A 72,089-nucleotide genomic window follows, 5' to 3' on the forward strand; every position below is an offset into this window, starting at 1 on the left:
TCAGCAGTAGTTCAGCAGCAAAACCGCCCAGATTTAACCAGAAAAACAGTGAATAATCCCGGATTTATCAATGTAACAGTAATTGAGTAGAAAAACTTGGGTCAATAATTTCAGAAACTAATTCAGATCATTCTTCAACACTAAAGAAAATTAGGAACTATTTAAGAATGGAAAATTTTAAAACTCAAGGCAGAAAATGCAATGGAACAGTAGTAGTTTTTTTCCCAGTAGTTTCAGTTTTTCCTCACTTCTGATTCTATCACTTTGTGTCTTGCAAACTCTACCTTTTCAGTATTTTTCAGAGTTATTCTTGTATATCCCTGAACTCAGTCTCTATGAACTCTTAAATAGGCAATGGGGATGCCCTTTGATTCACAAAATGGCCTTTCAACATTTAAAAATTTGATTCCACTCAACCCTTATTGAATTAAATTTTCCGATAGTGAAATCTAAACCCTACCACTATGGAAGCTTTTCAATTACGTGACCACTTTAAACTTATACTAATCAATTCTTATCAACATAATTAAACAAGAAGTTAAACCAAACTATTGAACTAATCCTAATAATTCTGACTAAGTGATTAAACGAGATATGATTTCAAAGTCTTAAAACAAACTGATATCCCAATTATACGAAATAAATCCACAAAACCAATCTAAAGAAACAAACAGTGAACAGAAATAATTTATACCAGATGACTGATCGAATTTCAATTGAAACTGACTAGAAAAAGAAAAAGAGACGAGGAAGACGAACATCAGAATAATACTAATAAAATATAAACATACAAGCAGGACAGAAACTCACGGGTCAGTAGTAATTGAAAGAAACCTTCGAATCTTCAACTTTTAAACCAAATTTTGACTTTAACTGTGTTCTTATCAAAAACACACAGATAAAGTCAAAATTAGCTTAAAGTATCAACGAATCTTGACTCTGCAGTTTTAGGTTTAAAACTTAGATTCATTATTCGACAAGTTCTGGTTTGATTCGAGGGTAACAGATTGTGAATTAGGGAAAAGGGGAGTGAGGTGACTTCAGGGTGTTAATTTGGGAGGGATTGGAGGCGGCGCCACCACCGGAAGGCTGTGGTGAATGGTGGCGGCTGCTAGGGTTCATTCCTTTAAATCAATATTCGAACAGTTCTAGGGATGTTCGAGGGAACTGGAGCAGGGATTTGGGTAGAGGAGGTTGTGACGGTTCTAGGGTGTAGTTAGCGGATTGGGGCCGACACCGCCATTGGAGAACGGTGGATAGGGTGGCGGATACTAGAGTTACTCTTCTTTGAAGAGACGATGTGAGACGAGTGAGAGGAGGGGGTGTTCTAAGGGGGGTGGGGTCTGTTTGGATAATTATATACTAGGGGTGGAATTGGATCCAGGCCGTTCGATCAAATGAGATCAACGGTTTGTATCATTTGACTAAATGGAATGACGAAGTTTAGATTACATTAGAGACCGGATCGGTCTCTGATGCAAACGGGTCAAGGTCGGATATGGGTGATGCGGCACGTTTTAGACCGTTGGATGAAATTAAATCAATGGCTCAGATGAATGGTTGGTAAACGATGTCGTTTGGATGGTAAAGGGGCGGACCGGGTTGGGACGGGTTTTGGGTGTATTTGATTTGGGTTGGGGATTTTGGCCCAAATCTATTTTCCCCTCTTCTATTTAATTCTTTTCCTTTTTCTATTTATTTCCCAAACTATTTTTTCAAAATTAAAACTAAAATCCTAAATTAAATTATAAAACCCAAATTAGCTTAAAAAATATATTAATTAACTCTAAATAATAAATAATTAAATACTAAATTAAAAGAAAATCACAAAATTTGACTAAAAATACAAATATATGTTTTTTTTTGTGAATTTTTCATTTTTGTAAAACACCTAATTATTAATTAATTCCAAAAAATGTAAAGTCAAATCCTAAGTGAAGATGCTATATTTTTTGTATTTTTAATGCATTAATAAAATTAAACATGCACACAAACATATGCAAACAATCAGGAAAATCGCACAGTAATTCCTAGAATAGCACATAATTAAAGAAAAGACCTAATTTTGGGAATTCTTTTGGAGTAATTCATGTGAGGCAAAAATCACGTGCTCACAGCTGCCCCTCTTTGCCCGGAAACATGAAGAGTTTTCGTGCAAAGATAAAGTGAGCGGATACGAGCGATTTTTGCCCGTTTGAATACTTCGTGGGAAGCATTTTTTTGAAAGATTGGACCGAACCTCTGCTTCAAAGGTTTCCTACATAGCCTTGGCTATAAAGGAATCAGGTCAATGTAGTTTGGGAAGTTTTGGTAGCTGGGACTACCATGAAGCTGTGTCTTTACTGTTGTTGTTGCTGCTACTACTGCTTACTGACCTCCTTATTATACCATGACAAAAATAAAGAAGCTAGACTAAACTATGATCTATGCTACAAAGATCTACTCTATACTTCTCAAGCTTGATCTTGTGATTCTTGTTGCCTCATTGACTTGTATTTTCCAACGGAAGTTCCTTTGCTGCTGACTTGAATTGTATTTTTGAGATGCTTTCTCTTTCCTCCAGGTGGGCACCTCATTGCTGAACCTTTAAACGTCTTCCTTTGACCATTGTTGCCTATCCTCTGTTCTACAGGCGGGCTTCTGATTACTCAAACTTGAATTGCTTCTTCCCTTTGTTCTCTAGGCGGGCTCCTGACTACTTGAAATTTGAATTGTATTCCTTTGTTCTCCAGGTGGGCTCCTGATTGCTGAAACTCGAAATGTATTCCCTTATTCTCCAGGTGGGCTCCTGATTGCTGAACTTGAAATGTATTCCCTTGTTCTCTAGGTGGGCTCCTATTTTCAACAAAATAGACAAAACAAAGAAAATTTTCTGCCCCAATTTGGTAGCTGGACACATATGTGAGTGTTAACTCGAATCATATTACCAAATATCAATAAGAACTTGAAAGCTAAAACTTGAATTGTACTCCCTTGCTCTCCAGGTGGGCGCCTGATTGCTGAACTTGAAATGTATTCCCTTGTTCTCCAGGTGGGCTCCTGATTTCTGAAACTTGAAATGTGTTCCCTTGTTCTCCAGGTGGGCTCCTGATTGCCGATAATTCAACTGTTGTTCCTTGTTCTCCAGGTGGATGCCTGATTGCTGATATTTCAACCGTTATTCCTTGTTCTTCAGGTGGACGCCTAATGATATTTTAACTGTCTTTCCTTGTTCTCCAGGTGGATGCCTGATTGCTGATATTTCAACTATCTTTCCTTGTTTTCCAGGTGGATGCCTGATTACCAATACTTGTGCCAATCTTCCTTGAAACTTGATTTGTTTTCCCTTGTTCTCCAGGTGGGCTCCTGACTACTTGATCCTGAACTGCTTTTTGTCCTTAACATCCGTGTTGCTCTTCCCTGTTCTTCAGACGGGTATCTAACTTTCAACAAAATAGGCAAAATAAAAGAAAATTTTCTGCCCCAGTTTGGTAACCGGGCGCATCTGTAAGTGTTAATTGAATCCTTTTACCAAACATCTCTAACAATCTGCAAGCTACATCCCATTATCCTTGAGGGTCCTAAAAATCTCTAGCATGTTTCCAAAGCTACATTATATTTTTTAGAGGTATGATTTTGTCGAATATTGTTATTTAAGACAGTCTTAAAGCTATATCCCATTATCCAGGAGGGTCCTGAAATTTCGAATTAAAGTTTATCTTACGAATGACAATTTCAACGCTAAACTGTACTCTCTTATAACAACACTTACTTATCTAATGGAATGCTTAAAGTGACGTCCCATTATTCAGGTGGGTCCTGAAAACTCTTATGCGAACTTTGAAGCCAACTTATATTCCTTTTGATGCACATTTGTCCTATATTTACTGCTTATGATTGTTTTGGATTTTAACCTAGGTCCCATTTTCCAGGAGAGTCCTGAAGTTTTGAATTGATTATTGTCTTAAAAATAAAAATTCAAACCAACTTATATTTTCACAAAGTTGAGCTTATGCTAGATATTGTACTCATGAATATTTCGAATTAAAGCTAAGTCCCATTATCCAGGAGGGTCTTGAAAATTTCCAATTAAATCGGGGAAAAAGGTGGAAAAAGATGGTGTTTCTATTTGGGAAAAAGTTGAGGAAGCAGAAAATCATAGCCACCAGTCTGGGAAAGAAGAGAAGTCAAAATCTTTGTCCTCATGGGGAAAAAGTGAAAAAGGATGGTGTTTCTACTTGGAGGAAAAAAATGGAAAAAGATGGTGTTTCTACTTGGGGGAAAAGGTGGAAAAAGATGGTTTTTTTGAGAAAATAAAGCGGAAACGGGTTCTTTTTGGCCCTTTGTTGGCCAGTCCGAGAGACCGGGGCTATGAAGGTCTCCCAAATTATACAGAATTCCGAGGCCTCTGGGGATAATGTCCAAAATGTATCTCAAGCATGCAAAACTTTGAAGCTCCACTTGTAATTCTGCTACTCATGATTACTTTAGATCTTAAGCTAAGTCCCATTTTGCAGGAGGGTCCTGAGAATTCTGCGATCAAAACTGCATGGTACTTGCTTTCCTTACAGGGTGCTTCCTGAAACACATGCCATCTTTGCCCCTGTTTCAAATCAAAGAAAATCTTGTCAGTTAAAAACGTGGTGGTTAGTTGTGACATTCTTGCTGGGGATGGTTTTCTCTTTGACATGCTTTGCTTCGACCGACTGCCTTGAACTGGTCGAGAATTGTTTTGACCTCCCGAATGATCCTCAACCACAGGATCCCCCAACTGTTTTTCTCCCCTTCTGACCTTTTTGCCTGAACCCGTACATCTCCCACAACATTACTGAACCATTCCACCGATATACCTTTGCTTACACCCTATGTCCTACTTTTCATCATACTATCTCTAGCATGTCCTAGCCACATTTTGCTTTGTGCAATTTTGAATCTGGTAGTACACTTTGACATTCCTTCTTATTTGTTGAAGCAAGGCTAACCTTAGAAGAGCTTTAGAGGAGTAAAACTAACAGCAATGAAATGCAACAATTTTGAGAATTAAGAATAAAGAAGAAAATCCAAATTTGGATGACTGTTGGAGATAGGAAAAGAAACTTATCTGAGTGGATTCACTGGTACCAATGATCATGGTATGCATTTTGGATTAATCAGCCCAGTCTATTTAACCAATCTCCTTTCTAATTGTTTTACTTTGTGCTCCAAGATTTCCACAACCCAATTTTTACTATCTGCCAACTTACGACCTACAAACCTCTCTCATTTGTTTATTCCTCAATTCGTTGTCGCCTCATGGTTCCTGTGAAGGTTTTCACCAATAAGACTCTCTCATTTTTATTTTCTCTCAGATTTCATCGCCTCATGGTACCCATGAGGGTTTTCACCAATAAGACTCTCTCATTTTATGATTTCTCTTGCTTAAACCGGAGTGTTGCCCCTGATATGAATTCTCTTTATATTGCTTGACTTGGCATCTCTCGAAGAATGATTGGGAGGTCTTTCTTTGGACAACAATGTGGGTTCTAGATATGTTGAAAAGGGTATAAAACGGGCTCAAAATAACTTCAAATGGGTCAGAATTACAACTTTTGGAATCACATTTCTTATTACAATCACAACTTCTGCCCCAGTTTCTTGCTTGGGGATCTTTTGATATTTTATTTTACTATGACCAAGCCGTGAGGCTACCTACGTATCCTTAACAGGAATCAGGTCAAACGTAGTTCACAGCTGAATTTCCTTGTTGTTATACTTTCTCTTTTCACTTCTTTTCTTTTCTCTTTTTCTTTTCTTTCTTTTCTCTCCTTTTCGTTATTGATTCCAAAAGAGGGGTATGAAAGAAATAAATAAGGCTCAAAAAGGGGGAACAAAGGGTAGAGTATTTAGATCGCGGAACAAATTGCCTTCGTCATTTCATTCTTCGAAACAATGCCAAGTACAAACAATCAACAATTATAACAAAGAAATCATACATAATATCTCTTGGCTGCATCAGAATTGATAGCCATGTCTGTGCATTTTCCTTCGATATCTGTTAAACATAAAGCACCATTGGACAATACTCTGGTTACAATAAATGGCCCTTTCCAATTCGGGGCGAACTTGCCTTTTGCTTTAACCTGATATGGAAGGATACGTTTCAGCACTTGCTGACCCACTTCAAACTTTCGGGGACACACCTTTTTGTTGTATGCTCTTGCCATTCTCTTTTGATATAACTGGCCATGACACACTGCTGCCATTTTCATCAATCAAGTTCAACTACTCCAAACAGGTTTTGACCCACTCATCATCATCAATCTCAGTCTCAGCAACAATCCGAAGGGACGAGATTTCAACTTCTGCAGATATTACTGCTTCAGTGCCATATACCAACAAATAAGGAGTTGCACCTACTGAAGTACGGATAGTAGTGCGATAACCCAGCAACAAAAATGGTAATTTTTCATGCCATTGCCTGGAACCTTCTACTATTTTCCGAAGTATCTTCTTTATATTTTTGTAGGCTGCCTCGACTGGTCCATTCGCCTTGGGACGATGTGGGGTAGAATTGCGATGTGTAATATTAAAATGTTGGCATACCTCTTTCATCAAATTACTGTTAAGATTAGCACCATTATCCATGATGATCACCTTTGGGATTCCGAATCGACAGATGATATTTGAGTGAACAAAATCGACCACTGCTTTTTCGGTCACTGATTTGGAAGTTTTGGCCTCAACCCACTTGGTGAAATAATCAATGGCTACCAGAATGAATCTGTGCCCATTGGATGCTGCTGGCTCGATTGGTCTAATGACATCCATGCCCCAAGCAATGAAGGGACATGGTGCCGACATTGTGTGCAATTCCGATGGTGGAGAATGAATCAAATCTCCATGTATCTGGCACTGATGACATTTGCGCACAAAACTGATACAATCTCGCTCCATGGTGAGCCAATAATAACCTGCTCGGAGAATTTTCTTCGTCAACATATATCCGCTCATATGTGGTCCGCAGACTCCCGAATGTACTTCGGACATGACAGCCATAGCTTGTCTAGCATCTATGCATCTTAACAATCCAAGGTCTGGAGCTCTTTTATACAAAACTCCTCCACTTAAGAAAAACCCACTTGCCAACCACCAAATTGTTCTCTTTTGATCCCCCGTGGCTTGCACTGGATATATCCCCATTCTACTGTACTCCTTGATATCGTGGAACCATGGTTCGCCATCAAGTTCTTATTTTATCATGTTACAGTAAGCATGCTGGTCTCAGACTTGAATATGAATAGGATTGACATAAGCTTTGTCCGAATGGTGTAACATTGATGCCAGGGTAGCCAAAGCATCAACAACCTCATTTTGGACCCTCAGAATATGCCTGAACTCCACTGATCTAAACCGTTGACAAAGATCATGAAAACATTATTGGTACAGTATAAGCTTCAAATCTCGTGTTTCCCATTCTCCTTGAATTTTATGTACCAGAAGATCCGAGTCTCCCAAGACCAAGACTTCCTGGACATCCATGTCTGCAGCTAGCCTTAAACCCAAAATGCATGCCTCGTACTCAGCCATATTGTTGGTACAATAGAACCAAAGCTGAGCCGTAACAGGATAGTGATGCCTTGTTTCAGAAATGAGCACAACCCCTATTTCAACTCCTTTCATGTTGGCAGCCCCATCAAAGAAATATTTCCAGCCTGGTTTTTCAATTTGCTCCAGTTCGTCGATATGTACCACCTCTTCATTGGGAAAATAAGTTCTTAATGGCTCGTAATCTTCATCGACCGGGTTCTCGGCCAAATGATTGGCCAATGCTTGGGTTTTCATCGCAGTCTGAGTCACATAGATGATGTCAAACTCCGTGAGCAAACTCTGCCACTTCGCGAGTCTTCCTGTCGGCATAGGCTTTTGAAAGATATATTTCAACGGATCCAAGCGCGAAGTGAGGTAAGTAGTGTAGGATGACAAATAATGTTTCAATTTCTGAGCCACCCAAGTTAGGGCGCAACATGTCCTTTCCAGGTGAGTATACTTAACCTCATAAGGCGTGAACTTCTTGCTAAGATAGTAGATGGCCTGTTCCTTTCTGCCGGTGATGTCATGCTGCCCTAGTACACAGCCAAATGAATTTTCCAGGACTGTCAAGTAAAGAATCAAAGGTCTCCCTGGTTCCGGTAGAACCAGCACAGGCGGGTTTGACAAGTATCCCTTTATCTTGTCGAATGCTTCTTGACACTCATCAGTCCACTTGACCACAACATCCTTCTTTAGCAACTTGAAAATAGGCTCACAAGTTGTCGTGAGCTGAGCAATAAACCTGCTGATGTAGTTCAACCTCCCTAAGAGACTCATCACTTTAGTCTTGTTCCTCGGAGGTGGCAGTTCTTGGATGGCTTTGATCGTTGATGGGTCCAACTCGATGCCTCACTGGCTGACGATGAATCCCAACAGTTTTTCGGATGGAACACCAAATGCGCACTTGGCAGGAATAAGCTTGAGGTTGTACCTGCGAAGCTTCTGGAAGAATTTCCTCAAATCCCCAACGTGGTCGGCCTGATGCTTTGATTTTATGATTACATCATCTACATATACCTCAATCTCCTTGTGTATCATATCATGAAACACAATAGTCATTGCCCTCACATAAGTTGCCCCAGCGTTCTTCAAACCAAATGGCATTACCCGGTAGCAATAAGTTCCCCATGGCGTGATGAATGCCATCTTTTCTGCATCTTCTTCATCCATTAGAATCTGATGATAGCCGGCATAGTAATCCACAAAAGAACAAATCTCATGCTTGGCACAATTATCGATCAAAATATGGATATTGGGTAGTGGGAAGTTATCCTTCGGACTTGCTTTGTTAAGGTTGCGGTAATCGACGCATACTCTGATCTTGCCGTCCTTCTTTGGCACAGGCACGACATTAGACAACCAAACAGGATATCGAGTGACCCGAATAACCTTTACATCCAACTGCTTGGTAATTTCTTCTTTAATCTTCACACTCATATCAATTTTAAATTTCCTCAACTTTTTCTTGACGGGAGGAAACACTGGATCAGTGGGCAATTTGTGGACTACTAAATCGGTGCTTAAACCCGGCATGTCCTCATATGACCACGCAAAAACATCTCTGTATTTGATGAGTGCTTTGATTAACTTTCCCGGATCTTTGGATATTATCTACGTCCCCTAAATTGACTGCTTCTGTTTCATTCAGGTTGGGTTTGGGTTTTTCTTCAAAGTGAATTAACTCCTTACTAATCTCTTTGAAGGCTTCATCCTGATCGTATTCTGATTCATAGTCACAATCTACTTCTTGAACTATTATTTCGAAATCAGATTGATTTTTAAGACTGGGCTGAGGATTCCTTATACATGCCATGTCATTAGAGCCAGCGTAAAAAGAATTGTACAGAAAAGAAAAGAAAAACAAAAAGGAAATTATCAGGAATGCCATAGAAAAGGGAAATTGAATTTCATTGAATTTTAAAGATAATAAGGTTTAATACATCCAAATGGACAGAACATAGAATCTGGATTACAACCCTGGAATAATCCAGATAAACTAAAAGAAAAATCAAAGCCCACTACCAAAGCTCCTTCCGAGTAGGAAGAAGAGTAACTTCCCAATTACTGATCTTTGCACTTGGCCCAACGAATTTCACATCCGCTTGACTTGATCCTTCTTCAGTTTCCACCATGTTAACATAACTGAACAACATCTCGAACCCCTTATCCAAATCTCCATCAACATCAATCAATGAACCGGAAACCGTTGCTGTTGGGCGCTTTCTAGCACTAGGCCTAAAAAATGATCTGGACAGCCGCATGATAGGCTTTGGAAGGACCCACGCCTTTTGCCTCAACTTTATGGCTCTTATTATATCCGCAGATGTGGGCTTAAACCCCAGACCAAAGGTATCAAGGTTTTTGGGCAGAGATACTGGCTGTACGATGCTCTGCAACGAAGCACCCAAACCCTTGCCAGGTACGAAGCCATTCTTCAACATTTCAGAAACCACCATGACTGATGCGGCTATTATTTTAGGAACTGGAATGTCTTTCCCCTGTGGGATCTTTTCAACTGATACTTCGTCAAAGACCTGATATACCCATGGCCCTTTGCCGTCTTCAACTTCGATGAAAGGTACGATGGCATCACTTTGGGCACACATATTATCCTCACCGTGTACCACAATTTCCTGTATGTCCCATTCAAATTTAACCATCTGATGCAAAGTAGACGACACTACCTTGGCGACTTGAATCCAGGGTCGCCCCAGCAAAAGATTGTAAGAAACTGCCAAGTCCAACACTTGGAATTCCATAGTGAACTCAACGGGCCCTATTGTCAGTTCCAGTATTATATCACCTACTGAATCTTTGTCCCCGCCGTCGAACCCACGAACACAAATGCTATTCTTGTGAATTCTATCATTGTCCACTTTCAACTTGTTCAACGTGGAGAGAGGGAAAATGTTCGCACTAGACCTATTGTCGACCAGAACTCTGGTAACCATAGAATCTTCGCACTTTACCATTAGATAAAGGGCCCTATTATGCTCAGTACCTTCCTCGGGCAACTCATAATCGGAGAAAGTAACTCTGTTTACCTCAAATATTTTTTTTGCTATCTTCTCTAGATGGTTTACTGAGATCTTGTCAGGAACATGGGCCTCATTCAAAATTTTTATCAATGACTGACGGTGCTCATCTGAATGGATCAGCAATGAGAGCAATGAGATCTGAGCAGGCGTTTTCCTCAACTGCTCTACAACAGAATAGTCTTGCACTTTCATTTTCCTTAAAAACTCTTCCGCTTCCTCTTCCGTCACAACTTTCTTTACCAATACCGGGTTGTCCTTGGGGACCCTAACTTTTCTTAACTCATCGGGGACAAAGCATCTCCCCGAACGAGTCAACCCATGGGCTTCACAAACTTCTTCTCTAATTTCCTTCCTTTTGTACATCACTGTTACCCATTCGTAATTCCATGGAATAGCCTTGATGTTGATTATTGGTAACTGTGTTACCGGCTTGATAATAACCCGATCTGCGCGGGCACCTTCCACAATTATGACGGGTTTTCTAGCCACTCTTGGTACAATCACCTTTACCCCTTCCTGTTTCGTTGCAACTTTGCTTAAAGACCCCTTCTCAACTTCCACAGATGGCTCAACACTCTTTTTGCTCGACTTGAGCATTGACTTCTCACCTGCTGATTGTTCAACTGTCTTGACTCCACTAGACCGAATTATCATGATGGTCTGTGACGGCTTCCTGGGTTTTCCCTCCTCATGCACTACTTCAATCATATTTGCCTCCTGGTGGGCTGGCATTGGATTCCTATTTATATTGGGTGCCTCGGGAGCTTGAACTTCAATTCTATTGGTATCAATGAGCTCCTGTATCGCACTTTTCAAGTGCCAGCACTTCTCTGTGTCATGACCTGGAGTACCAAAATAATACTCACAGCTAATAGTATAATCAAGGTTTTTTGGAGAAGGATTTGGCAGTTTAGACTGTATCGGCCTCAGCATATCCAGCTGTTTTAACCTGTGGAACAGACTAGTGTATGATTCTCCCAACGGAGTAAAGGTTTTCTTTTTCTGCAACCTTTCACCCTTGAATGCTTGACTAGGCCAAAAACTTGGTCCGGGAGTGTTTTGGTAGGATCGTGGATGTGGGTAAGTATTTTGTGGAACGGGAGCACGCCATTGCGTGTGGGAAAGAGGTTGGTTGTATGCTTGTGCATGATGGACGAAAAAATGAGGTTCTGGTAGAGGATAGTAGTGTTGGGGTGGATTGTAGTGATAAGTTTGTTGGTGGGATCGAGGTTGATTGTAGTGGTAAGGTGAGCCTTTGGATCCGGACCAAGTTCCTGAATCAATCATTGCCGCGTCCTCTCTCTTCTTTTTCCCGATCCCTCCTATGCCGCCCTGAATAGGGGTCTACTCTTGCTGCTTGCTCCCTTCATCGGAAACCATATTCCCTGAAACTTTCGTTGTGCTTTTTCTCCAGTTTAGTCAAGGACAGTCGATCTGGAATGATCTCAAGATTGTACTGGAAGTGACAAGCAAATGCTTGCGCCAGATCATCCCATGTGCACCATCTTTCATGGTCTTGGCGGGTATACCATTCCAATGCTAATCCACCCAAACTCTAACTGAAGTAAGCCATTAACAATTCATCCTTTCCTCCCGCTCCCCTCATCTTGCTGCAAAAACCCCTCAAGTGGGCTACCAGATCACTGTGCTCGTTGTATAGATCAAACTTGGGCATCTTGAAACCTGCCGGCAATTGCACATTCGGAAACAGACATAGGTCCTTGTAGGCCACACTTACTTGCCTCCCAATCCCCGCATATCTCTGAATGATTGTTCTAAGCTTTTAACTTTCCTGAACATCTCCTTCTGTTCGGGATTTTTGATTGGTTTATTAGCTTCTATCAGGAGGTCAAAGCGAGGAGTATAGGAATGGGTTTTTTGGAGCTTTGAAAGTGGGCTCCGAGGGGTAGTATTGGTTGTGCTGGGTCTGGAACATAGGCTCACTAGGAGATTTGTGGAGTGTAGCTGGTGGAGGTGCTACGAAGACAGAAGTTACTGGTGGAGGAGGGTATGGAATTGGTTTAGGGGGTGGAGACTGTGACGTATGAGAAGTGGTTCCCCGGTGGTGTTGGTAAATGGGAAAGCTCGGGGATAGATCGGTGGCAGGATGATCCTGAGGTTGAGCCGGTGGTGGAGTGAAGGTAGGGTTAACCGGGTAAGCTGATGGCGGTTGTCCTTTAGCCCAGGCCTGATATATTTCGGCCATTTGTTGTTTCAATTTGTACATCTCTTCTTTCATGGCATTGACATCCAACTCTTCTTCTTCTCTCGAAGGATCGATAACACTAGTGTCTATATCTGCGATAGACATGATTATTTCACCTTTGGATCTGGTTTGGTATGGGTGGGTTGCCAGTATGCTTAGGTGAACTAACTGCTTGAATTCTGGTATCAACAACCAAACTTGTTAGTGATTAGAGCTTTAACAAATAGGAAACCGCACATAGGAATGCAATGCACCTAGGCAATTAGTCATTTCTATCATACATTTGCTTGGTTGTTTGTGTCATCCCGACTTTTCCTATTTATGACCTTTCCCTTTTATTGTTACTCACGCTTATCCTTTATTCCCCTTTTTATTTTTCCATTTTATTCTTTTTCTTTTGGTTGTGGTCGAATCCTATGGATATTGCCTACGTATCATGACCCCGCATGAATTAGACCGAGCGTAGTACTGGGGCAATAAAGTGTAAAAATGAATAGCAAAATATTTTGGGATTTTGAATTCTTCTCATAAAAAGGAAATTCTTTGAATGATTCAAAACTAAAAGACTCAAAAGGAAAACAACAGACTCCAACAACATAATGAAAATACAGACTCACTAACTGACTTACGGACTCCGACTAAAAGGTACAAACTAATTAAAATCAAGAATACATTAATGCTCCTGGTGCCCGCGGGACATCATTCGGTCTCGTCGCGAGCTTAAATGCGAGATACCCTTGCAGTCGCTCCAAATCAGTCATAACTTGACGGACGAAAGTCATTACCGCAGCGAAAAAGGTGGTACGAGTCATGTCCTCACACGCTTGGCACTTCATGATAATGTAGTCAGCGATGTTTCTGATCCTTTCTCTAGTTATGCCTTTTTCTTGAAGCAATTGCCCTATCTGATTATTCCGGGCTCCTAACATTTGAGAGTCATGAAGGTGTTGATTTTGCAACTGCTGCATTCCTTTCTCCATTTGAGCCATCAGATCATAATAGTGCTCCCTATCAGCATTGAAATCTTTAGCCTGGTTGACTGCCTCATTCTCGAGAGTGGGTATCTTTCTTGTTAGGATAGTGATGGTCCCTTCATAGTTCCTCTTCATTTGTTGCATAAACTGTGCCCTCTTTTCTTCCTTCTTTGTCCATTTTGCTCGGATTTTCGCTAGACTAGCTTCAAATTTTTCTAGGTCTTCTTGATACTTGAGGGCTTTCTTTTTCAGACCGCTTATGAGTCTTTTATCAGCCTGGCTTCTTTCCGGGTTTCTGGCAGCTATTTTCATCTTCTGGATCTGAGCTTTGAGGGCCTTATTTTCCTGAGCTAGTTTTTTCTTTTTTCCCTTGTCTGCAGCGGCTTGAACACCATTTTCAAACTGAAGCTCCATGACTCGCCTTTCCAACTGGCTTATTTTGGCCCTGTACTCGTTTTCTTAGGTCAACCAGTCCCATTGCACTTGTGCCCCATCAGTGAATTGTTGGACATGGGGTCTCTTTGTGGGCCTCTCGGGGATCTAGAATCTTTTGCCGAACCAGACAATGTACTGAGGGTCCACTTCACCTCTAGCTAAATCTCGCACCATGGTCTTAGGTTCAAGAAACCTACATTCATTCCATATCTGGCAAATTTTCCCTTCTGGAAATGCGGCTTTTGGGCCCAGTTCAATGGCATATTTACTCAAATATTCATCACTAAGGACAGTTTGAAATCTTCCTAATTGGTACAAAACCCTGAAGGGAGCATAAGGTTGAATGCTCCAGATGCCCATCAAGAGGATATAACATACTTCAGCTGACGTGTACACTGCTTCGGTGACAGGAAGTCATCCGAATGCCCACTCAATTTTATCAGCAGTCAAGGATCTCAAATGTGTAAGCCAAGCTTTAGTTCCTTCGGGGAATTCAATACCTGCCACCCGGCTTTCGAATTCTTCAATACAGCTCAAACCGGTCAAACCGTAATTCATATACCCAACCCGGTGGCAGAGATGTTCTTGCATCCATAATTGTAACAACAGATTGCAGCCTTGGAAGAACTTTCCCCCTTCCCGATAGATAGTCAAGGCTCGGTAGATTTCAAATAAGATTAGAGGAACCACAGTGCTGTTGGCTTTCTTGATTGCAACATCGATCATTCCCACAAGATCTATCTCTATATTACCATCTTTTTGCGGACAAACCACAACACCCAAGAAGGGTACCATAAAAGCTAAACCTCTCCTTGCCTCCCATTTGTCTTTATTTCCGGCATGGGTTAGACCAGTGTTTGGTTCTTTAAAACCTCGGGGGTTACCATACCGATGATACAAGAACTGGAGCTTGCAATACCCTTCAGATAAGTTCTCGTCCTGAATATCCCGACTAATACCCAGCAAATCCAGAAATCTGTGGGGGGATACTGGTCTTGGTGCCAATGGGTATCGACTTCTAAGGTTTCCGTTAAGGCCTGCATGACCCGCAACTTCCTCTAATGTAGGTGTAAGCTCAAAGTTAGAAAAGCGGAACACATTGCGAGTTGGGTCCCAAAAATGTATTAAAGCTTCAATTATGTCCAACCTTGGCTTGACATTCAATAGTCCGACAAGGCCTCCCAGAACTTTTACCACTGTTTCTTTATTGCCTTTTCCTAGATCATTCCACCACACGTGGAGCTTTAAGGGGATCTCATTAAGGACTGTGAAGGGTTCAATTTTGTTTGTGCTCATCCTGCACATTTATTAAGGTAATTATTTTGACCCAAAAAGAAAAAGTAACACCATTTTTTCAAAATTTCAAACTTGGCTTCGCAAATACGGCCTTTCAGCACTTCGGGGAAGAAGATTTTAAGGCTGTGCCTGCTAACCGTTAAAAATGACCCAAGGTGGCTGTTCTTGCAAAAACAGCCTTCCGGCGCCCTTTTGGGGACATTTGGCTTATTTTAAACAAGAATGGCATCACCCGACTTATTTGTGACACAAATTAAAATTTTGTTGCTTTTGGGCTATTCTTGCAAAAAGGAAAAGTTGAACCCGATGAGGGTTGCCTACGTATCCCACATTCGGTAAGAATCAAACTGGCGTAGTTCGGGCAAATAAAACTATTTTTAAAAGCAAAACTCTTTTTTTTTTCTTTTCATTTTTTCTCAAAAAAAAATTCGGCGGAGTTTCAATACTATTTGGACATTGTTTTTTTCAAAACAGGTGATTAACTCACATAACCCTTATACCGCTATTTTCTTTTCCAATTTTTCTCCCATAATTCAAAGGCCGGTCAGCATGCAAACCCAAAGCAAATAAATGCACAAGTAGCACGTAAAATATGCATCAGTATGGTCTTTGATTATGGGTACACCTATCCTAGACGGACCCAACCCCTGTGTTGAGTCCCCTAAGTCAAATGCACATGATGCAATCAAACGTTCCTACTAGGGATCCGGCATGAGGCTGAGTTATTCTAGGTTTAAAACCTGGGTTTATTGTTCTAGACCTGGCTTACCCGAGCAGACAACTCGAGCTGAGGGGGGCAACATACCGGGAATATAGAAGCTTCACCGGCTTTGCAACTTGTCCGAACCTCATTCTAAAATGGGATAAGACTCTAGACAGAAGAGAAGCCACATGAAGTGCACCCTTCTCCATGATTTAGAAGACTCAGAAAGAAGAGGGTTTTGTAACAGTTTTATATACAATTCAAGCAATATCAAAGAGGTAAAAAGCAACATTTAGCACATTAGGTACAAATACGTAAAAATCAGATAATAAATAAAAGCCAACTATAACAGTTATTCCAAGCTCGAATTCTGAACCCTAAACCAGAAGTTCTGGGTTCCATCCCCAGCAGAGTCGCCAGAGCTGTCACACCTCCTTTTTTACCTACACCCACAGAAGGGTATAAGGGGGGTTTTCCAATTAAATGACAATCGAAACAGGATTATTATTAAAAGATTCAGAGTCGCCACTTGGGATATTTATGGTGTCCCAAGTCACCGGTTTAAATCCCAAATCGAGGAAAGGGTTGACTCTGTATTACAGTCCGCGAACCAAAAATCTGGGTAAGGAATTCTGTTAACCCGGGAGAAGGTGTTAGGCATTCCCGAGTTCCGTGGTTCTAGCACAGTCGCTCAACTGTTATAATCGGCTTAATTATCTGATTTTAAACACTTTGGAACCTATGTGCATTTTTACTTTAAACCGCTTTTATTTAATTTTAGGAAAAATTCAACGTCACATAAAACGCGTTTTGAACCACGTCACATAAATGCACATGCAGTCCGCAACACATTTTATATAACGTTTCAGGATTTGGATTTGGGTCACATAAATGCGCACCCCGAGTTTAGGAAGATACATTATTAAAATAACGCGCCTAAATGCAACTTGCGAGGGCCACGGAAAATTTGCTAAATGGCACGCCTCGAATTCTAAGGATAAAAATATTAACTTAGCGAGAGCCATGCAATTGTCATTTTTTGTTTGGCACGACACACCTTTAATTCTAAAGATTTTAAAAGGAAGAATTAAATAAGGGCCACGCATTTGAGATTTTATTTGGCGTGACGCACCTTGATTCCATTTTGAAAGGATATTCAAACTAAAGCTCGAAAGGCCATAAACCATTTATTATGACTCACCTCAAATCCCCTTAAAAAAATAGTTAATTAAGGAAAAACTTTAAGAGATTCTAATTAATTCAAACTAAAAGTTTGACCCTATTTATTAATTAATAAGAGTCTTATTAAAACCAATTAACTTAAAAACAAATTGTTACAGAGGACAACAGCTATCTGAAACCATTTGAATTACTTTCCAGCTCGAGCTTGAACGAATCCGATTTCAATAAAGAACGGACGTCCGAAGAGTCGAACACACGATGAGTTTGAGATGGAACTTTCGTTAGTTGGGCCAACATTAAGCCCAATCATCAGAATCTGATCTAGGGTACAAAATAAATCTAATCATGACTATATGAAACATGCATACTGAATTAACATTTTTTTTGGAACCTTGATTATTTGAACTAAAAAAATTCTGAGTTTTTGAATTTGACATCCATACACTTTGGGCTAAGTCTGCCTTAGACCTTTAGGGCAACATCATTAGAAAATAGACATTGGGCTCCAAAAGAGCCCAAACCAGATGCAGGGCCAATTGCTGGGACCTGAGACTCAGGATCGAGTCTCCTCAAAGACAAACCATGTGTGTGTGTTTAAACCCTTCCTTTATAACAACAAATTAAATTTCAAAACTATAAAGTTTAAAACCTCATTTCACGAGATATTGAACATTGCGTTAATTTATGTTCAGATCTCAAGCAAGACTAAGGGGGCAACTAAAGAAGACAAAAAAAAAACTACTTTCAACATGGTTAATAATCATGCATCACCAACACAAATCCATCACAGCAAGATAACACCTTATAGTACTTTTTCGGATAACATATCGTGTATGATCACTCCCGTCCTTAAATTACACCAGTCAATTATAATGAATCCATTTGAAATCCTCAACAGGCATGAGTACTTATTTCAACCAAAATTTAAACAAATCTAAGCCACGATGTAGTTCGACTAAACATTCTAATACAACATCTTAACAATCCCCAAAGTCAAATATAATTAACATAATTCAACTAACAAAAACAGACATTAACTAGAATACATATTGAATCATGTTGCTAAAGACATAAATATTATAATGAAGCACAACTGAGTCATAAAGGGAAGTATTGCTATGCTTTCGACTCTATTCTGTATTTTCATTCTCAAATTGAACCTCACATTAGACAAGATTCAAAATGTACCTGGAAATGAGAGTAAAAGAGGATAAGATTTAGCAGTAGTTCAGCAGCAAAACCACCCAGATTTAACCAGAAAAACAGTGAATAATCCCAGATGAATCAATGTAACAGTAATTGAGTAGAAAAACTTGGGTCAATAATTTCAGAAACTAATTCAGATCATTCTTCAACACTAAAGAAAATCAGGAACTATTTAAGAATGGAAAATTTTGAAATTCAAGGCAGAAAATGCAATGGAACAGTAGTAGTTTTTTTTTCCCAGTAGTTTCAGTTTTTCCTCACTTCTGATTCTATCACTTTGTGTCTTGCAAACTCTACCTTTTTAGTATTTTTCAGAGTTATTCTTGTATATCCCTGAACTCAGTCTCTATGAACTCTTAAATAGGCAATGGGGAATGCCCTTTGATTCACCAAAATGGCCTTTTAACATTTAGAAATTTGATTCCACTCAACCCTTATTGAATTAAATTTTCCGGTAGTGAAATCTAAACCCTACCACTATGGAATCTTCTCAATTAGGTGACCACTTTAAACTTATACTAATCAATTCTTATCAACTTAATTAAACAAGAAGTTAAACCAAACTATTGAACTAATCCTAATTATTCTGACTAAGTGATTAAACGAGATACAAATTCAAAGTCTTAAAACAAACTGATATCCTAATTATACGAAACAAATCCACAAAACTAACCTAAAGAAACAAACAGTGAACAGAAATAATTTATACCAGAGGACTGATCAAATTTCAATTAAAACTGACCAGAAAAAGAAAAAGAGACGAGAAAGACGAACATCAGAATAATACTAATAAAATATAAACATAGAAGCAGGACAGAAACTCACCGGTCAGTAGTAATTGAAAGAAACCTTCGAATCTTCAATTTTTAAACCAAATTTTGACTTTAACTGTGTTCTTATCAAAAACACACAGATAAAGTCAAAATTAGCTTAAAGTATCAACGAATCTTGACTCTGCAGTTTTAGGTTTAAAACTTAGATTCATTATTCGACAAGTTCTGGTTTGATTCGAGGGTAACAGATTGTGAATTAGGGAAAAGGGGAGTGAGGTGACTTCAGGGTGTTAATTTGGGAGGGATTGGAGGCGGCGCCACCACCGGAAGGCTGTGGTGAATGGTGGCGGCTGCTAGGGTTCATTCCTTTAAATCAAGATTCGAACAGTTCTAGGGATGTTCGAGGGAACTGGAGCAGGGATTTGGGTAGAGGAGGTTGTGACGGTTCTAGGGTGTAGTTAGCGGATTGGGGCCGACACCGCCATTGGAGAACGGTGGATAGGGTGGCGGATACTAGAGTTACTCTTCTTTGAAGAGACGATGTGAGACGAGTGAGAGGAGGGGGTGTTCTAAGGGGGGTGGGGTCTGTTTGGATAATTATATACTAGGGGTGGAATTGGATCCAGGCCATTCGATCAAACGAGATCAACAGCTTGGATCATTTGACTAAATGGAACGACGACGTTTAGATACATTTGAGACCGGATCGGTCTCTGATGCAAATGGGTCGGGGTCGGATACGGGCGATGGGGCGCGTTTTAGACCGTTGGATGAAACTAAATCAATGGCTCAGATGAATGGTTGGTAAACGACGTCATTTGGATGGTAAAGGGGCAGACCGGGTTGGGACGAGTTTTGGGTGTATTTGATTAGGGCTGGGGATTTTGGCCCAAATCTATTTTCCCCTCTTCTATTTAATTCTTTTCCTTTTTCTATTTATTTCCCAAACTATTTTTTTCAAAATTAAAAATAAAATACTAAATTAAATTATAAAACCCAAATTAGCTTAAAAAAATATATTAATTAACTCTAAATAATAATTATCATAAATAATTAAATACGAAATTAAAAGAAAATCACAAAATTTTACTAAAAATACAAAGATATGTTATTTTTTGTGAATTTTTCATTTTTGTAAAACACCTAATTATTAATTAATTCCAAAAATGTAAAGTCAAATCCTAAGTGCAGATGCTATATTTTTTGTATTTTTAATGCATTAATAAAATTAAACATGCACACAAACATATGCAAACAATCAGGAAAATCGCACAGTAATTCCTAGAATAACACATAATTAAAGAAAAGACCTAATTTTGGGAATTCTTTTGGAGTAATTCATGTGAGGCAAAAATCACGTGCTCACAGTTATAAGAAAACTCCACAAGCGGTAGGAACTAATCCCATGATCCTCCAAAATCAATGATACAAGCGCGCAACATGTACTCCAATATCTGAATAGTGCGCTCGGACTGCCCGTCCGTCTGAGGGAGAAAAGCTGTGCTCAACTCAACCTGAGTACCCAACTCTCACTGCACGACCCTCCAAAACTGTGAAGTAAACTGAGTACCTCTATATGAACTGATGGAAACTGGGATGCCATGCAAGCGAACAATCTCTTGGATATAAATCTCTGCCAACCGCTCTGAAGAATAGGTAGTACACACCGAAATGAAGTGTGCAGACTTGGTCAGCCAATCTACAATCACCCAAATAGCATTGAACTTCTTCAAAGTCCATGAGAGTCAAACTACAAAATCCATGGTGATCCGCTCCCACTTCCACTCTAGAATATCTAACCGCTGAAGCAAGCCACCCGGTCGCTGATGCTCATATTTCACCTACTGATAATTGAGACACCGAGCTACAAATCCCATAATATCCGTCTTCATTCTCCTCCACCAATAATGCTGCCTCAAATCCTGGTACATCTTCACGGCACCCGGATGGATGGAATACCACGAGCTAGGGGCCTCCTCTAGAATCAACTCCCGAAGCCTATCTACATTGGGCACACATATCCGGCCCTGCATCCTCAATACCCCATCATCACCAATAGTCACATCTCTGGCATCGTTGTGCTGAACTCTGTCCTTAAGGACAAACAAATGAGTATCATCATACTGGCGCTCTCTGATGCGATCAAATAAGGAAGACCGAGAAATCACACAAGCCAATACCCGACTGGGCTCCGAAATATCCAACCTCGCAAACCGATTGGCCAAGGCCTGAACATCAACTGCTAGAGGTCTCTCCCCAACAAGAATATATGCCAAACTCCCCATACTCACCGCCTTCCTACTCAAAGCATCAACCATTACATTGGCATTCCCCAGATGGTACAAGATAGTAATATCATAATCCTTTAGCAGATCCAACCATCTCTGCTGCCTCAAATTGAGATCCTTCTGCTTGAACAAGTGCTAGAGGATACGATGATCAGTAAAAACCTCACAAGACACACCGTACAAATAATGCCTCCAAATCTTCAACGCGTAAACAATGGAAGCCAACTCTAGATCATGAACAAGGTAGTTCTTCTCATGGGGCTTCAATTGGCGAGAAGCATAAGCAATCACTCTACCCTCCTACATCAACACACACCCAATACCAACTCTTGAAGCATCACAATACACGGTATATGAACCTGAAGCTGATGGCAAAACTAACACTGGAGCTGTGGTCACAATAGTCTTGAGCTTCTGAAAGCTCACCTCACACTCATCCGACCATCTGAATAAAGCCCCCTTTTGAGTCAATTTGGTTAAGGGTGATGCAATAGATGAAAATCCCTAAACGAACAAGTGGTAATAGCCTGCCAAACCAAGAAAGCTGCGAATCTCTATGGCTAAGGACGATCTGGGCCAGCTCTGAACCGCCTCTATCTTCTTCAGATCAACCTGTATACCCTCACTGGACACCACGTGCCCCAAGAAAGCCACTGAACTGAGCCAAACTCACACTTGGAGAACTTTGCATAAAGTTTCTCCTCCCTCAATCTCTACAACACAACTCTCAGATGCTCCGCGTGCTCCTCCTGACTACGCGAGTATAACAGAATATCATCAATGAAAACAGTCACGAACGAGTCAAGATAAGGCCGAAACACGCTATTAATCAAATGCATGAACGCTGCTGGGGCATTGGTCATCCCAAAAGACATCACAAGGAACTCATAATGGCCATATCGGGTCCTGAAAGCTATCTTAAGAATATCCGAGTCCTTGATCTTCAGCTGGTGATACCCTGAATGGAGATCAATCTTGGAGAACACTCTCGCTCCCTGAAGCTGGTCAAATAAATCATCAATACAAGGCAAATGATACTTGTTCTTGATTGTAACTTTGTTCAACTGCCTGTAATCAATGCACATTCTCATCATGCCATCCTTTTTCTTCACAAATAGAACATGCGCACCCCACGGCGATACACTAGGCCGAATAAGCCCCTTATCAAGGAGTTCCTGAAGCTGCTCCTTCAACTCTTTCAACTTCGCCGATGCCATACGATACAGTGGAATAGAAATGGGTTGAGTTCCCGACACTAAATCAATACCAAAGTCAATATCCCTGTCCGGTGGCATGCCCGACAGTCTGCAGGAAACACATCGGGAAAATCCCTCACTACAGGAACAGAATCAATACTAGGAGTCTTTACACTAACATCCCTCAGAAAGGCTAAGTATGAAAGACAACCCTTCCCAACCATTCGCTGGGCCTTCAGAAATGAAATCACCCTACTGGGGACAAAATTAGTCAAACCTCGCCACTCAATCTGTGGCACTCCCGACATAGCCAACGTCACTGTCTTAGAATGACATTCCAATAAAGCATGACATAGGGATAGCCAATCCATGCCCAATATCACATCAAAGTCCACCATACAAAGCAAAAAAAGGTCCACTCGGGTCTCAAAACCCCCAATAGTCACCACACACGACCGATATACGCGGTCCACAACAATAGTATCGCCTACTAGAGTAGATACGCGAACAGATGAAACAAGAGACTCACGGGGCATATCCAAATAATGGGTAAAATATGATGACACATATGAAAAAGTGGAACTAGGATCAAATAATATAGAGGCATCTCTGTGGCAGACTGAGACAATACCTGTAATCACAACATCTGAAGCAATAACATCTGGTCTGGCTGGGAATGCATAGAAATGGGCCTGACCACCACCTATTCGACCTCCCCCTATAGGGAGAGCCCTAGCTGACTGACCCCCACCCCTAGCTGCCTGAGCGGGTGGTGAAGTAACTGGAGCTGAAGTCGAGGGCTGACTCCTCTACTGAGACAGGCTCTCAAGAAGATGAGGACACTGCCTCCTCATATGCCCAAACTCTCCACACTCGTAACAACTCCCTAGTGTGGGGAACGAGGACTGAAGGGAACCCCTAGCATCGGAATGACCAGTAAAATGACCTGCCATGGAAGAAGCCTGAACTGATTGAGCACGGTATGAACTCTAGGCTAGTAGGGCACTGAGTGATGAATGACCCTGATGTGAGCTATGAGAACCATGGCCTGATGACGCCCCACGATGAATTAGGCGAGCTAACTAAGCATGTCTGAATGAATGACCTCTGCCGTGCTGAAACTGACCTCTCTGAGGAGCACCACCAAAACTACCAGATCCCCGAGGCCTCTTAGCCTCCCTCTCATCTCGCTCCTAGCGACGAACTGACTCAATTTCGCGAGCAATGTCCACCACCTCCTCAAAAGTAGCATCTGACTCCCTCTCCCTGGTCATGAGAATCCGAAGTTGATATGTGAGGCCATCAACAAACCTCCTGATCCTCTCTCTATCGATAGGAACCAAACAAACAACATGATGAGCTAACTCTGAGAACCTCATCTCATACTGTTTCACAGTCATATCTCCCCGACGCAACCGCTTGAACTGCCTGGGCAGCTCCTCTCTGCAAGACTATGGCACATACTTCTCTAAAAAGAGAACGGAGAACTGTTGCCAGGTAAGGGGCGCTACATCAACAGGCCTACGCCTCTAATAAGCCTCCCACCAATTAAAGGCAACTCCAGTAAACTGAAAAGTAGTGAATGCAACCCCACTAGACTCCAAAATACCCGTTGTATGAAGAATTCTCTGACACTTGTACAAGAAACCCTGGGCATCCTCACCCTCTATACTACTGAAAGTCAGAGGCTGAAGTCTACAAAACCTCTCCAATCGACGCTGCTCGTCGTCAGGCATAACGGGCACCACAAAATCCTGGGCTAGTGCAACCGGCTGGGCTGGAGGTACCCCTGGTGTCTGAAGTCCCTGCACAACCTGCTTAGGTGTGCGAGCAGCGGGAGTTTGAGTACCTCCCCCAGCCTGAGAAGTAGCTGCGGTCGTAGTAACTGAGACCGTCTGAGCCAGGCCAGTGCACACTGATAGAATCTGGGCTAGGGACTCCTGAAGGCCTAGAATCACAATAGGCACAGCCGGTGTCTGAGCTGGTGCTGCTGGAGTGTCCACAACTGGGACCTGATCATGAACTGGGTCAACTGGTGGATCTGCAGATGCTGCCCTAGCTGCTGTGTGGGCTACACCTCTGCCCCTACCATGGCCTCGACTGCGACCTCGACCTCTAGTGACCCCAAGTGGTGGTACTGGTGTCTTCCATCCTGACCGGTAGCACATGTCCTCACCATTTGTGAGAGAATAGAATAACAGAAGTTTAGTACCAGAATTAACAGATTCGCAAATAGGAATTTCAAGAATGTGAAGTTTTTCCTAAAGGTTCTGCAACCTCTCAAGGATAACTACAGATGTCTTCATACCGATCCGCGAGACTCTACCAAACCACCCCGGTCATGATGGTGCCTATCACAGTACTAGGCAAGTCAAACCAACATTTACCACATCGAATTCTTTTCAATAAATCATTTTTCTAAAACCGAGTAAGCCTCAAATCTTTCATATATAATATAAAAATCAACAGAAATACACAGAAAAGCAGTATGAAATATACTAACACAACCCGAATTTGGTGTCACTAGTCATGAGCCTCTAAGTACAACCAAAACACTGTCGGAATAATACAAAATAAGTCTGAAATACACAATACTAAATTAGAAAGGAGGAAAGTAGGGTTGCGAACGCCATGCAGCTACCTTGCAATCTCCGGATAAAAACTCTGAAAGTGCTGGAAGCTCTCACTCTAATGCTCGGGCACCTGAATCTGCACACAAGGTGAAAAGAGTAACGTGAGTATGCCAACTCAGTAGGTAACTAAGGTAAATAAAGTCTGAGTGCAGTGACAAGCATTTAAAATCATATAAGAAATCTAAATAGAAATATCAAGTCAAAATCTGCAATTCAAAAGCCAGTTATCTCGTAAAACTCCAGTTCCAGTTAAAAATCTTTGAAAACATTTATTCAGCATTTTTCAACAGAGGCTCAATATAAAAAGAAGAGTGAAAACAGTGAAAATGTCATAAACAGGCCCCTCGGGCTAGGTATCACTCATAAGTATAGCCTCTCGAGCAAGCCTCTTAATCACTCGTGACTCAGCTTTCGTCAATCAGTACTCATACTCAGCACTCCGGCTCAATCAATATCTTATAATAATCAAAGTAACGGCTGCGGCGTGCAGCCCGATCCATAATGTATAGTCGACTACCCTCACTAGGGTTGTACAGACTCCAGATGGGCTCCTACAACCCAAGCGTCATATCGTTGCGGCGCACAGCCCGATCCAATACATATTGCTGCGGCGTGCAACCCAATCCATATAAATATCGCTGCTGGCGTGCATCCCGATCCATAATATATATATATATATATATATATATATATATATATATATATATACATATATATCTCGGCTGCGACGCGCAACCCGATCCATAATATATCTGTAATCCTTTATATTAGGTCATCAACCTCTCTCAGTAATAAATCTCATGGCCACTCGGGCATATCGGTGAAAATCAGGGAACTCAGCCCAAACAGTTTTCATATATTAAGAAATAGAGTGATGAAACTGGTTTTAAACAATAAACAGGTAAAACATGACTGAGGATATGCTCTCAAATCAAATAGAGTGAGAAAAATAGTAAAAATACCACTAAGGGTCTAAATAGGTCGGCACAAGGCCCCAAACATGGCATTCAGCCCAAGTTAACAAACCAATTCTAAAACATATGGATATCATACACAATATATCAAAATATTCAACTATACAGTCGCCACAGAACGGACCAAGTCCCAATCCCTATGGGTGCACACCCATACGCCCATCACCTAGCATGTGCGTCACCTCATTTATCAAAACAGTACAAAATTCCGGGGTTTCATACCTTCAGGTCTAGATTTACAATAGTTACTTATTCAAACTGGATGAAATACTACTCCGCGATGCCCTTGCCTCTCGACTCGGCCTCAACTCGCGTCGAATCTCTCCAAAATTAGAATTATAACATCAGTATATTCTAAGGGAATGATCCCATGCGAAAATAATCAATTTACATCAAGAATCTTGAAATTGGCCAAACCCGACCCCCGGACCCACATCTCGAATTATGATTAAAATGACAACTAGATTCCTTACACTCTCACGAGTTCATACATACCAAATACATCAAACTCTGACCACAAACGACCCCTCAAATCCTCAAATCAAAGTCTCCAATTTCAAGCCCTAACTCCCTAATTTTAGGCTTTAAATCCCACTAATTTCAAATTTAATTGGGTAGAAATCATCATAGAATCGAGTATTGAGTTCAAAAGTCTTACCTCCAAGTGTTTCCCTTTGATTCCCTCTTCAATCCTTCTCAAAAAGCTCCAAAACCGCTCAACAATGGTAGAAATAGACCAAATATCGCGAAGGCAACTATTTAAACATTCTGCCCAGGCAAAAATTCCTTCTTCGCGAACGCGGTCAAAGCCTCGTGTTCACGAAGCACAAAAATTCCATTGACCAAAAACCCTCTTTCACAAATGCGATAACACCAACGTGAATGCGAATCCTCTGCCTTCCAAGCCTTCGCGAATGTGACATCACCTATGCGAACATGATGAAAAACTACCAGGCGACCCAACTGCTCCACTTTACTCTTCGCGAACGCGTCCAGCTTCTTGCATTCGCGTACCTTTCACTGGTCATACCTTCGCGAATGCAAGCCCCTATCGCGAACATGAAGAACACTTTTTCTGCAACAAAATACCAGAAATCTGCTACTTTCCAAAACAAGGATTTGGTCCGTTAGCCTCCCGAAACTCACCCGAGGCCCTCGGGACCTCAACCAAACATGCCAGCACATCCCATAACATCATTCAAACTGGTTCCAACCTTCAGAATGCTCAAAACAACATCAAAACATCAAATCATCATAGGATTCAAGCCTAAAAATTTCAAATTCTGCTTTCGATCAAAAAGTCTATCAAACCTCGTCCGAATGACCTGAAATTTTCCATGCACGTCCCAAATGACACAATGGACCTACTCCAATTTCCAGAATTCCATTCTGAACCCTATATTAAAATTTCCACTACCAACCGGAAAATGCCAAAATTCAAATTTCGCCAATTCAAGCCTAAATCTACTCCGGGCCTCCAAAACACATTCCGATCATGCTCCTAAGTCTCAAATCACATAACAAAGCTATCCGAACCATCGAAATTCACATCCGAGCTCTTTTTCACATAAGTCAATCTCCGGTTGGCTTTTCCAACGCATGTTTACTCAAAAGAGACTAAGTGTCTCATTTTTCTACAAAACCACTCTGAACCCAAACTAACCAACACAATACCACATATTACAGGTAAACAAGACATAAAGAAGCAAAAATAGGGTAAACAAAGCAGTAACTCATGAAACGACCGGCCAAGTCGTTACACGAAGAAGCTCCATTCCGGAGTCGTCTTTACACAATTCCAACTATGGTCAAAATCCTAGAACTTAAGCTTCCGTTTTGGAGGATAAGTGTCCCAAAACACTCGGAAATTAAAAAATAGAACCTCCCAGCAAGTAACATAAGTAGAAAAGATATGGGGAAAGCAGTAAATAGGAGATCGAGGCTAATACTCTCAAAACGACCGGTTGGGTCATTACACTATCAACTCTCTATAGCTATCATATACATAATTACTTCCTATAGCTACTATTCAGTTGTTACGATAGTGTATTCATTATATTCGTATTGCTATATTCATGAATATAATAGCAAAATGTTCCTAAAATCAAGGCAGTCCAGCTGTACACGCATGTATTCACATGTATTCGTGCCATGTATTCATAAATACCGTTGATACCCAATTTTTCCCTCATATATTTTTAACATGCATATATATTTTCAAAAATAGTGCACATGCATTTATAAACATGCACAAGTATTTCTATAATTTTTCCATAATTTCAAAGGCTTTCAACCAATTTATTTCTGCATTTTTACTATACAAATATCCAATAATTATACCTCATATTTTTTATGATTATTTAATCATATAAATTCATGATTTATTCCTAAATAGTGCTTAAATATTTTAATTATATTTTTTATAATTACATTCGCATTTGTAAGCTAGAATTGCACATTTTGCAATAATAGCCTATATATATGCATAATTATATTATCTATACAGAAAATGGATTTTTATAGTATTAAGTAATTATTTTAAATCATTTTCATTCACAAACAATATTTTATTTATTTATTAATTCTTTTTATAAATTATTTTCTGATTTAATTGGGTATTTAAAATCCAGCCCCTAAAATATACACAATTTCGGACCTAGCCTAGCCCAATACTCATACCCGGCCAACCTAGACCCAAACCCATCCAAATTAACCTGCCCCAGTCATAATCTAATCCTAGCCGTTGATCTCAGATGATCAACGGCTCACAATACATCCACCCTCATTATTTACCTTGAAAATGGTAATTACAATTAGATTTTATTTTGTGGTTCTAAAAATACGTAATTTATTTTATGCTAGTTGTTAAGCAATAGATGCTAAGTGTGAGCTAGGAAAATAAAATAAGAGCTTGAGGATAGTATGCTATGCAAACCGAATGACCACGAATCGGGGTCTCGAGCTGGCCTACGCTGGGCCTCGAGGTCGAGCTAGAATGCTTGACTAGGGGCTATCTGATGAAGGACTAACAGACCTAAGGGCCTTGATGATGACTATTTTTGATCAATTATGAATAATAAATGAAGAACAATCAATGAAACACGATAAATATAAGCAACAAATCAAAGGAAAGACAATGGAGAATGTTTAAGTTAGAGAGCAAAGAATGTTCTTGTTCATGTATTGAATATCATTTGTGAAAGAAATAGCAAGGGTCCCTTTTATATAAGAGGGGGAATCTCAACATGGTATATGTATAATTATTACAAAGAAAAGTAGCTGGTATAACTACTTAAAGGTCTGGTACAGACTTGTACTATTCTTGCAAGTGTTGTCAGCCTTGATCATGCGCCTTGGGAATTTCTCACCTGTCCATGATATCCATCGATTTGCGCTGCCCCGAGATAGAGCATAGTGAACCCTCTAGGTTGAACCTCAAGTAGTGCCTCGAGCCTTCAGGGCTACGGAATGCCATAACGATCCTAAAATCGGACTCTCCGATTTTAGCCGTGTACACTCATAATCCCAAACCCACCGCCCAGAATGCTCTCAGTCTCTCCTCTGTTCACTCTCAAACCCGAAAGCGCCATCACCCAAAATTCCCTCCAAATCCCTTTGATTCCCAACCAGATATGGAATCATCTGATGATTTACTGCCTTATCCGGCTCCCTTCCTCTACTAGCTAACCGATTATGGCGTTACATAATTACTTGCCTAACATGGCAAGTGGATCTCTTTTGTTTTGAACTAAATCTGGTTCGAATCTTCATCTCCTTCCATCTACATTCTTTCTCCGTTTCCTTATGGTTTGAATCTCTGAAATTTTTGCGTATTTATTATTTTACCCTAAAGGCTAGGGTTTAGATCCTTTGAAATCCATTAATATTCAGTACTAATTTTCGTTAAAAAAAAGCATATCTATGTTTCTGCATGACTACCTATGCTTCTTTTCATGATTTTATTAAAGGTTTCCTACTCAATCTTACTTACCCTAAATTAGGACCCAAATCTTTCCAGATCTGTCAAGGTTCCTTAATTTGAGTATTTTTCTTTAAAGTTTCGTGTATCTATGTGTATCTATGCTCTTTCTATAGTTGTTTCTTTAAAATAATTTATTTTTCCTAAAATTATGGTTTCAGATCTTTCTAGATCTAATTCGGCTTCCAGTTTCTTAACTACTTTCTTTAATACTGATGTTTATGTGTTTCTATGCATTCCATCACAACTCTTTACTTCTTGCTCTAAATTTTGGGATTTTGATTCTTCAGAATCAAACTAAGTCTATTCGACTCTGGTTTTCTTTTTAATTCTCTTGTCTACATTATGTACCTTATTTTACTGCTGATTTTTTGGTTTGCTAAAATTAGCGGTTTTTAGATCTTTTACTAAAATTTCAATCTTTCCTTTCCTGTACGATACTAATACTTCCTTATTTTGTTCGATTTACCTGTCCTTACCTTATTTGGACCAATGTCTGATTAATAATTTATGCTACTTCCCATTGACTTAACCTTACTAGCATGATTTTATGCTCTAGTTATTTAAGTGACTTCTAATTGATTTCGGAATTATTCCTTACCTTATTTGACTATTGATTGAGTCCATTAACTGATGCTAGCCCAATTTTACGCCTGTTAATTGATCTATGCCGACCTAAACTGATTGTTAATTGATTTAATACCTTATTTGTGTATGATTGGTTCATTACCTTGTGTGTTCTGCTCTATTGTATGCTATAAAATCCTTTCCCTTCTCCCTTTTAGAAAACACGTGAACTATCCTATTTTGACTACAAACTTAGGCTCTCTCTCCTGCTTCTGTGCTAAGTGGCTATTATTTGGCCGGCTGAAAGCCAAGGACAAGCTATTCTAGAACCTACCTATTTCTGCATATTTACTTTCTCCTCTACTAGTATGTGCTAACCCCTATTATCTCGTTCTATTCTGTATGTTCATGTAGTCAACTTTATCACAATCCTCAACATGCTCCTGTTTGATACATGATTCCTGACCATCTATTTTCTCAACTGCTATGCCTTAACTTTTGTTATCTTGTTTTGTTCCATGATATTATATGATTAATTCACTTCCAAATCTCTATATGCTCCTGTTTGTCATATGTTTTCTGTTCGCTTTCTTCCTAACTAGTATGCCTAACTCTGGTTAACCTACTCTGTTCTATGTGATTGTGTGGATAGTTTACCTTAGCATGTCTGACCCATGATCTCTGTTTCCTTTTCCTAGGCTGGCATGCTTTAGTTCCTGCCACCCTGTGCTATGTATTTATTTGGTTAGTTATTTCAAACTTCAGCATGTTTCTATTTAATACATGCCCATATGGTCCCACTTAGTGATAATTAATAGACTAAGTAACCCTTAGTAGTATGAAATCTTGATGGATTCAGTTGTATGCTCCCTATTTAGAATAGGTTTCAGGTATTGCAAATAATGGGTGGACAATTCTGTTTGTAATTCAAGTACCACTGCTCTTGTTATGATTGCTTTAATATCACCCATGGCTGAACTAATACCAATCTGATAAATATGGATTCTGCCCTATTTGCAGTCTTGTAATTTGAATTTGTGTGTTCCTAAAAATCAAACTAATTTTCTAAAACTATTCCCTACCCCTTATACACTATTTTTAAACCTCGATTCTTAGTTATCTAGGGTCCTACCACCCCTAGTGTGAGCACTGCCTAGGGTTCATGAGACTCCTATGAACTCTGACATATTGGGACTGTTCTTCCAACCTGTTACAAAACTTTCTCTTTGAAAGGTTCTGGTGTGAGCATTGCCCGGGGTCCTTGAGGCCCTTGGGAACCTTAACGCATCAAAATCCCATTTGTGTATCATGGATGGACTACCTGTGTACATCAAACTTGCTTGAAGGCCTGACTTTCGGGTTGAAAATTGGGCCTGCCAAGGGTCCCTATAGTATAATGGTTCTTTCATTGTGTAATTTATTCATATTGGCCTATAATAATGTAATAATCCTTGTTAAAAATATATATGGGGTTATTAGTAAAAGCCTGAGGGGGTTTATTCTATATCTTTGCTTGAAACTTGGGTAGAAATCCTGCCTGTAGGATTATTGATAATTATGTGAGCGTTATACTTGTTTAGAGATCATGTCTATAGGGCTTTCTAATTGTTTTGTTCTGTACTTCACTCATATGCTAGAAATTCTGTTCATAGATTATTTGCATTAGAAATCATGTCCACAGGATCCATGCACATTTTATGCATTAGTAACCATGTCTATAGGATCTTGTCTGCTTGAATAACAATTTTCCTGGCAATGTGCTTGAAGAATTCTGTCTACACATGATTAATAGAGATCCTGCCTATAGGAACTAAAAATCACTTAGATACCATGTCTATAGGAAATAAAAATAATCGATTCTGCATATAGTTATCATGCCTATAGGAAGTAAGTGTAAAAATTTAGTTTTTGTATTTAGATATCATGTCTATAAAAATAATGTTTATAATCAATTTCAGCACTTAGAAAGCATGCCTATAGGATCTGAAAAGATGAAATATGCCCATTAAAATCAGTAACTGGTTTACAGCTTAGATACCATGTCTATAGAAGTCTGTCCGACTATCACCTAGGCAAGCCTGTTGTTTGAATTAAATTTTGGGAAAAAATTGTGATTGCTTGTTTGAAATATGCCTGGATTTAGAGTATTAACAAAATCAGTAGGCAAACTGATAGGTACTCGTCTGCTCGCTGTAATAAAACTGCTTTATGTCCTATTTGTGCTCATTTAGATATCTTGCCTATTGGATACTAAAATCATTTAAAATTCCTGTTTTGAGCAGCGTGCATTTGTTTTTCTATTTGTGGAGGTTAACATGAGCCCACTTAATTGTCCCTTATGTGACACTCCAACATGACTTTTGTTTTTCGCTTAGTTTTCTCCTTTTAAACAACATAGGTGAGTCTAGAACCACCTTAAATAGAGGTCCTAAACACCTCTAGGGCCAGAGGTAAGCGACAGGTAGTGCACGCATAAGGTACGTACTAGATGTTATTAGAACACTTAGGTAATAACTGAAAAGGGGAGGGTAATTGGGTAGTAAAAGAGATGATGACCTGCACACTAATGTTACGCATAACACCTCAATTAGGGGAAGGTTACCGAGTATTGCATAGAAGTGATCATATAGGCTAATAAACTTAGGACCCCTTTAATTCCCGTTTTAAAAATATTCTCTATTTGTTTAAACTGCTTTATTTTCTTTTAGACTAATTCACTTAAATTGAGTTTGGTCAAGACCCACCATTGTGGACCTCGAGGGGTGCCTAATACCTTCCACTCAAGGTAATTTCGAGCCCTTACCCAATCTTTGGTAATATAAACTAGTACATGAGTTACTTGTTCTAGGTGCCCTAACGCACCTTAATCCGTTAGATGACGACTCTTCAAATCTCATACCCAATTCCAAAAGGAAAGAAGTTGTCCCAAAATGTTGAAACCCAAACTCCGTGAGGAAAAGGGGGTGCAACAGCATGGCGACTCTGCTAGGGATATTTTTAGGCTCTTACCATAATAAACTTGCTTTTTGTGAATTAGTCTTAAGTATGCTTTATTCTATTAATATGTGTGCACCCTTTCCCCTTCCTCCATTATCTGGATGGAATTACCTATTTTCAAGCATTTATGATTTCCTTTACTACAAGATCTTACTTGTCTCCTTGTTTTCTTTTTTAATCATCTTTCAATTATTTAATACCGCATTTATCATTTTTTAACGTGACAACATGCTATTTATTGTTGCATAAATCATGCTCAACATCATATTCCACTCGTGCGTAATCAATCTTATAGCAACGCTTGATGAGTGTTTGCGCCCTTCCTATATATCACACTTTAAATTCGAAAAGGCTTATTTGCGGTAAAACTAGTCGATCAACGGTGCAATCGACAGTACCGTGCCTTTCCCCCTCAAGTTGTCGACTTGAGGGTACCAGTCTACACTTCTATAGAAACCTTACTCTAATTAATTATACATGCATCATGGTCAAACCTAGACGGGTTAGTATGTTATCCACATAATAACCCTTTAAGACAAGCCTCGTCCAAAAGTCCACTGGGTTTTTCATAATCCCAACGGGCACAACCATGATTTTGTACATTAATGTTGGAGAAATAAGTGCCAATACGCTAATCATTGTTGTATAAATAGTCGAATCTGGAGGGGGAAAGGCCTAACCATATTTGTTTTCGAGAAAATGAGGCACGAAGTCCCCAGGTTCAGCATGGTCCGTAACATACCACCACTATTGCTAGATTGGTGGGAGGATCTTCCACCAAGTAATAAAAATCATGTGAAAAGGGTCTTGGGAAATTTGCCTTCTCTATTTGACCTCCAGCCGAACAACATGTTGATTGAAGCTGCCACAATGTTCTGGGACAAAGAAAGAGCCGTGTTTCGCTTTGGAAACATAGAAATGATCCCTTTCTTGTAAGAAATAGGAGGATTCACTGGGTTATCTTGGGATAGTCCTGGTTTATTAGTGCCAAAAAATCGCACTACTTGGGGGTTTCTGAAGATGATGGGTCTTAAAAAGAATGAGGATTTCGAGTGCCTGAAGAAATCTTACATACCTTTCGACTTCCTCTATGAACGATACGGTTACAGTAGATCTTATCGTATTTTTGATGACAAATTCTCCATCATTTCCTTGGGTTGGATTCACCGTAGGGTTTTTGTGTTCATCGTCTGCTTCTTGGGTATGATAGTGTTCCCGATCCCAGGGGATAAAATCTACACCAGACTGGCCATGGTAGCCAAAACCTTGATGGGTGGGATCGAGGGGCAGACATATACCATTATCCCTATGATCATAGCAGACATATACCCTTATGCTCCCATCAGGGTTATGAGACAGGCAAGCAAGAAGCAGGTCATACCGCGAGTTGCTAAAATGAGCCACTACATGGCAGATTTTCAGGATGACAACGTCCCATACAAATGTGAAGTTCAACATATGTGGCATTTGAAAATTATCATGGAAAAGGATACCATCGAGCCAGATCGATATCACATCGGTCATGTGTACTTCTACCCATCATGGTTAGAAGATAACATATCATGAATATTCAAGCCAAGGGTTGGTCCAGGAAATAGAGTCATAGATGAAGTTGCTGAAGCACAAGTGAAATATAACAAATTGCGCAAAAGAGTTCACGAGTCCGAGGCCGAGCATCTGGAGCGACACAAAACTGATAAGGAACTAACTAATAAATGGAGGGAGATGGCTGTTAGATCAAGTGAAAGGTTGGAATATCTGGAGTACAGTCTGATGGAATTGGAAGGAAAAATAAGGAAGAGAGTCACTGATTGCCAGAACACCGAAGGAAGTGAAGGAGGTCATTTAGCAAGGGCATACCTATTGCTGAACCTGCGTGAACTGAGGAATATTATCGACGAAGTCAAAAACATCCAGCATGGAGAAAGTCCTTCTGGGACCAAGTATATTAGGTTTATTTTCTTTTTCAAATGTAATAAGGCCAATTGCCATCAACGACTTATCTTATTTAGTGTCGTTTTAGATTAATCTATTTTTACATTAAGGAAATGAGGCAATTATTGGCATTGAAATTCTCCAAATCAACATGTCGTTAGGCCTACCTCAGGCACAATGAGGCTCCCAAATTAGGACGTTAATTTACATTCCCGCAATATGTGTTTAAATACTGCAAACATTTTCAGAATCCGTACTGAATTATTTACCTTTTGTTTTTATTTATTTTTATTATTCCCATCCGCTAAGGTTGGTTCGCACATACTGGCATCATCAGCATATCACACTAGATCTAGAGGCCTTCCACCTCCTCCTCCTCCGAGTAATCCGAAAAGCAGAGGAAAAGCTAAGATGGATGATTTGAGTGGTATCCAAAAACAAAATGCTGAGAATATTGAAACTTCATATGGTCGGAGTACTCCGGCCCAGAATGATTTGGTCCTACGATTGGAGCAGAAAATACTGGAGTTACAAGGAGAAATTGAGCAGGTCTGTAACTTGGCAAACCTCTCCCTCACTCTGAACGTCCCAAACGTTAACCAACAAAATGCCCAATACCCAGCACCTCCTCAAAATACGCCAAACCAACGTCCACAAAATCCTCCCGCACCCCATCAATACGCCACACCACCTCAAAATCCCAATCCTCTTCCGGTGCCAACTCTTCCACAACACCATCATCAACTAACCCAGTACCCACAAACCACTACCTATCACACTCCTCAGAACACACCACAACCTATTCCCGATCCTCAAAACTCAACCAACGACCACCACTACACCTAGATCCTTAGCACCCACCAAAATAACCCCATATATGTAGAAACACGACCTCACTCCACTCAACTAATCTCTATACACCGAAATTCGCTGAGAAGGACCTGCTCATCAAGAACATAGCCGAGGAGCTCAAGAAGTTGATAAGTCGAGTTCAGGGTATTGAAGGAGGTAAAGGGATATAAGGTCTGAACTACGAGGATTTATGCATACCACCAGATGTGGAACTGCCGGAGGGTTACAAACCTCCCAAGTTCGAAATGTTTGATGGAACGAGTTATCCCAAGGTTCATTTGAGAACTTATTGCGACAAGCTCGTGGGGGTCGGAAAAGATGAAAGGATTCGAATGAAGCTCTTCATGAGAAGTCTTACCGGAGATGCCTTGACCTAGTACATAAGCCAGAATCCTAAGAAGTAGGCCAATTGGGTAAGCATGACATCAAATTTTATGGACCAGTTCAGGTTTAATACGGAGAATGCACCAGACGTCTTCTATATCCAGAACCTAAAGAAAAAGCTAACTGAGACCTTCCAAGAGTATGCTACTTGGTGGAGGTCAGAAGTAGCTAAGGTAAGACCAGCATTAGACGAGGAACAAATGAACAAGTTCTTTGTCAAGGCACAGGACCCACAGTATTATGAAAGGCTAATGGTCATTGAGAATCATAAGTTCTCTGATATCATCAAACTCGGAGAAAGGATTGAATTGGGTATTAAAAGCGGGATGGCGACTACTTTTGAGGCACTGTTGGCCACGAATATAGCATTTCAATCAGGCGGCATATCGAAGAAGAAATAAGTAGGGGAAGTAATGGTGGCCCAAGGCCCAAAATCTCAGCTCACATACCAAACACCTCCACCTACATACCAACCCTCACCTCCCAAATATTCTCAACCTGCCACCACGTATCACACTTATAACACCTAGCTAGCCTTCTATCATTCACCTCCAACTCATCCAAATTACAAAAACCCCCAACCTAATTCTGATCGCAAACCACCTAGACAATACACCGCCATTGCTGAACCCATCGACCAGCTGTATGAAAGATTGAAGGCTACTGGTTATGTCACCCCTATTCCCGCTGTGGCAATGGAGAATTCATCTCAATGGGTCAACCCGAACAAAACCAGTGCATATCATTCCGGTATGAAATGGCACACCATTGACGAGTGTCGAACATTGAAATAAAAGATCCAGACATTGATTGATAATAAGGTCATACAGGCGAAGGAAGCCACACCCAATGTCCGCAACAATCCTCTTCCAGATCATACGGGTGAAGGGATCAATGTGATAGAAACTGATGAGGAGTGGGATCCCGAGGGAACAATTGGACTTATCAAAGAGGGTGACAATCCTAAGAAGCCCGCAGTCACACTCAATCCTATTGTGGTCCAGGTATAGCTGCCAATTGAAGTTGAGGTAACCACATCGGTTCCATTTGAGGTAGAAGTAACACCACCTGCTGCCACACCTGTTCTATTTGAGGTAGAAGTGGCCACACCTTTCACAGTAACAATAGCAACTACACCTCCTTTTAAGTCCAATGCTATACCTTGGGATTACGTTGCCGAATCTAGAAAAAAGGAAAAGCAAAGATGGAAGAATCTGGTGCCGTACAAGGGATGACCAGAACTGGAAGGATCTATACACCCGAACATTTGGGAGGGTTAAGCAAGGAGGATTCTACCAAACAACCTGTCATTGAAACTGGACCAGACTATCTTTGGAGGAAAGTACAGGCGAGAGAATACTCTGTCGTCGATCATTTAAACAAGACTCCCGCCCAGATATCCATCCTGTCACTGTTACAAAATTCGGAGTCGCATAAGAATGTTCTGATGAAGGTGTTGAATAAAGCTTATGTGCCCAACAATATCACCAGTGGAAGAGATGGCCAATATGGTAGGGCAAGTACTGGAGAGTCACAAGATCACCTTCCACGAGGATGAACTACCGCCTAAAGGGTTAAGTCACAACAGGGCACTGCATATCATGGTACAGTTTGAAGACAAATTCATTGCTAGGGTCCTAATAGTTGGGGATTCAAGCCTAAACATTTGTCCATGACTACTCTAAAAGGGTTGGGCAAAGATTTCCATGAGATACGGGCGGGAAGTATGAACGTGAAAGCATTTGATAGGTCTCAAAGGGCCATGGTTGGGGAGATTAACCTTTGTCTGAAGATGGGACCAACTTGGTTCGATGTTGAGTTCCAAGTACTAGACATATTCGCTTCATACAATCTTCTATTGGGTCGACCTTAGATAGATGTCGCTGGGGCTGTGGCTTCCATGCTGCACCAGGCTGTGAAGTTTGAATGGAATCATCAGGAGGTAATCATTCATGGAGATAGAAGTAACCCCATTTACACTAGTCAAACTATCTCGGTTATCGAGAATAGAAGAAGGATGAGTGTAGAAACTTATCACCACATTGAACATGTCAACGCAATTGAGAAGGACAAGTGGTGGAGTAACAAAATTGAAAACATACTGGTATGGTCTGGGTATGAACCCGAAAAGGGCTTGGGAAGAAACTCCAGGGCATTACCAAACCGATACAGTTGAAATGTCATGGCACAACTTTCAAGCTGGGATATCCATATACCTGGCAAAAATATAATGATTGGTCGCCACCATGGCGTGATCCTTATTACCCTTTCGAGCAGCCAGTGCCCCATTCGAGTCAGATTATTCACCAGGCCGATATAATATGGGATTTGTAGAGGAAGAAGCTTTGGCTGGGCTATGGAACCTGTTTCTAGAAGACGAGGATATGGATTGTAGTGTGATAGTGGAGGAAGAGGAGGAAGAAGGCCTCACCATTCAGACTATAGAGAAGGGAGTTGTTCTCAAGAATTGGACCGCCATACCATCCCGGGCCCGCCGAGTTCCTGGGTAGCTTGGCAATTCGCCTGACTTGTTTTCCATTCTAGGCATTTAAGATATTTTCAGTATTTTGTTTTAAAAATGAATTTTGTTTCGAAGTAATTGCTCGAGTCATCGAGTCGTACTTGTTTTGGATATTTTCAAATTTAATTAATGCATTGCTATTTATTATTCATTATTATCTTTCACATTTTTCTTCTACAACATTATTTTTACTTTTCCTGATGAACCGATGACTGTGACATGTAATGAGACAACTCAATATAAGGACAATGACTCAGAAGAAGAGGATGAAATACCTGAGGAAGTTGTCATAGAAGTGGAGAGCTTTGAAAATAAACCTAAGTCCAATATGGATGAGACCGATGCAACCAATTTGGGAGATTCCGAAACCGTCAAAGAGAATCGCATAAGCATTCACTTATCACCGGCAGAGAAGGAAGAATACACTCATTTCCTGAAGGAATATGAGGATATTTTTGCGTGGTCGTATGATGACATGACCGGTATGAGCTCATCCATAGTGGCTCATAAGTTTCCCACCAACCCAATGTGTCCGCCGGTAAAGTAGAAACTCAGAAAAATCAAACCAAATATGAGCCTAAAAATCAAAGAGGAGGTCACTAAGCAGATCAAAGCCAAGGTCCTCAGGGTAGTTGAGTACCCAACCTGGTTAGCCAATATTGTACCGGTTCTGAAGAAAGATGGGAAAGTCAGGGTGTTTGTTGACTATCGGGATTTAAACAGAGCAAGTCCCAAGGACAATTTCCCACTGCCAATTATACACATCCTGATCGACAATTGTGCCAAACATGAGCTTCAATCCTTTGTAGATTGCTTCGCGGGTTATCACTAGATCTGGATGGACGAAGAAGATGCAGAGAAAACAGTTTTCATTACACCGTGGGGAGTGTAATGCTACAAGATGATGCCATTCAGTCTAAAGAAGGCTGGGGCTACCTACATGAGAGCCATGACAACTATCTTCCATGATATGATACACAAGGAAATAGAGGTGTATGTTTACGACTTCATCATCAAATCCAAGAGGGCCGCAGATCATATAGCAGACTTGAGAAAGTTCTTTGACATGCTAAGAAGGTACAATCTAAAACTGAACCCTACAAAATGTGCATTCGGGGTTCCCACAGGAAAGTTGTTGGGATTCATCGTCAGCCGCCGAGGAATCGAGTTGGACCCATCCAAAGTTAAGGCTATCCAAGAATTACCACCACCTTGCAAAAAGGATCTGATGAGCTTCCTAGGATGCCTCAACATCAGCCTTTTTATAGCACAGTCCACATTAATATGTGAACCCATATTCAAAATGTTGCAGAAGGATGCTGAAACCAGTTGGACCGAGGACTATCAGAAGGCTTTTGACAAAATCAAGGAATATCTGTCTACACCACCAGTCCTAGTCCCGCCAGAACCTGGGAGACCTTTGCTACTCTATCTATCCATATTAGATGGAGCTTTCGAATGTGTTTTGGGACAACATGATGAGACAGGAAGCAAGGAGCAAGCCATATACTACTTGAGTAAGAAGTTCACACCTTATGAAGCACAATACTCTCTATTGGAATGCACTTACTGTGCTTTGACCTGGACAACTCAGAAATTAAGGCATAACTTCTGTTCCTAAACAACATACCTCATATCCAGGATGGACCCTCTGAAGTACATCTTTCAAAAGCCCATGCCAATCGGAAAGTTAGTCAAGTGACCTGTATTGTTAAGTGAGTTCGATATCATCTACGTAACTCAGAAGGCAGTTAAAGGACAAGCATTGGCATACCATCTTGCTAAAAATCCTTTGGGAGGAGAATACGAACCATTAAAAATGTATTTTCCTAATGAAGAAGTATCATTCGTAGGAGAGGACATTGATGAAGCCTATGACGATTGGAGAATGTTTTTCGATGGGGCTGCAAACTTTAAAGGAGTGGGTATTGGAGCAGTTTTGGTATCAGAAATAGGTCAACATTACCCGATATTTGCAAAGCATAGGTTTTCGTGCACCAACAATGTGGCAGAATATGAGGCTTGCATCATGGGGCTCAATTTGACCATCGATATGAATATACAAAAGTTGCTGGTAATGATCTCCTGGTACATCAGGTTCAAGGAAAATGGGCTACGAAGAACACCAAGATACTGCCATACTTGTATCATGTGCAGGAATTGATAAAGAGATTCACAAAGATAGAATTCAAACATGTGCCCAAAATTCAATATGAGTTTGCAGACGAACTGGACACCTTGTCATCAATGATACAACATCCAGATAAGAATTTCATCGATCCCATCTCGGTGAGGATTCATAATCATCCGGCTTACTGTGCTCATGTTACAGAAGAAATGAATGGAAAACCTTGGTTCCACGACATCAAATAATATTTGGAAAAATAAGAATATCCAGAACAGGCAAACCATACTCAGAAATGCACACTGCGGAGGTTGTCCAATCACTTCTTCCAAACCGGAGGGACCCTGTATAGAAGAACTCCTGATCTGGGGTTATTAAGTTGTGTTGACGTAAAGGAGGCTTCCAGATTACTTGAGGAGATACATGTCGGAACTTGCGGACCACATATGAACGGTTTTGTTCTAGCCAAAAAGATACTCAGAGCCGAATATTTTTGGATGACCATGGAAACAGATTGCATTAGGTATGTCCAAAAATGCAACCAATGCCAGATGTATGCTAACATGATAAAGGTAACATCAAACGAGCTCAATGCAACAAGTGCACCTTAGCCTTTTGCTGCCTGGGGAATGGATGTCATCGGTTCGATAGAGCCTACCGCTTCCAATGAACACCGGTTCATTTTAGTGGTTATCGACCATTTCACAAAATAGGTAGAGGCTACATCTTACAAAGATGTAACCAAGAAAGTCGTTACAGATTTTGTCAAGGATCATATTATTTGCCGATTCGGGGTTCCTGACTCCATTATCACTGATAGTGCCCCCAATCTCAACAGTGACTTGATGAAATTCATATGTTAAACCTTCAAAATCAAGCACAAAAACTCCACAACATACACGCCTCAAATAAATGGAGTTGTGGAAGCTGCTAATAAAAATATCAAGAAGATACTAAGGAATATGGTAGAAAATCACAAACAATGGCATGAGAAGTTACCCTTTGCCCTATTGGGGTACCACATTACGGTCCGTACATCAACTAGGACAACTCCCTATTTACTAGTTTATGGTACCGAAGCTGTCATTCCAGCCGAGGTAGAAATTCCTTCTTCAAGGATCATACAAGAAGCCGAACTCAGCAATGCAAAATGGATAAGGAGGCACTATGAACAACTAGCCATCATAGACGGAAAAAGAATGAATGCAGTATGTCACGGTTAACTTTATCATAATATATTGTCTAGAGCTTTCAACAAAAGGGTCAGACCAAGACAATACGCACCGGAGCACCTGGTGCTGAAGCGAATTTTCCTGCATCAGGATGAAGCCAAAGGGAAATTTTCATCCAACTGGCAAGGTCCTTACATTGTTCATCGGGTGCTAACAGGAGGAGCACTCATACTCGTAAAGATGAACAGAGAAGTTTGGCAAAAACCTATCAATTCAGATGCAGTCAAGAGATACCGTGTTTAGATTGTTTACATTTCTTCATCTGATGTAACTGAACTACGCTTGACCTGATTCCCATTTAAGAGGGGATATGTAGGCATCCCTGTGGGTTCAGTCATATCATAATAAAATCTTCATTTTCCCAGAACCAGAAACTATGGCAAAATATTGAGAAGGATTCTCAAAATTCCGGAGCAGATCCAACAAACTTCATTGCACGCAGAACGACCCAAGGATCAAACTGGGGCAGAATTTTGAGAAGGACCCTCAAAATTCTAGTTCAAGGAAGCCGCAAAAGCGTTACAGTCATTAGTTCATCTACTTTACTTGATATTATATACTATTATATTTCTAAAATAACTGTATTCCATAAAATAAGTGCATATTTTCCGAAAATTTTATTTCTATGGCAGCTAGGTGTTACCCAGGACGACTCGAACAAGGCCTCCAGAGCAAAGCAAAGCAAAGCAAGCAGACAAAGGCACGAACCAACATCCCCTTACAAAACTCACAATTTTTCTTTGGATGCATGCACGGTGAACATAACAGGAGTATTTGCAAATATACACATATAAAAATCGCTATCAATCAGGCCACCAAACGCAAATATATCTCCAAGCTAAGAAATATTCTACTCCTAGTTGCTACTTTATCACCGCATTAGGCTAAGCATTACCTTCTCTTTTCATAAGACTAAGCCCTGTCTCAAATCTCACATAAGGCTAAGTACTGCCTTCTCTTTGCATGAGACTAAGCTCTGTCTCGATCCTTGCATAAGGCTAAGCCCTGCCTCCATATTTGCATAAGGCTAAGCACCGCCTTCTTTTTGCATGAGACTAAGCTTTGTCTTGATCCTTGCATGAGGCTAAGCCCTACCTCTGTATTTGCATTATGCTAAGCATTGCCTTCTCTTTGTATGAGACTAAGCCCCGTCTCAAATCTTGCATGAGGTTAAGCCCTACCTCCATATTTGCATAAGGCTAAGCATTGCATTCTCTTTGCATGAGACTAAGCCCTATCTCAAATCATGCATGAGGCTAAGCCCTGCCTCCATACTTGCATAAGGCTAAGCACTGCCTTCCCTTGCATGAGACTAAGCCCTGTCTCAAATCTTGCATGAGGCTAAGCCTTGCCTCCATTTTTGTATAAGGCTAAGCACTGCTACCCTTGCATGAGACTAAGCCCTGTCTCAAATCTTGCATGAGGTTAAGCTATGCCTTCATATTTGCATAAGGTTAAGCACTTCCTTCTCTCTGCATGAGACTAAACCTTGTCTCAAATCTTGCATGAGGCTAAGCCCTGCCTCCATATTTGCATAATGCTAAGCACTGCCTTCTCTCAGCATGAGACTAAGCCCTGTCTCAAATCTTCCATGAGGATAAGCCCTGCCTCCCTATTTGCATAAGGCAAATCATTGTCTTCTCGTGAGATTAAGCATTGTCTCCCTCTGCATAAGTGTTGCTCCATTTTTCAAATTTGCATTATCTTCTTTTCTCTTGGCTAAGCTCTGCCCCCAGTCTCTGCACGAGGTTAATCATTGCCTTGTTATTACCTTTGGTATCATGTCTCTGCATTTCATAGGCTGATATATAGCCAACTTGTCAAAAGGCATCATAGTCCGAAGGTATCATCCTCATAGCCTGAAGACACCATGTCATGGCCTGAGTATCTCTCAATACTACACATCATCATTCAAAGGCGTCATGGTTTAGAGGCACCATTTTCATGACTCGAGAATATCATTTCATGGCCTGCGAATCTCTTATCTCATGATTCATAGCCCGGGACGTCATGGTCTAAGAACTCCATCTTCACTGTCCAAAGACAACCTTCATGGTCCAAAGGGAATTTGCATCATGTTTAAATTCTCGCAATAATCTATATACTTGCATGCATTGTGTTTTAAGTTTTGCAGGAAGTGCAGGAGGTAACCGTTCTTCAAACATGAGCAACCTTCACTCCGATTTCAGCTCGTACCACTTACACTCTTCCATTTAACCGATTCCCATCAATTACCTGCCTTTGCTCTATTACCATTCAAATATCTGCCCTATGATACACCCGTTACGCTTCAGACTCATATTCATAACTTAGCATAAACCCATCAGATACTATCCTCCACAAAAAGGAACCTTTCCAAATCATACTACCATTCCTATAACAATTTCATCGGCTTCATTCACTGTTGGGTACAGAACTACACATGGCCTGATTCCTATAAAATCAGGGATATGTAGTTAGCTCAAAGACCAGGGTGTGACCTATATTTTTCAAAACACCCCCCATTCGGTCAAAATCGATCATCATTTCTTTACCCGACAACTCTTTCATCCTTTCCAGGTAAAGAGGGGCAGCTGTTGATACCCAATTTTTCCCTCATATGTTTTTAACATACATATATATTTTCAAAAATAGTGCACATGCATTTACAAACATGCACAAGTATTTCTAGAATTTGTTCCATAATTTCAAAGGCTTTCAACCAATTTATTTCTGTATTTTTACGATACAAATATCCAATAATTATACCACATATTATTTTTATGATGATTTAATAATTTAAATTTATTATTTATGCCCAAATAATGCTTAAATATTTTAATTATATTTTTTATAATTACATTAGCATTTTAAGCTAGAATTGCATATTTTGCAATAATAGCCCATATATATGCATAATTACATTATCTATATAGAAAATGACTTTTTAAATTTTTATAATGTTAAGTAATTATTTTAAATTATTTTCACGCATAAATGACATTTTATTTATTTATGAATTATTTTTATAAATTAGTTTACTGATTTCATTGGGTATTTAAAATCTAGCCCTTAAAAATACTCAATTTCGGACCTAGCCTAGCCCAATACTCATACTCGGCCAACCCAGACCCAAACCCATCCATATTGACCCGCCCCGGTCACAATCTAATCCTAGCCGTTGATCTCAGAAGATCAACGACTCACAATACATCCGCGCCTTTTAACCTAACCAAACCCAACCCTAATCCCTCATAATCCCAAATCCGCCACACTTGAATGTTCTCAAACTCCCATCTCTTCACTCTCAAAACTTAAAGTGCCGTCACCCAAAATTCCCTCAAAATCCCTTTGATTCCCAACCAGATATGGAATCATCTGGTGATTTACTGCCTTATCCGGCTCCATTTCTCTACTGGCTAACCAATTATGGCGTTACATAATCACTTGCCTAACATGGCAAGTGTATCGCTTTTGTTTTGAACCAAATCTGGTTTGAACCAAATCTGGTTTTACATATTCCTTATTTACCCTAAAGGCTAGGGTTTAGATCCTTTGTTAAAAAAAGCATATCTATGTTTCTGCGTGACTACCTCGGCTTTTTTTTATGATTTTATTAAAGGTTTTACGCTCAATCTTACTTACCCTAAATTAGGACCCAGATCTTTCCAAATCTGTCAAGGTTCCTTAATTTTGAGTATTTTTCTTTATTGTTTTGTGTATCTATGTGTATCTGTGCTATTTCTATAGTTGTTTCTTTAAAATAATTTATTCTTTCTAAAATTAGGGTTTCAGATCTTTCTAGATCTAATTCGGCTTCCAATTTCTTAATTACTTTCTTTAATACTGTTGTTTATGTGTCTCTATGCATTCCATCACAACTCTTTACTTCTTGCTCTAAATTTTGGGATTTTGATTCTTTAGAATCAAACTAAGTCTGTTCGACTCTGGTTTTCTTTTTAATTCTCCTGTCTACGTTATGTACCTTATTTTACTGCTAATTTTTTGGTTTGCTGAAATTAGTGGTTTTTAGATCTTTTACTAAAATTCCAGTCTTTCTTTTCCTGTATGATACTAATACTTCCTTATTTTGTTCGATTTACCTGTCCTTACCTTATTTGGACCAATGTCTGATTAATAATTTGTGCTACTTCGCTTTGACTTAACCTTACTGGCCTGATTTTATGCCCTAGTTATTTAAGTCAACTTCTAATTGATTCCCGAATTATTCCTTACCTTATTTGACTACTAATTGAATCCATTAACTGATGCTAGCCTGATTTTATGCCTCTTAATTGATCTATGCCGACCTAAAATAATTGTTAATTGATTTTAATACCTTATTTGTGTATGATTGGTTCATTACCTTGTGTGTTCAACTCTATTGCATGCTATAAAACCCTTCCCCTTCTCCCTTTTAGAAAACACGAGAACTCTCCTATTTTCTTAAGCTCTCTCTTCTGCTTCTATGTTAAGTGGCTATTATTTGGCTGGCTGAAACAAGGCCAAGCTATTCTGGAACCTACCTATTTATGCATATTTACTTTCTCCTCAACTGGTATGTGCTAACCCCTATTATCTCGTTCTATTCTGTATGTTCATGTAGTCAACTTTATCACAGCTCTCAACATGCTTCTGTTTGATACATGATTCCTGACCATCTCTTTTCTCAACTGCTATGCCTTAGCTCTTGTTATCTTGTTTTGTTCCATGTGATTATATGATTAATTCACTTCCAAATCTCGATATTCTCCTATTTGCCATATGTTTTCTGTTTGCTTTCTTCCTAACTAGTATGCTTAACTCCGATTACCTACTCTGTTCTATGTGCTTGTGTGGATAGTTTACCTTAGCATGTCTGACCCATGATCTCTATTTCCTTTTCCTAGGCTGGTATGCTTTAGTTCCCGCCACCCTATGCTATTTGTTTGTTTGGTTAGTTATTTCAAACTTCAGCATGTTTTTGTTTAATACATGCCCATATGGTCCCACTTAGTGATAATTATTAGACTAAGTAACTCTTCGTAGTATGAAATCTTGATGGATTCAATTGTATGCTCCCTATTTAGAATAGGTTTCAGGTATTGCCAACAATGGGTGGACAGTTCTGTTTGTAATTCAAGTACCACTGCTCTTGTTCTGATTGCTTTAGTATCACCCATGAATGAACTAATACCAATATGATAAATATGGATTCTGCCCTATTTGCAGTCTTCTAATTTGAATCTGTGTGTTCCTAAAAATCAAACTATTTTTCTAAAACTATACCCTACCCCTTATACACTATTTTTAAACCTCGATTCTTAGTTATCTAGGGTCCTACCACCCCTAGTGTGAGCACTGCCTAGGGTCCATGAGACTCCTCTGAACTCTGACATATTGGGGTTGTTCTTCCAACCTGTTACAAAACTATTCTCTTTGAAAGGTTCTGGTGTGAGCATTGCCCGGGGTCCCTGAGGCCCTTAGGAACCTTAACGCATCAGAATCCCATTTGTGTATCATGGATGGACTACCTGTGTACATCAGACTTGCTTGAAGGCCTGGCTTCCAGGTTGACATTGGGTCTGCCAAGACTCTCTATAGTATAATGGTTCTTTCATTGTGTAATTTATTCATATTGGCCTATAATAATGTAATAATCCTTGTAAAAAAATAAATATGGGGTTATTAGTAAAAGCCTGAGGGGGTTTATTCTATATCTTTGCTTGAAACTTGGGTAGAAATCCTGCCTGTAGGATTATTGATGATTATGTGAGAGTTATACTTGTTTATAGATCATGTCTATAGGGCTTTCTAATTATTTTGTTCTGTACTTCACTCATATGCTAGAAATTATGTTCATAGATTCTTTGCATTAGAATTCATGTCCACATGATCGATGCACATTTTATGCATTAGTAACCATGTCTATAGGATCTTGTCTATTTGAATAACAATTTTCCTGGCAATGTGCTTGAAGAATTTTGCCTACACATGATTAATAGAGATCCTGCCTATAGGAACTTAAAATCACTTAGATACCATGTCTACAGGAAATAAAAACAATCAATTCTGCATATAGTTATCATGCCTATAGGAAGTAGGTGTAAAAAATTAGTTTTTTTGTATTTAGATATCATGTCTATAAAAATAATGCTTATAATCAATTTCAGCACTTAGAAAGCATGCCTATAGGATCTGAAAAGATGAAATCTGTCCGTTAAAATCAGTAACTGGTTTACAGCTCAGATACCATGTCTATAGAGTTCTGCCCGACTATCACCTAGGCAAGCCTGTAGTTTGATTTAAATTCTAGAACAAAAAACTGTGATTGCTTGTTTGACATATGCCCGGATTCAGAGTATTAACAAAATCAGTAGGCAAACTGATAGGTACTCATCTGCTTGCTTTAATAAAACTGCTTTATATCCTATTTGTGCTCATTTAGATATCTTGCCTATTGGATCCTAAAATCATTTAAAATTCCTTTTTTGAGCAGCGTGCTTTGTTTGTCTATTTGTGGAGGTTAATGAGCCCACTTAATTGCCCCTTATGTGATAGTCCAACATGACTTTTGTTTTTTCGCTTAGTTTTCTCCTTTTAAACAACATAGGTGAGTCTAGAACTACCTTAAATAGAGGTCCTAAACACCTCTAGGGCCAGAGGTAAGGGACGGGTAGTGCACGCATAAGGTATGTACTGGATGTTATTAGAACGCTTAGGTAATAACTGAAAAAGGGTAATTGGGTTGTAAAGGAGATGATGACCTGTGCGCTAATGCTACGCATAACACCTCAATTTGGGGAAGGTTACCGAGTATTTCATATAAGTGACCCTATAGGCTAATCATATAAGTGACCCTATAGGCTAATAAACTTAGGACCCCTTTAATTCCCGTTTTAAAAATATTCTCTATTTGTTTAAACTACTTTATTTCCTTATAGACTAATTCGCTTAAATTGAGTTTGGTCGAGACCCACCGTTGTGGACCTCGAGGGGTGCCTAATACCTTCCCCTTTAGGTAATTTCGAGCCCTTACCCAATCTTTGGTAATGTAAATTAGTACATGAGTTACTTGTTCTAGGTGCCCTAACGCACCTTAATCCGTTAGGTGGCGACTCTTCAAATCTCATACCCAATTCCAAAAGTAAAAAAGTTGTCCCAAAATGTCGAAACCCAGACTCCGCGAGGAAAAGAGGGCACGACAGCATGGCGACTCCGCTGGGGATATTTTTAGGCTCTTACCATAACAAACTTGTCTTTTGTGAATTAGTCTTAAGTATGATTTATTTTATTAATATGTGTGCACCCTTTCCCCTTCCCCCTTTATCTGGATGTGATTGCCTATATTTAAGCATTTATGATTTCCTTTACTACAGGATCTTACTTATCTCCTTGTTTTCTTTTTTAAACATCTTTCAATTATTAAATACCGCATTTATCATTTTTTAACGTGACAACATGCTATTTATTGTTGCATAAATCATGCTCAACATCATATTCCACTCGTGCGTAATCAATCCTATAGCAATGCTTGATGAATGTTTTCTCCCTTCCTATATATCACCCTTTAAATTCGAAAAGGCTTATTTGCGGTAAAACTAGTCGATCAGTGGTGCAGTCGACAGTTCCGTGCCTTTCCCCCTCAAGTTGTCCACTTAAGGGTACTTGTCTAGACCTCTATAGAAACCTTGCTCTAATTAATTGTACATGCATCATGGTCAAACCTAGCCGGGTTAGTATGTTATCCACACAATAACCCTTTAAGACAAGCCTCGTCCAAAAGTTTACCGGGTTTTCCATAATCCCAATGGATGCAACCATGATTTTGTGCATTAATGTTGGAGAAAGAAGTGCCAATACGCTAATCATTGTTGTATAAATAGTCGAATCTGGAAGGGGAAAGGGCCTAACCATATTTGTTTAGCTGAAAATGAGGCACGAAGTCCCTAGGTTCGGCATGGTCCGTAACATACCACCACTATTGCTAGATTGGTGGGAGGATCTTCCACCAAGTAATAAAAATCATGTGAAAAGGGTCTTGGGAAATTTGCCATCTCTATTTGACCTCCAGTTGAACAACATGTTGATCGAAGCTGCCACAATGTTCTGGGACAAAGAAAGAGCCGTGTTTCGCTTTGGAAACATAGAAATGACCCCTTTCTTGGAAGAAATAGGAAGATTTGCTGGGCTACCTTGGGCTAGTCCTGGTTTATTGGTGCCAGAAAATCGCACTACTAGGGGGTTTCTGAAGATGATGGGTCTGAAAAAGAATGAGGATTTGGAGTGCCTGAAGAAATCTTACATACCTTTCGACTTCCTCTATGAACGATATGGTTATAGTAGATCTTATCGTATTTTTGATAACAAATTTTCCATCACTTCCTTGGGTTGGATTCACCGCAGGGTTTTTGTGTTCATCATCTGCTTCTTGGGTATGATAGTGTTCCCGATCCAAGGGGATAGAATCTACACCAGACTGGCCATGGTAGCCAAAACCTTGATGGGTGGGATCGAGGGGAAGACATATACCATTGTCCCTATGATCATAGCAGACATATACCAGGCCTTAGAATGCTATCAGAAGGGGTACAAATACTTCGAAGGTTGTAATCTATTGCTACAAATTTGATTGTTAGAGCATCTCCAAAGAGGTCAATACTGTCAAGAGCTTCCACGAAGGCCGTGGAGTGATCACATAATCCTAAGAGAATAACCTATATCCCAAATAGGTTTGCTCAACCTGAGAATGCTACAGGATGGGTGCAGTTTTTCAGCAATCTGACCAAGAATCGAGTTCAATGGATGTTCGAATGGCTCCCAACCGATGAATTCATCATCAGATCTAGGGATGTTCCACACTTTGTACTGATCGGGTTAAGGAGCATATACCTTTATGCTCCCATTAGGGTTATGAGACAGGCATGCAGGAAGCAGGTCATACCGCGAGTTGCTAAAATGAGCCATTACAGGGTAGATTTTCAGGATGACAATGTCCTATACAAATGTGAAACTCAGCATATGTGGCATTTGAAAATTATTGTAGAAAAGGATACCATCGAGCCAGATCGATATCACACCGGTCATATGTACTTCTACCCATCATGGTTAGAAGATAACATAGCAGGAATATTCGAGCCAAGGGTTGGTCCAGGAAATAGAGTCATAGATGAAGTTGCTGAAGCACAAGTGAAATATAACAAATTGCGCAAAAGAGTTCACGAGTCCGAGGTCGAGCATCTGGAGCGACACAAAACTGATATAGAAGTAATTAATGAATGGAGGGAGGCCACCGTTAGATCAAGCGAAAGGTTGGAATATCTGGAGTACAGTCTGATGGAATTGGAAGGAAAAATAAGGAAGAGAGTCACTGATTGCCAGAACACTGAAGGAAGTGAAGGAGTACATTTAGTAAGGGCATACCTATTGCTGAACCTGCGTGAACTGGGGAATTTGATCGACTAAGTCAAAAACATCCAACCTGGAGAAAGTCCTTTTGGGACCAAGTATATTAGGTTTATTTTCTTTTTCAAATGTAACAAGGCCAATTGCCATTAGTGACTTATCTTATTTAGTGTCGTTTTAGATTCATCTATTTTTACATTAAGGAAATGAGGCAATTATTGGCACTGAAATTCTCCAAATAAATGTGTCGCTAGGCCTACCTCGGGCACAATGAGGCTCCCAAATTAGGATGTGGATTTACATTCCCGTAATATGTGTTTAAATACTGCAAACATTTTCAGAATCCTTACTGGATTGTTTACCTTTTATTTTTCTTTATTTTTATTATTCCCATCTCCTAAGGTTGGTACGCACATACTGGCATCATCAACATATCACACTAGATCTAGAGGCCCTCCACCTCCTCCTCCTCCGAGTAATCCAAAAAGCAGAGGAAAAGTTAAGATGGATGATTTGAGTGGTATCCGAAAACAAAATGCTGAGAATATTGAAACTTCAGACGGTCGGAGTACTCCGGCCCAAAATTATTTGGTCCGATGATTGGAGCATAAAATACTGGAGTTACAAGGAGAAATTGAGCAGGTCTATAACTTGGCAAACCTCTCCCTCACTCTGAACGTCCCAGACGTTAACCAACAAAATGCCCAAAACCTAGAACCTCCTCAAAATACGCCAAACCAACGTCCACAAAATCCTCCCGCACCCCATCAATATGCCACACCACCTCAAAATCCCAATCCTCTTCTGGTGCCAACTCTTCCACACTACCATCATCAACTAACCCAGTACCCACAAACCACTACCTATCACACTCCTAAGAACATACCACAACCTATTCCTGATCCTCAAAACTCGACCAACGACCACCACTACACCCAAATCCCTGGCACCCACCAAAACAACCCCATATACATGGAAACACGACCTCACTCCACTCAATTAATCTCTATACACCAAAATTCGCTGAGAAGGACCTGCTCATCAAGAACATGGCCTAGGAGCTCAAGAAGTTGACAAGTCGAGTTCAGGGTGTTGACGGAGGTAAAGGGATAAAAGGTCTGAATTACGAGGATTTATGCATACAACTAGATATGGAACTGCTGAAGGGTTACAAACCTCCCGAGTTCGAAATATTTGATGGAATGGGTGATCCCAAGGTTCATTTGAGAACTTATTATGACAAGCTCGTGGGGGTCGAAAAATATGAAAGGATTCGAATGAAGCTCTTCATGAGAAGTCTTACCGGAGATTCCTTGTCCTAGTACATAAGCCAAAATCCTAAGAAGTGGGCCAATTGGGTAAGCATGACATCAAATTTTATGGACCAGTTCAGGTTTAATACGGAGAATGCACCAGACGTCTTCTATATCCAGAACCTAAAGAAAAAGCTAACTGAGACCTTCCAAGAGTATGCTACTTGGTGGAGGTCAGAAGCAGCTAAGGTAAGACCAGCATTAGACGAGGAACAAATGAACAAGTTCTTTGTCAAGGCACAGGACCCACAATATTATGAAAGGCTAATGGTCATTGAGAATCATAAGTTCTCTGATTCATCAAAATCGGAGAAAGGATTGAAGATGGTATTAAAAGCGGGATGGTGACAAATTTTGAGGCACTGTTGGCCACGAACAAAGCATTGCAATCAGGCGGCATATCGAAGAAGAAATAAGTAGGGACAGTAGTGGTGGCCCAAGGCCTAAAATCTCCACTCACATACCAAACACCTCTACCTACATACCAACCCTCACCTCCCAAATATTCTCAACCCGCCACCACCTATCACACTTATAACACCTAGCTAGCCTACTATCATTCACCTCCAACTCGTCCAAATTAACAAAAAACCCAACCTAATTCTGATCACAAACCACCCAGACAATACACCGCCATTGCTAAACCCATCGACCAGCTGTATGAAAGATTGAAGGCTACTGGTTATGTCACCCTTATTCCCTCTGTGGCAATGGAGAATTCATCTCAATGGGTCAACCCAAACAAAACCTGTGCATATCATTCCGGTATGAAATGGCACACTATTGACGAGTGCCGTATATTGAAATAAAAGATCCAGACATTGATTGATAATAAGGTCATACAGGCGAAGGAAGCCACAACCATTATCCGCAACAATGCTCTTCCAGATCATATGGGTGCAGGGATCAATGTGATAGAAACTGATGATGAGTGGGATCTCGAGGGACCAATTGGACTTTTCAAAGAGGGTGACAATCCTAAGAAGCCCGCAGTCACACTCAATCCTATTGTGGTCCAGGTATAGCTGCCAATTGAAGTTGAGGTAACCGCATCGGTTCCATTGAGGTAGAAGTAACACCACCTGCAGCTACACCTGTTCCATTTAAGGTAGAAGTGGCCACACCTTTCACAGTAACAGTAGCAACCACACCTCATTTTAAGTCCAACTCTATACCTTGGGATTATGTTGCCGAATCTAGGTGAAAAGGAAAAGCAAAGATGGAAGAATCTGGTACCGTACAAGGGATGACCAGAACTAGAAGGATCTATACACCCGAAAATTTGGGAGGGTTAAGCAAGGAGGCTTCTACCAAACAACCTGTTATTGAAATTGGACAAGACGATCTTTAGAGGAAAGTACAGGCGAGAGAATACTCTATCGTCGATCATTTAAACAAGACTCACGCCCAGATATCCATCCTATCACTGTTACAAAATTCGGAGGCATATAAGAATGTTCTGATGAAGGTGTTGAATGAAGCTTATGTGCCCAACAATATCACTAGTGGAGAGATGGCCAACATGGTAGGGCAAATACTGGAGAGTCACAAGATCACCTTCCACGAGGATGAACTACCGCCTGAAGGGTTAAGTCACAACAGGGCACTGCATATCACGGTACAGTTTGAAGACAAATTCATTGCCAGGGTCCTAATAGATGGGGGTTCAAGCCTAAACATTTTTCCATTGACTACTATGAAAAGGTTGGGTAAAGATTTCCATGAGATACGGACGGGAAGTATGAACGTGAAAGCATTTGATAGGTCTCAAAGGGCCACGGTTGGGGAGATTAACCTTTGTATGCAGATGGGACCAACTTGGTTCGATGTTGAGTTCCAAGTACTAGAAATATTCGCTACATACAATCTTCTATTGGGTCGACCTTAGATACATGTCGTTTGGGCTGTGGCTTCCACGCTGCACCAGGCTGTGAAGTTTGAATGGAATCATCAGGAGGTAATCATTCATGGAGATGGAAGTAACCCCATTTACACTAGTCAAACTATCCCGGTTATCGAGAATAGAAGAAGGATGAGTGGAGAAATTTATCACCACATTGAACATGTCAATGCAATTGAAAAGGACAAGTGGTGGAGTAACAAAATTGAAAACATACTGGCATGGTCTAGGTATGAACCCGACAAAGGGCTTGGGAAGAAACTCCAGGGCATTACCAAACCGATACAGTTGAAATGTCATGGCACAACTTTCGAGCTGGGATATCCATATACCTGGAAAGAATATAATGATTGGTCACCACCATGGCGCGATCCATATTACCCTTTCGAGCAGCCAATGCCCCATCTAAGTCATATTATTCACCAGGCCGATACAATATGGGATCTGTAGAGGAAGAAGCTTTGGCTGGGCTACAGAACCTATTTCTAGAAGACGAGGATATGGATTTTAGTGTGATAGTGGACGAAGAGGAGGAAGAAGGCCTCACCATTCAGACTATGGAGAAGGGAGCCGTTCTCAAGAATTGGACCGCCATACCATCCCGGGCCCGCCGAGTTCCTGGGTAGCTTGGCAATTCGCCTGACTTGTTTTCCATTCTAGGCATTTAAGATATTTTCAGTATTTTGTTTTAAAAATGAATTTTGTTTCGAAGTAATTGCTCGAGTCATCGAGTCGTACTTGTTTTGGATATTTTCAAATTTAATTAATGCATTGCTATTTATTATTCATTATTATCTTTCACATTTTTCTTCTACGACATTATTTTTACTTTTCCTGGTGAACCGATGACTGTGACATGTAATGAGACAACTCAATATAAGGACAATGACTCAGAAGAAGAGGATGAAATACCTGAGGAAGTTGTCATAGAAGTGGAGAGCTTTGAAAATAAACCTAAGTCCAATCTGGATGAGACCGATGCAACCAATTTGGGAGATTCCGAAACCGTCAAAGAGAATCGCATAAGCATTCACTTATCACCGGCAGAGAAGGAAGAATACACTCGTTTCCTGAAGGAATATGAGGATATTTTTGCGTGGTCGTATGATGACATGACCGGTATGAGCTCATCCATAGTGGCTCATAAGTTTCCCACCAACCCAATGTGTCCGCCGGTAAAGTAGAAACTCACAAAAATCAAACCAAATATGAGCCTAAAAATCAAAGAGGAGGTCACTAAGCAGATCAAAGCCAAGGTCCTCAAGGTAGTTGAGTACCCAACCTGGTTAGCCAACATTGTACCGGTTGTAAGTCCAAAGGACGATTTCCCACTGCCAAATATACACATCCTAATTGACAATTGTGCCAAGCATGAGCTCCAATCCTTTGTAGATTGCTTCGCGGGTTATTGATACGCTCAAATTACACTTTAAGAAATAGTGTAAGGCGGTCGGTGTCAAATATAATAACCCAACAAGGTTGGGGTCGAATTCCACAAGGAATAGGTGTGAAAAGGTTACTTGATTAGTGTGTTGCTCGACTAAAGTCGTAGTTCTATCCAGTTAACGGTAACAAGAATATGAATTGAGTTTGATTTGAAGTAACAACTAGTTGAAATATTGATAATGTAAATAATTCGATTAAAGAAACCAAGGTTGTGTCCGCTTTAATGAAGTGTAATGCTATCGGTGTTAATATGATATATTTCTAATGGAAAGTCCTTTTGATATGCAAATGATGTCTAAATGTCTACCCAATATTTTCCAATAGTTGGGTAGTATTTCCTCTTTATAATTTTTTCCAAATATAAAAGAGTTGCAATTAAGAACAATCAATATATGCCAAATAAAACCCACTTATTCCTAAGCGATTCTATTAAACAATGTTTAAAGCATTGAGTCTTTGATATTTACTTCTTCCAAATTCCAACTCACTTTCCCAAGCAAAGCAAGAATTTAATGGAACTTGTTAATGTTTGCAACCACCAACAATAAATGAAGAATGAGAAGTAAATAAATATCACCCAACCATTATATATATATTCAATGTTAAACACCCATTAACATAATACCCATTTAGAGTCCACAACCTTAGTATTTAAAGTTAGTTACACATGCTAAAATACAAAAAGGAAGACACTATTTAATGCCATAAAGCTTACAAAGTGAAAGATTCTTGACCCAAAAGCTTCCAAAAGAGAGGAATATTAATGCCTTGTATTGTAACTTCAAAGTCAGACCAGATGAGCCCATAAAATCACAATAAATCTATTTATAGAGGGCCAAAAATCGAGACAGAAAATGGATAAAAATGCCCTTTCAGGTCAAGTATGCGACCGCATTTCTGTCGCAAATCAGACATGCGGTCCGCATTCTCTTCATACCCATCGTACTTCAAAACCCTAGTTTCCAGGCCGTCATCGCATTGTGGGTTTGTGGACCGCATTCCAGCTATGCGATCGCATTCTGCGTTGCATTTTCCACCATAAGCACTTGTCTTCATGAGTTTGCAGTCCATTATGCGGTCTGCAAACGTGTTATGCGATCGCATTCTGGACCGCATTTCTTGCACCAGATTTTGGCTAACTTTCTGTTTTGATTTTGCGATCCTTTGCACCTTATACGACTCGCATGTAGGGTTTGCGATCGCATTATGCGTCACATATCCACATTTTTGCTACATTTTGCTCTTTTCTTGTCTTTTTGTAGCTTTTTGCTTTCATTTCCATTCTCTTGGGTCCTTAAACCTCATGTACTGCAAAAACACTAAAATTACATAAGTAAGGGAGGTAATTGCATTCAAAACAAGCTAAAATCTAAGCAATTAGTATTGAAATGTGCCAAAATTCTCCGGCACATCAGTTATCACCAGATCTGGATGGACGAAGAAAATGCAGAGAAAACAATTTTCATTACACCGTGGGGAGTGTACTGCTACAAGATGATGCCATTCGATCTAAAGAAGGTTGGGGATACCTACATGAGAGCCATGAAAACCATCTTCCGTGATATGATACATAAGGAAATAGAGGTGTATGTTTATGACTTCATCATCAAATCCAAGAGGGCAGCAAATCACATAGCAGACTTGAGAAAGTTCTTTGATAGGCTAAGAATGTACAACCTAAAACTGAACCCTGCAAAATGTGCATTCAGGGTTCCCACAGGAATGCTGTTGGGATTCATCGTTAGCCGTCGAGGAATCGAGTTTGGACCCATCCAAAGTTAAGTCTATGAGCTTAACTTCCTAGGATGTGATGAGCTTCCTAGGATGCCTCAACTACATCAGCCGTTTCATAGCACGGTCTACAGTAATATGTGAACCCATATTCAAAATGTTGCAGAAGGATGCTGAAACCAGTTGGACCGAGGACTGTCAGAAGGTTTTTGACAAAATCAAGGAATACCTGTCTACACCGCCAGTCCTAGTCCTCCAGAACCTGGGAGACCTTTGCTACTCTATCTGTCCTTATTAGATGGAGCTTACAAATGTGTTTTGGGACAACATGACGAGACATGAAGAAAGGAGCAAGCCATATACTACTTGAGTAAGAAGTTCACACCTTATGAAGCACGATACTCTCTACTGGAATGCACTTGCTGTGCTTTGACCTGGACAACTCAAAAATTGAGGAATAACTTCTGTGCCTATACAACATACCTCATATCTAGGATGGACCCTCTGAAGTACATCTTTCAGAAACCCATGCCAATTGGAAAGTTAGCCAAGTACAGGTATTGCTAAGTGAGTTCGATATCATCTACGTAACTCAGAAAGGCGGTCAAAGGACAAGCATTGGTAGACTATCTTGCTGAAAATCCTATGGGAGGAGAATACGAACCATTAAAAATGTATTTTCCTGATGAAGAAGTATCATTCATAGGAGAGGACATTTATGAAGCCTACGATGATTGGAGAATGTTCTTTGATGGGGCTGCAAACTTCAAAAGAGTGGGCATTGGAGCAGTTTTGGTATCAAAAATAGGTTAACATTACCCGATATCCGCAAAGCTTAGGTTTTCGTGCACCAACAATGTGGCAGAATATGAGGCTTGCATGATGGGGCTCAATTTGACCATTGATATGAATAAACAAAAGTTTCCGGTAATTGGCGATTCAGATCTCCTGGTACATCAGGTTCAAGGAAAATGGGCTACGAAGAACACCAAGATACTACCATACTTGTATCATGTGCAGGAATTGATAAAGAGATTCACAAAGATAGAATTCAAACATGTGCCCAGAATTCAAAATGAGTTTGCAGACACACTGGCCACCTTGTCATTAATGATACAACATCCAGATAAGAATTTCATCCATCCCATATCGGTGAGGATTCATAATCAACTGGCTTACTGTGCTCATGTTGAAGAAGAAATGGATGGAAAACCATGGTTCCACGACATCAAATAATATTTGGTGAAAGAAGAATATCCAGAACAGGCAAACCACACTTAGAAATGCACACTACAGAGGTTGTCCAATCACATCTTCCAAACCGGAGGGACCCTGTATAGAAGAACTCCTGATCTGGGGTTATTAAGTTATGTTGACGCAAAGGAGGCTTCCAGATTGCTTGAGGAGATACATGCCGGAACTTACGGACCACATATGAACGGTTTTGTTCTAGACAAAAAGATACTCAGAGCCGAATATTTTTGGATGACCCCGGAAACGGATTGCATTAGGTACGTCCAAAAATGCCACCAATGCCAGGTACATGCTGACATGATAAAGGTACCACCAAACGAGCTCAATGCAACAAGTGCACCTTAGCCTTTTGCTGCCTGGGGAATGGATGTCATCGGTTCGATCGAGCCTACTGCTTCCAACGGACAACGGTTCATTTTAGTGGATATCGACTATTTTACAAAATAGGCAGAGGCTGCATCTTACAAAGCTATAACCAAGAAGGTCGTTATAAATTTTTGTCAAGGATCATATTATTTGTTGATTCGGGGTTCCCACCTCCATTATCACTGATAATGCCACCAATCTCAACAGTGGATTGATGAAAGCCATGTGTGAAACCTTCAAAATCAAGCACAAAAACTCCACAACATACATGCCTCAAATTAATGGAGCTGTGGAAGCTGCTAATAAAAACATCAAGAAGATACTAAGGAAAATGGTAGATAATCACAAACAATGGCACGAAAAGTTACCCTTTGCCCTATTGGGGTATCGCACTATGGTTCGCACATCAACTAGGGCAACTCCCTATTTACTAGTTTATTGTACCGAAGCTATCATTCCGGCCGAGGAAGAAATTCCTTCTTTAAGGATCATACAAGAAGCCGAACTCAGTGATGCAAAATGGATAAGGAGCCGCTATGAGCAACTAGCCGTCATAGACGGAAAAAGAATGAACGCAGTATGTCACGGTCAGCTTTATCATAATATAATGTCTAGAGCTTTCAACAAAAGGGACAAATCAAGACAATTCGCACTGGGGCAGCTAGTGCTGAAGTGAATTTTCCCGCATCAAGATGAAGCCAAAGGGAAATTTTCATCCAACTGGTAAGGTCCTTACATTGTTCATCGGGTGCTAACAGGAGGAGCACTCATACTCGCAGAGATGGACGGAGAAGTTTGGCCAAAACCTATCAATTCAGATGCAGTCAAGAGATACCATGTTTAGATTGTTTACATTTCTTCATCTGATGTAACTGAACTACGCTTGACCTGATTCCCATTTAAGAGGGGATATGTAGGAATCCCTATGGGTTCAGTCATATCCTAATAAAATCTTCATTTTCCCAGAACCAGAAACTGGGGCAAAATTTTGAGAAGGATTCTCAAAATTCCGGAGCCGATACAACAAACTTCGTTGCACGCAAAATGACCAAAGGATCAAACTAGGGCAGAATTTTGAGAAGGACCTTCAAAATTCTAGTGCAAGGAAGCCGCAATGTTTCTAAAAGAGTTACAGTCATTAGTTTATCTACTTTACTTGATATTATATACCATTATGTTTCTAAAATAACTATATTCCATCAAATAAGTGCATATTTTCCGAAAACTTTATTTCTATGGCAGCCAGGTGTTACCCAGGACGACTCGAACAAGGCCTCCAGATCAAAGCAAAGCAAAGCAAGCATACAAAGGCACGAACCAACCTCCCCTTATAAAACTCACAATTTTTCTTTGGATGCAGGTACGGTGAACATAACAGGAATATTCGCAAATATACACATATCAAAATCACTATCAATCAGGCCACCAAACGCAAATATATCTCCAAGCTAAGAAATATTCTACTCCTATTTGCTACTTTATCACCGCATAAGGCTATGCATTGCCTTCTCTTTGCATGAGACTAAGCTCTGTCTCGATCCTTGCATGAGGCTAAGCCCTGCCTCCATATTTGCATAACGCTAAGCACCACCTTCTTTTTGCATGAGACTAAGCTTTGTCTTGATCCTTGCATGAGGCTAAGCCCTGCCTCTGTATTTGCATTATGCTAAGCACTGCCTTCTCTTTGTATGAGACTAAGTCCTGTCTCAAATCTTGCATGAGGCTAAGCCCTGCCTCCATATTCGCATAAGGCTAAGCATTGCATTCTCTTTGCATGAGACTAAGCCCTATCTCAAATCATGCATGAGGCTAAGCCCTGCCTCCATATTTGCATAAGGCTAAGCATCGCCTTCCCTAGCATGAGACTAAGCCTTGTCTCAAATCTTACATGAGGCTAAGCCTTGCCTCCATATTTGTATAAGGCTAAGCATTGCCTTCCCTTGCATGAGACTAAGCCCTGTCTCAAATCTTGCATGAGGTTAAGCCCTACCTTCATATCTTCATAAGGCTAAGCATTGCCTTCTCTCTTCATGAGACTAAGCCCTGTCTCAAATCTTGCATGAGGCTAAGCTCTGCCTCCCTATTTGCATAAGGCAAAGCACTGCCTTCTCGTGAGAATAAGCATTGTCTCCCTCTGCATAAGTGTTGCTCCATTTTTCAAATTTGCATTATCTTCTTTTCTCGTGGCTAAGCTCTGCCCCCAAACTCTACACGAGGTTAAGCGTTGCCTTGTTATTACCTTTGGTATCATGTCTCTACACTTTATAGGCTGATATATAGGCAACTTGTCCAAAGGCATCATCCTCATAGCCTGAAGACACCATGTCATGGCCTGAGGATCTCTCAATACTGCACATCATCATTCAAAGGCGTCATGGTTCAGAGGCACCATTTTCATGACCCGAGAATATCATTTCATGGCCTGCGAATCTCTTATCTCATGATTCAGGGCCCGGGATATCATGGTCTAAGAACGTCATCTTCACTGTCCAAAGACAACCTTCATGGTCCAAAGGGAATTTGCATCATGTTTAAATTCTCGCAATAATCTATATACTTGCATGCATCGTGTTTTATGTTTTGCAGGAAGTGCAGGAGGTAACCGTTCTTCAAACAGGAGCAACCTTTACTCCGGTTTCCGCTCGTACCACTTACACTCTGCCATTTAACCGATTCCCATTAATTACCCGCCTTTGTAAGCACGTGATTTTTGCCATATGAAAGAATTACTCCCAAAAAACAAAATAAAACGATTTTCCTTGGTGTGCAATTTTGAGAATATTTGTGTTATTTTTCTCGTATTGTTTGCATTTTGTCTGCGCATGTTTATTTGTTAAATTAATAAAAAATACAAAAATATGTCACATTTGCATTTAGAATTTAATCCTACAATTGTTAGTAATTATGTTTGTTTTACAAAAAATGAAAATCACAAAAATAGGCATGTTTTCCATTTTTAGCATTTAATGTCCAATTGTACAATTTCATGCTTAATTATTACTTAATTGTGTGTTAATTGTTATTGGGAGTTAATTTGCGCTTTCATAACTTAATTTAGTTCAATATGATAATTTAAGTATTTTTAGAATTTAGTTTTAGAAAAATAAAAGAAGAAAAGAGAGCAAGAAAATATAAAGAAAATCGGAATTGGACTCTTCTTCAAATTCAAGCCACAGGCCCAAAAAATACCCAACCTTCCCCATTGACCCGGTCCACTTCAAACCGGGTCGACCCAGTCCATAACCCAAATACCCAACACCCCATCTCTCTATCTTACATTTCACAAAAAACAAAATAAGAAAACCCTAAAAAAGTCATCCGCCCCCCTCTCTCTTTCCCTCTTCTTCTCCAAAACTTTCAAAGCCCATCCATGGATGCCCCTCAAGCACACTCCAAACAGCCCCTCTCTCGTCCGCCATTGAAGGCCAAACGACCCCCATTACTGTGCATCTTCTTCTTCGACCAGCTGTTGCCCCAAGCTTCGTCTTCATCGACGAACAACATCCGCCATTGACGAGCTCGTCAAGCTCCCATGGTTGCTGCGTCTCCTGCTACGTCCAAACACACCCTGATGCTGCTGCCTCGTCGTCTTTGCTACTGCCTCCAGCTGCCTCGACTACTTCTGCTTTACCTCACGTGAACCAGTCCGACAACCCCCCATTAAATCCGGCGACCTTCGTTTTGTCTCGAAACAGCCTGCCTCGTCGAGTCCCCAGGTCCAGCAGTAGTAGTGGCTGCTGTTCCACTTCATTTTCTCACGCCCAGCGGCGACTCAGCAGCGCCATACCAGGCGTTTCCTAGCTGCTCCTTCATCTCCATAACTGCCCTCGCGACCTCCAGGCGACGCAGCAGCGGCAACCGCTGTTGCTCCGGGGTTCTGCTACCTTCTGCTTCGTCCATCTTCTTTGACGGGCTGCCACTGCTTCATTTTCGAACGATACCAAACGACCAGCTTCTTTGGTCGTCCATTCATGGTCGTCTTCGGCGTCGAGCTATTTTGGCACGATAATCGTTCCCGGACAGATTTGTTCTCATTGAACTTCTTCGTCGTTTCGATCCGGTTAGTGGGTTTTGAGTTTCACTTTTGTCCGTATTTTGTTTTTGATATTGTCGAATCTAAAATCGGTAAATGTTTGATTTTTGTTTTGTTCGTGTTCATCGTTTTGTTAATTTTTCAGTTTGTTCATGTGCAATTCTTAGTTTAATTTTAATGTTGTTAAATTCAAATTGAAATTTAATTAATGTTGTCAGTTTAATTTTAATGTTGTTTCTTCTTCGGTTTGTTTTATTTGTTTAAAAGAATTTAGTTGTAATAGGAAAATATGTTGGTTTAATCATTTGGATTCGTCATGTTTGTTGTTTAATATGGATTTAATGCATGTTCGTTCTTTGTTTGAAATTCGTTTTTAATCCAGTAATTTAATGTGAGTTTGTTTTGGTTTTTGATTTGTTGATTTAGTTTGAATCATGTATTTTGTTGTTGATATTGTTGTCTCTTTGCTCATTCATTTTTGGTCTAAGTTAACCAGGATTGGTTCCCAATATGGTTAACTTATTCCCATTAATTTGAAGCTGTATGATTCAATATGTGTTCATGAGATTTGTTGTTGAAATTTGTTTAGAAATTGGTCATATTTGCTGTATTTTGGTTGAGATCGATTAGGTGAATTAGTTGTAGCTGAGGGGGTAGTTTGGTAAATTGCAGTACGTTCAGGGGTAAAATGGTAATTTCAGTAAGGTCGGAGGGGTATTTTTGAAATTAAACATTTGAACAATTGTTTAATATAATGGGGGACAAGACATAATGTAGTGGGTGGGGATAATGTAATTGTTTAAGTTAAGCATGGGGGACAAGATGTAATGGGGTGAGATTGATATATTTATTTAATATAGTGAGGGACAAAACATGTGGGCATGGGGGACAAGAGTTTAAAATAAAGAAAACATTAAGTAGTGGGAACAAAGCATGCAATTGGGGGAATATTTCGGGTTGGGGATTCAAGACAAGAGTCTTGTTATAAATAGAGTCATTTGACACATTATTACGAAAAACTTAGAGAGAGAACTTGAGGGACTAGGACTTGAACTTGAAAGACTTACTTAGAGAGAGAGGAAGACATTCTGAAAATCCTAAGAGAGTGTTGGAGAGTTTAAAAAGAGAACAAAAATAAAGTGAAAAACGAGTTTAGTTTCGGGTTTAATACATGCGCGGGTTGTTGCTGTTTAGTTTGTTTACATACTTTTAGGTTTGTTCTATTGAGTTGTTCGGTTTTCTTTAAAGTTTTCTGGGCCTTGACGAATTGCTGTTGTGGGGTTGCTGTTGTTGCTGTGTATTTACACTACTGCTGCTTCTACTGATCTTCATCTTCTTTCCTTGCTTTCCAAATACCAGGTACACAAACTGATACACTGGTTCATCTTGTAAGCTACTCGAAGCATGAATGCAAAAATGAGAAAGATTTGAAGTTATAGTTTAATGTAGTCTTTTTCTTTCTTTTACTGTCTGTATGTAGAACATTCTATGCGCTGCCCATGTAAACTCTTTAAACGACTCACTTTCGAAACTTAACTATAATAACTCGAAAGTATGTAAATGAAGTAAGACCTTTTCTTCATTTATTTTAGAGAAAACGAAAAAATAAAAAATGTAGTCATTCTAAGATTATCCTTTTTTTTTAAAAAAAAATAATGAGAAGAGCCTCGCCAAATAAAAATGCAAATTGTGGGGCCCTCAATAATTGGTCATAATAAATACTTAGAATTTGGGATGGACTGTTTAGTGAATTTCACTGCCTTCCCCAAAGATAATAACGCGTTAGACTCTTTAGACGCGATTTAATTAAATTACATTCTTAAACTCGGGTGAACATTTATGTGACCCAAATCCAAGTCTCAACGGAGTCGAAATGTGTCTTTAATCACAAGTACATTGATTGTGACGTGACTCGAGATGCGTTTTCACAACGTTGCAAATTCCCCCAATAATTATAATAATAATAATAAATAACGAATGAGACGAGCCTCGACAAACAAGAATACCCAAAGTGTGGGGCCCTCAACGGATATTTATTTTGAGTACTTAGATTCCGGGACAGGCCTTTTAGCAAATTTCACGGCCCTACCCAAAATAATGATACGCTAGTCGCTTTAGGCGCGTATTTAATAATGTTATCTTCTTAAACTCGGGTGCACATTTATGTGACCCAAATCCAAATCTCAACAGAGTTGAAATGTGCCAACAACCACGGGTGCATTGATGTGACGTGGTTCGAGATGTGTTTCCACGATGTTGCAATTCTTGATAAAAATAATAGTAAATGATAAAAGCGGTTAAAAGTTAAAATTCGCATATAGGTTCAACATGTATTAAATCAGATAAACAAGCCGAATATGATAGTTGAGCGACCGTGCTAGAACCACGGAACTCGAGAATGCCTAACACCTTCTCCCGGGTTAACAAAATTCCTTATCCGGATTTCTGGTTCGCGGACTATAATACAGAGTCATTCTTTTCCTCGATTCGGGATTAAATTGGTGACTTGGGACACCCTAAATCTCCCAAGTGGCGACTCTGAAATAAATAAACAAATCCCTTTTCGATTGTCCTTTAATTGGAAAAACTCATTCACCCCTCGCGGGGGCGGAAAAAGGAGGTGTGACAGCTCTGGCGACTCTGCTGGGGAATCTTGACCCAGAACCACTGGTTCAGGGTTAGAAATTAAAGCTTATATAAATTGTTATATTTGGTTTTATCTGATTTTTATACATGTTTTGGCTCAATGTGCTAATTGGTTGCCTTTTACCGCTTTGATATTACGTGAACTGTATATAAACTGTGCCGAAACCCATCTCATCTCTGAGTCTTCTGAATCATGAAGAAGGGTGTACTTCGTATGACTTCTTTTCTGTATAGTGTCAAATCCCAATTTAGAACGAGTTTCGGACAAGTTGCTAAGCCGGTGAAGCTTCTGTATTCCCGGTACGCTGCCCCTCGGCTCGAGCTGTCCGTTCGGGTAAGCAAGGTCTAGAAGAAACACCCAGGTTCTGAACCTAGTATAACAAAGCCACATGTTGGATCCCTAGTAGGAACGCTTATTTGCATCATGCGCATTTGACTTAGGGGACTCAACATAAGGGTTGGGTCCGTCTAGGACTAGCAACCTGAAGTGAAAAGACCATCCTGATGCATACTGTGTGCTTTATGCATTTACTTGTTTCAGACTTGCATGCTGACCGGCTTCGAAAAATCGAGAATATTGGAAAATTGCGAAAAAGAGGGAAGTAACTGTGTAGAGAGTTAATTGCCTATTTTAGAAGAAAAGAAAAAACCAATGCCCCAAATACTGGCGAAATTCTGCCGAAATTTTGGGAAAAATGAAAAGAAAAATAGTTTTTTATATAGTTTGTTTCACTCAAAAAAGCAAAAGAAAAAATAGAAAAGAGTCTCTTATTTTTAGGTTGAAGAATAGGTTGGTCATTTTGTTGAAACGAAAAGAAAAAAAATCTTCACTTTGTCTTGTTTTCAAAATAAAGAAAAAAGAAGAAAAAGAAAACTAGTTTGTCTTGCCATGAAAAATGAAAATGAATAAAGATTCTTGTTTTTAAAATGATTTTTATTTATTTATTTATTTGTTTATGAAAATGCCAAAAATGAAAATAAAAAGAGTCTTGCGTTGAACGTGGTTTTATTATTTGTTGCAATATATATATATATATATATATATATATATATATATATATATATATATATAAAAGTTTTTTTCATTATTTCCTTTCAAGAAAAGTTTTTTAGACCCCCAATTTTCAAGAAAAAAATCCAAAAATATTTTCCATTATTGATGTCTTTAGAAAGTCTTTTTAATTATTTTTTTTAAAATAAAATAAAATAAAATAAAATAAAAATAAAAATAAAAATAAAATATTTTCTTTTAGTCCGAAAATATTTTCATTCTTCTTTCAAAATTGAAAAGAAAATTCAAAATTCAAAAATATTTTTTAGAAGCATTTCTTTCATTGAAAGTAAAATTCTAAAAAATATTTTCTTTCTTCTTTAGAAGTTTTTCTTTCAAAATTCAAAAAAAAAATTAAAATCTTTTTCTTTAGAAATCCTTCTTTGCAAAAATGCTCCCTTTCTTCTTTATAAGTCTTTCCTTCAAAAAAAAATATATAATAAAAAAAGTTAGTTTATTTACTTTATTCATGATCTCCCGAACTACGCGGGTTTCATTCTCACCGGATGTGAGATACGTAGGCAACCCTCATCGGGTCCAACCTCCCCTTTGCTAAAATAACCAAAAATAAATAAATAAACAAAAAACATGTCAAAATTTTAATTTTGTCATAAATAAGTCGGGTGATGTCCAACCTCCCCTTTTGCAAAAAATAGCAATATATATATATATATATATATATATGTGTGTGTGTGTGTGTGTGTGTGTGTGTGTCAAATTTTAAATTCATCATAAAGAAGTCGGGTGACGCTGTTTTGTCAAGACATAGCCGAATGTTCCCGAAAGGGACGCCGGAAGGCTGACTTTGCATAAACAGCCACCTTTTGGGTCATGTTTAAGATTCGGTCCTGTTGACCCACACAACTTTAAAAGTCTTCGTCCCCGAGGCGTTAAAAGGTCGTGTTTGCAATATTGAGTTTTCTATTTTGAAAAATGATAAAAAGAGTCATAAATAAGTCGGGTGATGCTGTTTTTGTCAAAAATAGCCGAATGTTCCCGAAAGAGACGCCGGAGGGCTGACTTTGCATAAACAGCCACTTTTGGGTCATTGTTTTAGATTTGGTCCAGTTGACCCACATAGCCTTAAAAATCTTCGTCTCCGAGGCGCTGAAGGGCCGTGTTTGCGACACCAGGTTTATATTTTAATTTGGAAAAAAAAATAAAGAGTCAGCGGTCAGGTGAATACCGTTTGGATTTTTAGTCAAAAATAAGCCGAGCCAGCTTCGGTCGCGTCTTAAACCGTTCTTGCCGAAATAGCCTTAGAGTATCTTTCAGTTGTCGAAAGGCTATTTTCGTAAAAGAACGGACAAGTTTGTAAAGTGTCATAAAATAATCCTCCCCGGCCTCAAAATTCATGTGAAATTTGGAAGGGGCCACATCTGCAAAAAATAACCGTTTGGTTGCATTTGTCAAACGGAGATAGGGAGCTGGCCTTTTGTTTTTGAGTTTGTAAATCTTTGATTAGAATATGTGGGTTGTTTGATTTTCGAGTTTGTAGGTCTTCTTTAAATCTTTGAAACCCAGTTTGTTTTATTATGAAAATTGATAAAGAAAAAAAAATGTTTCATTACTGTTACCTTTCATTTTGGCCGAACTACGCAAGGTCTGATTCATGCGGGGTCATGATGCGTATGCAATCTCCATAAGATTCGACCACAAAAAAAAATGAAAAAAAAGAGGAAAGAAAAAATGAAAAAAAAATGAAAAAACAAATCGAAAAAAAAAGAAAGAAAAATGAAAAAAAGAGAAAAAGGGAAAAAAAGGATCTTAATAATGAAGACCGACTGAGTCCATTCTAACCTGTTTTGTTTTGAATCGCAAGAAAGCTAAGGTGGTTGGTTTGTGGGAAGCCGGAAACACAAGATCCAGGAAACCCTGATTGTGATCCAAGACAATGACACCCAGAATATCGCGCAGAATCCTTTACCTGCACATCATGATACACACTTTGCGGGGATAAGGCTTGATAACAAAATCACTCGAATCCTATCGGGGACTTGTTGACTAAAGTTGATGATATTGAAGTTGGCAATGGTCTGGGCAATACTGATGCGAAGCTCAGTGGCTAGGATGCCAGTTTTGATAAAGTGGGAGGACGCTCCGTTCCTTGGTTAGCAAGAGAGAAGCTTTTGGTGGCTTATTTTGTTGTCATTTCTGTTGTCCGGATTATTAGGGTTGTAATTCGGATATTGTCTTGTGTCAAACTTTCTTATCTTTCCATTTTGTCATAGCAAAGTTTTGTCCAGGTTGTTTTAGGATTTTATTTTGGTTTGTTTTTGTTTGTTTTGTTATTCAAACCATTTCGCTGGTAGTCTAATGCAACATCTGGTCTTTTTATTATTTCCAGTCATCTTTTGTTTAGTCCGTTTATCATTTTTGTTCAGCGCCGATTCTAGTGACATGACATGCGCACACAGTTTGGGCCTAATCGTAAAAGTTAATCATAAAACCCCGGAAAGGTGATCAGAACATTTAAAGGAAATAAGGACGGTTTGAGATTATTCGGAGCTCGAGTCATGTGGAACTGGGGCAAGTAAAACATAAATAAAACCGTTAAAGGCAAGTTTCGCCGAATTGACATGAGGGTCGTTCATGATACTGAGAGTGAGAGTGTTGCCCAATGGTGTTTTAGAGATGACAAATAAAAAGGCAAATGTGTGAATATAATTGTCAAGTCCAACACCATCAGAAGAGGCTACAAATCTTTGTTTAAATTATGTTGTTTGCACTTGGCATGTTTTGAAGACTGGAATGACGAAGGCATTTTGTTCTGCTACCTAAACACTTTATCCTTCGTTACCCCTTTTGAGCCTTATTTTTTTTTCATACCCCTCATTCGGAATCAGTAACAACATGATAGAAATACAAACATAGAAGATAAAGGAAAAAAAAGAGAAAGAAAAGAAAACAACAAAACGACAAAAGAGAAAGGAGAAATGAGAAAAAATAAATAAAATAATAGGTAAATGAAGAAAACAGAGGAATTAGGAACTACGTTTGACCTGATTCCTCAAAGAGGATACGTATGCGCTTCACGGCTCGGTCGTAATGGCCATAATGGTCATAGTGTGCATAGTGTAAAAAAAATAAAAATCCCCAAGCAAGAAACTGGGGCAAGAGTTGCGCTTGTTGTAAGCAAATATGGTTCCGAAGGTTGTAATTGTGAACCCCAAATTTATTTTGTTTTTGAGCCTTTAATACCCTTTCTTTCTAGCCCTATCCAAAACCCCACATTACGGTCCAAAGAAAGACCTTTTGACCAATCTTCGAAAGATGCCAAGTCATACAAACGGAAGTCGGGGATAGCACCCCGATTCCCAATAGAGAAAAGGATCATGGGTTGGACATGAATTGATAGCCGAAAAGAATCCCCAGCGGAGAGAGTCATACCGGCAACACTCCAAATCCCCAGCTGGAAAGTGATACAAATGAGAGAGTCTTATCGGAGAAAATCTTTACGGACACCATAAGGCGAGGAAAGCTGAGAGGAAAACAAAAATGAGAGAGGCTTGATAGTGAAAACCCTTCGGGCACTACAAGTCGAATAAGATTGGGAATCAGATGGGGAATCGCCAAGGCAAGATCTTGAAAGACGATTGACGGCAAAGGATAGGCCACATGTGCATGTCATGATCATTAGAGTCGGTATCTGCGTTTGATAGGTTTTTGTTTATAGTTTCTTTTGTTAAAGAGTCATCTTTTTCCTTTGTCTTTTTATTCTGTTCCCTTTTATCTTTTTCCTTTCATAGAAAAATTCCCCAATAGAGTCTGTTTGGTCAGAACAAGTGAGAATTGACTTCAAAATATGCCATCAGCTTTCCAATTATGCAAGATGAGATCTGACTAGTACATCCAAATGGTATAGTCAGCAAGGAACAAGCGCGAGGCCAGTGTCAATAAAGATATCCCCAGCAAAAAGGGAATTGACAAAAGAATTGACGA

General features: G+C 39.8%; 1 protein-coding gene across 1 annotated transcript; it reads right to left on the reverse strand.

Moving 5' to 3' along the window:
* Positions 1-9,566: 9,566 nt before the first annotated feature.
* On the reverse strand, positions 9,567-12,897 carry LOC138871539 (uncharacterized). Its single transcript, XM_070149421.1, has 3 exons — positions 12,531-12,897; positions 12,147-12,269; positions 9,567-11,428 (listed from the first exon to the last, which is right to left on the reverse strand). Exons 1-3 carry the CDS (start codon positions 12,895-12,897, stop codon positions 9,567-9,569), a joined length of 2,352 nt encoding a protein of 783 aa, XP_070005522.1.
* Positions 12,898-72,089: the final 59,192 nt, after the last annotated feature.

Source organism: Nicotiana sylvestris, chromosome 6 (assembly GCF_000393655.2).
Source record: "Nicotiana sylvestris chromosome 6, ASM39365v2, whole genome shotgun sequence".
Classification (NCBI taxonomy): domain Eukaryota; kingdom Viridiplantae; phylum Streptophyta; class Magnoliopsida; order Solanales; family Solanaceae; genus Nicotiana; species Nicotiana sylvestris.

Excerpts from the sequence above, each read along its gene's own strand:
- LOC138871539 (XM_070149421.1), bottom strand. The coding sequence starts at position 12,897 with ATGTCTATCGCAGATATAGACACTAGTGTTATCGATCCTTCGAGAGAA. Across the intron at positions 12,270-12,530 it reads TACACTCCACAAATCTCCTA|GTTTCAAGATGCCCAAGTTT; the intron begins GTGAGCCTATGT and ends AATTGCCGGCAG. Across the intron at positions 11,429-12,146 it reads ATTGTTAATGGCTTACTTCA|GTCATGACACAGAGAAGTGC; the intron begins GTTAGAGTTTGG and ends TTGGTACTCCAG.